This window comes from Xyrauchen texanus, chromosome 22, assembly GCF_025860055.1.
Source record: "Xyrauchen texanus isolate HMW12.3.18 chromosome 22, RBS_HiC_50CHRs, whole genome shotgun sequence".
Classification (NCBI taxonomy): Eukaryota; Metazoa; Chordata; class Actinopteri; order Cypriniformes; family Catostomidae; genus Xyrauchen; species Xyrauchen texanus.
In genome coordinates this window covers 1,598,116-1,654,166 of record NC_068297.1, presented here as the reverse complement: position 1 = coordinate 1,654,166, position 56,051 = coordinate 1,598,116, and the positions used below count along the sequence as shown (strand labels likewise).

At 41.9% G+C, this 56,051-nt stretch overlaps 4 protein-coding genes across 4 annotated transcripts; all 4 read left to right on the top strand.

Annotated features, from left to right (window-relative positions):
• Positions 1 to 7,984: 7,984 nt before the first annotated feature.
• LOC127662276 (zona pellucida sperm-binding protein 3-like) lies at positions 7,985 to 13,925 on the top strand. The gene is made up of 10 exons (XM_052153407.1): positions 7,985 to 8,521; positions 8,597 to 8,715; positions 9,670 to 9,773; positions 9,840 to 10,017; positions 10,248 to 10,365; positions 10,434 to 10,519; positions 10,587 to 10,678; positions 10,745 to 10,807; positions 13,133 to 13,248; positions 13,815 to 13,925. Exons 1-10 carry the CDS (start codon positions 7,985 to 7,987, stop codon positions 13,923 to 13,925), a joined length of 1,524 nt encoding a protein of 507 aa, XP_052009367.1.
• A 5,050-nt stretch (positions 13,926 to 18,975) lies between these two features.
• LOC127662275 (zona pellucida sperm-binding protein 3-like) lies at positions 18,976 to 21,808 on the top strand. Its single transcript, XM_052153406.1, has 8 exons — positions 18,976 to 19,512; positions 19,589 to 19,707; positions 20,662 to 20,765; positions 20,832 to 21,009; positions 21,235 to 21,352; positions 21,424 to 21,509; positions 21,577 to 21,668; positions 21,735 to 21,808. Exons 1-8 carry the CDS (start codon positions 18,976 to 18,978, stop codon positions 21,806 to 21,808), a joined length of 1,308 nt encoding a protein of 435 aa, XP_052009366.1.
• Positions 21,809 to 35,167: 13,359 nt separating this feature from the next.
• LOC127662274 (zona pellucida sperm-binding protein 3-like) lies at positions 35,168 to 37,978 on the top strand. The gene is made up of 8 exons (XM_052153404.1): positions 35,168 to 35,704; positions 35,779 to 35,897; positions 36,838 to 36,941; positions 37,008 to 37,185; positions 37,411 to 37,528; positions 37,594 to 37,679; positions 37,747 to 37,838; positions 37,905 to 37,978. The coding sequence occupies exons 1-8, from the start codon at positions 35,168 to 35,170 to the stop codon at positions 37,976 to 37,978; spliced, it is 1,308 nt and encodes a 435-aa protein (XP_052009364.1).
• A 9,332-nt stretch (positions 37,979 to 47,310) lies between these two features.
• On the top strand, positions 47,311 to 50,088 carry LOC127662273 (zona pellucida sperm-binding protein 3-like). Its single transcript, XM_052153403.1, has 8 exons — positions 47,311 to 47,856; positions 47,933 to 48,051; positions 48,944 to 49,047; positions 49,114 to 49,291; positions 49,520 to 49,637; positions 49,706 to 49,791; positions 49,857 to 49,948; positions 50,015 to 50,088. Exons 1-8 carry the CDS (start codon positions 47,311 to 47,313, stop codon positions 50,086 to 50,088), a joined length of 1,317 nt encoding a protein of 438 aa, XP_052009363.1.
• The last annotated feature ends 5,963 nt before the right edge of the window (positions 50,089 to 56,051 follow it).

Here is a 56,051-nt window from a genome sequence, read left to right as displayed (position 1 = left end):
TCATATTGTACTATTTATTGACTGTCTGTGCTTTTTCTGGTTTCTTCATCTAGTACTCTTTCCTGGTGTCTCCATTATATTTCACTCTTGCTGTTAGTCTCTGTCTTGTGTCTGGGTTGCCTCTTTTGGAGGGGGTATTATCAGACTGTATCTTCTTGATTTGAGTTTGGCAAATCTATCAATAACCACACCATGCTCTGTCAACTACAGCATATATTTCAATGGACAGAACTGCCAGGTGATTAAGTCTATCCTGGTCCATAGTGCTCCTTAGCCATGTATGTAGACCTCAGAGGGAACTGCTCACAGGAATGCTTCGTGCCACCTGAGGAACAGGTTTTAAATGGGGAACATGTCAGAGTTGAGCAGCCTGTATACACCTAGCATGTCAAGGGTTGCACCTTCCTCCTTTTTCCTAGCTAAGTATTGTTTGGCTACAAGTATTTCCTCTGATCTTAGCTGTAATGTGTAGTGTATGGCTACATTTGCTATAAACTCTTCAGAGAGGAATGTGGCTGAGCCTAGGTACCTTTCAACTGTTAATCAGAAGGTCATTGGTTTGAGCCCCACAGCCACCACCATTGTGTCCTTGAGCAAGGCACTTATCTCCAGGTTGCTCTGGGGGGATTGTCCCTGTAATAAGTGCACTGTAAGTCACTTTGGATAAAAGTGTCTGCCAAATGCATAAATGTAAGATTATCTCCCACATCAGAGAACTGCTGGTCAAGCTCTTCAAGCATTCTATCAAGACAAGGAAAAAACAATTCCCTTTTCAGATTTTCTGCACTACTGAGCTCAGTGCTTTGGCCACAAGATGATTCTAACACATAGTCATCCATCCTCTTCTGTTTGTGTCTTGGACCATCAGATGGCACCTGGATGTGATTGGACTCACATATTGTTTTTGCTTTGTGGTACAGGTCTCCAGCCATATTGTCAGTGCGCTTTGCTGCAAATGTATCATAGAAGCTTCTTTGAACTCAACTGCTTGTGCCAAGTCCACAATCTCACCTTGAAGATATTTGTGCAATTCAGATGTGTTTGAAAGCATGCTCTGGAACATTAGCAACATATAGACTGCAGGAAACCTGCACAGCTTTGCCCTGAGTCCTATTGCCATTGGTGGTGAAATATTCTCGAGGGTCTCTTAGACAGCTGAGAAATTATTCAGCATGACATCAACAGAACCCAGCTGACATGACCATCTGATCTTAGAAAGCTGAACGAGCTCACTTTTCTGCAAACCAAGTTGTTTCTGTACATGAATGAACTTATTATGGTTGGCAAGAGACATGCTGGATAAAGAGTACACCCACTCTAATGTGTCAAAGAATTCACTGGCTTCTGTGACTGCTTTGCAGATGTAACATAAAACCAGGTTAAGTACATGTGCAGTGGACATATATTGCTTCTGGGTGCTTCCAACTACACCGCTCATAACTGACGAGCCAGCATAAGCTTGAGCCATATACTGCAAGTTCTCACGGCCATTTGACACCAGCATTCAGTGATGGACTCTGCATCAAACCCTCTCAGCTTGTTGGTCTCATCTGCCATTACAGAAAACATTTGAGCTGCTATAACTTCTTAAACAATTGTTGCTGTGACCTCTTGGGAGCAGCTTTGGATCATCTTAGCCTTGTAATTTTGGAGGAATGGATTAAATTGTGCAAGGAGGTTCATGATCTTGCAAAAGTTACCCTGGTTGTTACTTGACTCTGTCTCATCTTGGCAACGAAAGGGTACACCCTGTTTCCTTAAAAGTGCAGTAACTGCCACTATGCAACGGAGGTACTCTTGCCTCTCCTGAATCCTGCAATGTCTCCATACTCTAGACTAGTCTTATAAATCTTCCAAGACATAATTGTGGCTTTGTGGATTGCAGTTTTCTCATGTACATGGAATGATTCCAGAGCTCTCTTCCAATTTCTGTACCCTAAGCTAATTAATGCATCCTGGTTGTTTCTGCTGTGTTGTTTTCATTAGATTCTACAGGAAAAACAGAAAACTGCACTTCTCTCAACAGAGTATTCAAGCTAATCAAAAATTTAAAACCACTTGTGATGAAAGGACCTTTTTTGCAATCCAAAACTTTCGAGGGGATATTGAGGTAGCTTTACATGTTTAGGGCCTGTGTCTGGGTCTCCTAAATCACTAATGGTTCAACCAGTTCCCCTGCCTGCTGCTGATCTAATCTGCCCTCACTCTTGTCTCATCTGCAAAGTAGCAAAGTAAAGATGCAATATGTCAGTAGGTACTATACTCCTATAGGGAATCATAGAGAAATATGAGGCGACCACCTCCATCAAATTTCGTGCTGCTTCCGACTGTCGATGAATCTCAGGCAAGCAGTCACATGCACAAGATAGACCCCAAGTGGTGCTCAAGCACTCACCCTCTTTCACTATATAAGTGCCCTTTTAGCAAGTAATTTCTTATTTTTTTTAGTTATATTTCAGTTTTTATTTAAATTTGGCCTTTGGCATCAATTCCCACTTAAAAGTGTGCCAGACATCTGCATTAAGTTGTAATTCTGCGGGACCACACAAGACCCTGCACCCCCCATTCTTTGTCATAGCCTCCACACAACATCGAAGTCTACCTGACCAGCCTTCATTTGTGACAGTCAGGTAAGGATAATGTTTGCCCTAAACTTCAACATTGTTTGCCACTGTTGTGAAATTAAACCACTGAAAAAAAAATCTCCATAGAGCAAGCTTATCTTCATTAAGCCTCCATTAAGTCTTATTAACTGTAAGCTGTTCTACTCACCTCTGGAGTTTTCTTCGTTTATTCTAGTGAGTGTTTACATTCCTCCAAACGCGTCTGGGAACATAGCGCTGCAACAGCTGGCTGATCAAATCTCAGACACAGAACAACAATACCCGAACTCAGTTATTATTATTCTTGGGGATTTTAACAAAACAAATCTCACACGTGAACTGCCGAAATACAGAAAGCACATTACATGCCCCACCAGAGACAGGAATATATTGGATCACTGCTATACTACATTAAAGGATGCATATTGCTCTGTCCCACGTGCAGCTTTGGGACTCTCTGATCACTGTCTGGTTCATCTTCTCCCGTCCTACAGGCAGAAATTAAAATCAACAAAGCCAGTTGTAAGGACTGTAAGGAGATTGACTATTGAAGCAGAGCTGGAACTACAAGCCTGCTTTGACTGCACTGATTGGACTGTTTTTGAAGCTGCAGCTACAGACCTGGATGAGCTCACAAATACTGTTACATCATACATCAGTTTCTGTGAGGATATGTGCATCCCTTCTAGGACATTTTTATCATTCAACTATGATAAACCATGGTTCACAGGAAAACTCAGACAGCTTCGCCATGCCAAAGAGGAGGCTTACAGGGGTGGGGATAGAGTCTTGTATAATCGGGCCAGGAACACACTGAATAGGGGAATCAGAGTGGCTAAAAGAAGCTACTCTGATAAGCTGAAAAACAAGTTTTCAGCTAACGACCCTGCATCAGTGTGGAGTGGCCTGAAACAACTTACTAATTACAGGACTCCTACCCCCAACCCTGTGGCGGACCAACGACTGGCTGACGACCTGAATGTGTTCTACTGCAGATTTGAAAGGCCCAATTTCACACCCCACACGCACTCGGACCTTCATTTCACACAACCATTAACACCTCCTGCAACCCCCCTCCTGCTACACTACCTGCACTCAAGATCTGTGAAGACGACGTATGCCCTGTCTTTCGGAAGCAAAGGTCAAGGAAGGCTCCAGGCCCAGATGGCATCTCGCCAGCGAGCCTTCGTTCCTGTGCTAACCAACTGGCCCCCATCTTCACTCAGATCTTCAATAGATCACTGGTGCAGTGTGAAGTCCCATGCTGCTTCAAACGCTCCGTTATTATCCCTGTCCCTAAGAAACCTAAAATCACAGGACTTAATGACTACAGACCTGTCGCCCTGACATCTGTGGTCATGAAGTCATTTGAGAGACTGGTGTTGGCCCACCTGAAGGACATCACTGGACCCTTTCTGGACCCCCTTCAATTTGCTTATCAAGCAAACAGGTCTGTGGATGATGCAGACAACATGGGATTGAATCACATCCTACAACATCTGGACAGACCGGGGACATACGTAAGGATCCTTTTGTGGACTTCAGCTCGGCTTTCAACACAATCATCCCAGATATACTCCGGACTAAGTTAAACCAACTCCCTGTTCCCACCTCTACCTGTCAGTGGATTACCAGCTTTCTAACGGAGAGGCAGCAGCTTGTGAGGCAGGGAAAATTCACTTCCACCACCTGTACCATCAGCACTGGTGCCCCCAGGGATGTGTGCTCTCCCACTACTCTTCTCCCTGTACACCAATGACTGCACCACCAAGGACCCCTCTGTCAAGCTCCTGAAGTTTTCTGATGACACCACTGTCATCTGCCTCATACGAGATGATGATGAGTCTGCATATAGAAAGGAGGTTGAACGGCTGGCTGTGTGGTGTAATCAAAACAACCTGGAGCTAAACACGGTCAAAACGGTGGAGATGATTGTGGACTTTAGGAGGAACACCCCAACATTGTCCCCCCTCACCATTCTAAACAGCACTGTGGCAGGTTCCTGGGCACTACCATCTCACAAGACCTGAAGTGGGAGATACACATCGACTTCATTGTGAAAAAGGCCCAGCAGAGGTTGTACTTCCTTCGCCAGCTGAGGAAGTTCAACCTGCCACAGGTGCTGCTGAAACAGTTCTACACAGCAGTCATTGAGTCTGTCCTCTGTACTTCAATAACTGTCTGGTTTGGTGCAGCTACGAAATCAGACATCAGAAGACGACAAAGGACAGTTCGGTCTGCTGAGAGGATTATTGGTTGCCCCCTGCCCCCCCTTCAAGAACTATACTCTTCCAGAGTGAATACTGGTAAAATCACTCTGGACACCACTCACCCTGCCCACTACCTTTTTGAACTGTTGCCTTCTGGCCGGCGCTTCAGAGCTCTGAACACCAGAACCGTCAGACACAGGAACAGTTTTTTCCCTCAGATCATCCATCTAATGAACAATTAAATTGCCCCATTGAGCAATAATTATGTGCAATACACAGTCTAATTCTATTTATATTATCCAACATATCCACTTCTTCCATTACTTACATTGCTCTGTACATAATATACAGTTTTTTGTTCTCTATATAACAGATTGTAATAGATTTGCACTACATGTGGGTATGTATGAAGGTGAGTGTATGTACGTATATGTATAATTATTTATTTTGTATTCTTTTTGTTTTTTGTTTTAATTACCTATGTCGTGCTGCTGTTTTTAGTATTGTTTGTATTGTTGTACACTGGAAGCTCCTGTCACCAAGACAAATTCCTTGTATGTGTAAGCATACTTGGCAATAAAGCTGATTCTGATTCTGAAAATTCAATATTTGAATTCCTCCTGTTTGAGCTGTTTTTTTTAATATATTTATAACAAGTCAATCCTCTGTGGTCACCGGAGGTGCGATCACCTGACTTTTCCACAGATAATATCAAATTAAAATACTCTGTAATTTTTGGTCATACAGATAAGAGTATGACATCGTTCAAAACTATAAAGGGTTTACTTTAATTTGTGTACACTCACAATAACAGCAAAACTTTGATTTTGTAAAATAAAGAAATCAAACAGGATGCACTTTCTGCTTAATCATGTTTGCTGTTTGTTAACTATAAATGAACACATTAGCTGTTATGCTGTATTTAATTTAATGTTGATCAGGCTAGCTTTTTTAATTCAATATCGTTGCACCTGCAATCTCTCCTGAACACCACAAGAGGTCACCATCTACTGAGTACTAACTCCTCACTAACTACATTTCCCACAATCCTCCTCTCTATTTGATTTCTCTCCCACCTGCTTCATATTAACTCTATGTAAATAACCAGTTCTCTCACATTCAATGCTGTAACCTTGTGTACCAAACTCTTGCCTGCCTTTAGTTTACCCTTTTTTTTTGCTACTTTGTTTTACTGTTTTTATTGTTAATAAAGCTGCTTACTGATCTTAACACTTCTGTGCCGGCGTCTTCACTACAAATATGCTATAAATGGCTAATTGTCATTTTCTTCAATCATCTAAAATATGTTGCTTGTAAGTGTTTGCTTCAGCCAGTGGAAGGCATGGTACTAATGTATGTGTGCACATGATCAGGATGGTACCACCTAATATGAGCCAGGAAAACCCTTATACTGAATCATTTATTCTGCTGCTGCTTTAAATTAAAGTTAAATGCAGAGCCTAGGAAGCAAAGTAAAATTTGTATGCTTTTGCATATTATGAAGATATTTTTTTAGTAATGACTTTGTTGACTAAAAATGCAATCCTGCAGGTACCTGACTTATTCTAAAAGTGTCTATTTTCAATAATAAAGTTTTTTTTTTATTTATGTACACAAAAGATGAAGAAAATTGTTCAATTAAACCTATAACTACTAGACACCGTCATATTGACCGCACAGGACTTCTAATGTTAATCATTCCCGCGGTTGATGGTTGCTTAGCAACGGTTATTCTTTGACCGAGACAAACGTTGCCAACGGTCTCGAGTGCTATCGCTAATTTGCTCACAAATATAAATTGTTAGATTAAATGGGCTGATCAGTACAATGGTTGAATGGACTAGAAGTGTCCGAACTTAATGAAATCTCTTATTTGGGTAATTTTTTTTCAATTGAGACTGAGATTATAGAGTTTAGAATCTAGTAGATACTGAATTCCGGTAGTTCCAGTTTTAATGATAAACAAAGAATACTTTACTTTTAAAAATAATATACATAGGTTTACATATTTTGTCACTAAAAGGAAACCGTTTTAGATTTAAACACCTTTCTTGTCGTGTGTGTGTTGTGTGTGTACATAATCTAACCAGCAATGTTCTAGCGAGGTGGGTTATATAATTTAAGTTAATTGAGTTGTTTCGTGTTCTCCCAAAGAATTGCTTACTTAACCGTTGTCTGCTGAGCCCTAAAGCTTCTTTCACACTGACAGCGACAAAACCACCTCATACCATTAATTTTCAACAAGAACTGGCGACTTCCGGCAACACGAGCGACGTTGGTGACCGGATGTGGGTGTGTCCAGTGACGCAAAGTTGATAAATGTTTAACTTTATGCAAATGAAGAGCGATTTTCGCTTGCATTTGTCAGGACTTTTCCTTATTATTGTCCGGGAGCATTGCGATAGATTGCGTAATTTTGTTTTAACGTGTTATTTTTAATAAAATTAATCGCACTGAATTAACGTGTTAAATCGACAGCCCTAATATATATTTAAACACACCTCCCTAACCTAACACTTGAGCCTAATGGTACTCCAAGACACTTAAAAGAATACAATGCTATATGTCAAAAAATATATGTAACAAAAAAAAACATTTGTAAAATGTTTTGTATTAATTGTAATTTAAATGTATGCCAAAGTGGGTTAAAACTGACACTATTCTGGGAATTATAATTTTTTGTTGTAGATCATTTAATATGTAAATAATTAATTTCAAATGTACAGTTCCACTGCATCATAATTTTATTACACATTTTATTTAAAAATACAAGAATTTTGAGATTTATGACTTAGTACCTGACCAAGTAGAGACTGTTTCTGTACTGCTACGCTCCACATGTTTTCATCACCTTTATTCATGTTAAACGTTATGGTTTCACCTGCTTATTCTCTAATTTAATAAAAATAAATCCTCTCATCTTAAATTATAAAGTTCTCAAACAGTTCACAGTCCAGCTGCATATATGTAACATCATCTCCAGCCTGATTGGGATATAGGCTACGGTCTTTCCATATTGTCGTTTGTTAATGCTTGAACTCTGCAGGTCCAGAGTATAATTTAGTTAATTAATTGAGCTGAAAGGGGAGGAGACACCTTAATTCAAAGCTGTATTTAATAGCCCAACCTATCAGTGGTGTGTACTGAGGCATTGTCTGCAGGTTTGACAAAATGGAGCTCAGTCAAGGTGCAATTTTGGTTCTTGTGTGTGCTGTTTTTGGTCTGTGTGGTGCATGGACCAATTTGGGACAATTTAAAAATCCCAAATCAGACCTGGCTTCTTCATTCAGAGGTCCTGTTTCTTCAACTGCTGGTCTTTGGAATCCTCAACAGATAGCTGCTCCATATCAGGGTGCTTTGAGTGGTGATTCCAGAGGACTTCTGAAAGAGCCTCTTGGTGTTCAGTCCAAGCAGCTAATGCAAGGTCCAGTGAAGCCATTGGACTGGAGATATCCTGTTGTTCCTGAAGTACTGAGTGATTTGGCAGTGGATTTTCAGTTGAGGCAGCCTATTACTCCTAGCAGTGTAGCTGTTCAATGTGGAGAGCGAGCAGTACTGATAGAAGCAAAGCGAGACTTGTTTGGTAACGGTCTCTTGATCCAGCCATCTGGCCTTACTTTGGGAGGATGTTCTGCAGTTGGTGAGGACTCTGAATCTAAGGTTCTTATCTTTGAATATGAGCTACAGGACTGCAACAGTGTGCTGATGGTGAGAACCTGTACATTACTCTTGTTTGCTGTAGTCGAGTATGAACGACTGTGTAACCCCACTCCTTTTTTACAGATGACTGAAGATGCTCTTGTCTACACCTTTGCCCTTGCGTACACCCCTGAGCCATATGTTGGAACTCCAATTCACAGGGCTAATAGTGCCAACATTGGCATTCAGTGCCATTATTCAAGGCAAGTGATTTTGTAGCTTGCATCTCCAGGTCATGGTGACTTCTAAGGGATGTGTTACTGTAGCTTGTAATCGGCTTCATTTGAGCATCAAACTTGTTCCTTGATACAAATTGCAATTTCAAGGTGAGTCTGTTCATTTGTTGGCAGAGTTGGTCAAGCTACTTGCAATTTAACATTGAAGCCTACATGCTAACTGTAACTAGCCTTACTATTTGAGTTGCCCTTAAAATATTTGGCTACTCCAAGCTGCTAATTGGTAGCTAGCTAACTTGACTGTAAGGAGATATTTAAGATCTGAGAAGTTCCATTGAGCCCCTGCATTTTTATAAAGTTTATGTTCACTTGGTCTCAAGTAAATTTGTTTATTTTAAGTGGGTCATTTTACATGTAGACATGGCTTTTAGCTGATGTCTCCACACCATTTGGCAGCCATATTAGTTAATATCCTTGGATTATTATTTTTTTCAAAGTACAGATTCTTCTTGAATGAGGAAATGTAACTCCGCAGGCATTGGCGCTGACTACCACACCTGGAGTTGCGAGTTTGAATCCAGGGTGTGCTGAGTGACTCAACCGGTCTCCTAGGTAACCAAGTTTGCCCGGTTGCTAGGGAGGGTAGAGTCACATCGGTTAACCTCCTTGTTTCTATAATGTGATTTCTCGCTCCTTGGATTGCTTTGAGTTCTGCATCGATACAGTGGAGAATAGCGTGGGCTTCCATATGCACTATGTTTCCAGTAACGTGCTAAAGCCACGTGATAAGGTGCATGGATTGACCAACTCTTTCAGAGGCAACTGGGATCTTGTGCTACCTGGATTGAGGAGTCACCATGAGGATTGGGCATTCCAAATAGGGGAGGGGGGGATGCTCTAGTTTAAGTTTGTACTTTTAGCGTACTGTATGTTGCACAAGCTTATCACCTTAACCACATGGCAATGCCTCTTAAACTTCAGGTTTCACAATGTGAGCAGCAATGTCTTGATGCCAGCATGGGTCCCTTTTGCTTCAATGGCGTCTGGGGAAGAAGTCTTGGTTTTCTCCTTGAAGCTCATGACTGGTTAGTATTTCATCCAAATTCAGCTTTGTGACATTGGCTGTATCCTAAATGTGGCTTCTCTTGCAGATGACTGGTCCTTCCAGAGGCCTTCCAACTTGTACTTCCTGGGTGACCTTCTTCATTTTGAAGCCTCTGTGATTTTGTTCAATCATGTTCCTCTACGTGTTCTTGTGGACAGTTGTGTGGCCTCTCCATTGCCTGATGTGCAAGCTCAGCCGAGATATTCCTTTATTGAGAATCATGGGTAAGATCAGTTCTTAAAGTTACATCTGTTAGTTTTAGAAGGTAATGCCTGGCTGCCAGGTCTCGGAAGGATGTTTACGTTGTTAGGCAAAGGTGTTGGTTTTCTGTCTGACTCCAAACAAGCCCAATTAATGCAGTTTAACCTCTACAACGTTTGTCAACCGGGTGGCTTGTCTTGTGGACTACATGCTATCCTTAATTGCTTTTGGTAATGCCATCATCTGTCTTTAGGTGCTTCGTGGATGGCAAGTCTACAGGTTCCAATTCCTACTTCCTGCCTCAATCTCGGAGTGACAAATTACAGTTCCAGCTCGAAGCCTTCCTGTTCCAGCAGGGAGACAATCCCTCTGTATGTAGGAATTGGATAATGTTTTATATATTTTTCTTCTAGTTTTATAACTTCTGTTGCTTTTGTAGATTTACATCACATGCATTCTGAAGGCCATTCTTGCCTCCACCCCCACTGATGCCAAGCACAAGTCTTGTTCCTTCTATTCCAATGGGTAAGCTTCTTGCCATGTGGAGTTTTGATTAAGCTGAAGGTGCAGTGTCTGATCCTCTTAATTGCAGGTGGTTTGCTGCTGATGGCAATGACCAAGTTTGTGGCTGTTGTGACTCAACGTGTGGATCAGACAGTTTAAGTGCCCCTGCTGGCTATGGAGGTTGGTAGAATGCATTTCTAAGGTGTCTCTAAAAGAGGGGCTGCTTAACTTGGTTTTCTCTTCTAGGTCCTCAGTGGGAAGGAAAGGCCACCTTTGGTCCCATCGTGGTTCAACGGCAGCAGAAGACTGGTTTTCAATAAAACTGGCAATATTGGCCATTTTGCTTTACTCTGTCTGGCTTCATGTATTTCATGTGACTAGTTATACTAACTCCTGGTGTACTTCAGTTTGTAGTATAACTGGTTCGAGTAGGAACCGTGATCCCATTTGTTCTCAATATCCTCCGTAACATCAGACTGATTATGCCAGGTTTAGTTACTTTAACCTTCTCCTGTTTTTGGCACTTTTCTCTGCGCATATTGCCCTCTACTGTGCAGGGAGATGTTTTATAGTAATTTCTTTTTTTTTTTAAACTCTCCAAAACGGTCCCATTGCAGGTACCTCCCCTGTAAGCTTTTTTTTTTTAAGAGCAAAAAAGAGTCAGGGGAAAAATAAGTGATTATGAAAAATGTGTTATTTTAAGCTACATTTATCTTTCTGACATTCCACTTAATGTTGGTTGTTATGTAGAAGGCACAAATGTTGAGTGACAATGAGTTTACAATCAGAGACAAAACAAGTTTTGGCTTGAGCATGAAAGTGTTTCAGGTGTTCGTGACGGAAGCTCTTAGTCAATATATTTTATTAATGTTTACACCATTATATTGTGAAGACCTACTTATGACAATCAGAATTTGTGAAATATACTTGCGATTTCCGCCCCCCCCTCATTTTAAATTCAATATTGCCTTGGATAAACTAATTGTGACTTTCGGTTAAATGGTGAACTAAAGCATGATTCTGTGAGGGACAATCTGTTTGTTTCACTATAAGGTGCATCTGAATTCTGCATATAATGAAACGTCAATTCCAAAAATTGACAAACCTATTTGCTGTAAGGGCTGTGTGCTTATTCAGTGTGACCGCTTGATTTGGCATATATAGTTAATTACAAGGAAAGTCAATTAAGTATTTTGAGAGGTTTGTAAAAGCACAATCCAAAAAAATCTCTTAATATATTACTAAAATGCATTACGTTCTTGGGGCAGAAGAGTTAATCATTGGTAAGACTATACGTTTACAACCGTATTCAACAAACCATTCATTGGCATACAGTTCACAGCAATCCATTTCACAAGTGAATTTGTCAATCAGTTTGAGATTTATTATGAGGGCTTGTTTAAGGACCTGTTAATGTACACCTGCGTCAGACATGCTTGTGTTGCAGCATAAACATGACACTTAGGTCACTGTGTCATTAAATATAGTTTAATACTTGGAACACATCTTGAGATGCCTTAGTTCGAATTTGCACTCTCAAATGTTTTGAATGTAATGTTTGTGTTGTGCTGCTACCTGCTGGAGGGTTTTGTTCACTGTATAAACTGCACATTGCCCATACAGCTGAAGTTTCACTTAATGCCAGGAGCAGTTTCTGTATCTTTGGTCTCCCCATCATATTGTACTATTTGTGTCTCCCTAATATTGTACAATTTATTGTCTTACCTGGTCTCCATTTTGTACACTTTCCTTGTGTCGCCATTATATTTCACTCTTGCTGTTAGTCTCTGTCTTGTGTCTGGGTTGCCTCTTTTGGAGGGGGGAGTATCAGACTGTATCTCCTTGATTTGAGTTTGGCAAATCTGTCAATAACCACACCATGCTAAAAGTCAACTACAGCATCTTTTTCAATGGACAGAACTGCCAGTTGAAGTCTATCCTGGGGCCCGTTCTTCGTACGTCGCTAACTCACTTAGCTGGATTTGATTGTTGGCGATTTGGCATGATCTTGGATTGTTTGGTTCTTCGACGCTCATCCTGGACTTGCTGTCATAGCAACAGGTGTGCAAGCTTGAACCTGCTCACGAGCAGGCTTATTTCATGTAAACAGGATTAGATTGCGGCTTTATAAGCGGAGGAGATAGGGAAGTCTGTCGTAGCCATGTCTTGTCCATTTTTACGACAGCAACCTGTTGCGGAAGGTGCAAGAATAATTCGCAGAGCTTTTCGAATTAATCGCGTATTGCAGGATAGACAGGATCCTTTAGCGCAGCGCGACAGTGTAATTGTTGAGAGATATCGTTTTTCTCGTGAGGGTGTTATTTACATCATTAATTTGTTGGAACCACAAATTAAGTGTTCAACACGGAGGAGTCAGGCTTTGACAACTGCACAGTCTGTGTGCATTGCCCTGAGGTTCTTTGCAAGTGGCACGTTCCTTTACACTATCGGAGACGCAGAGAACTTAGTGAAAAGTTTACCTGGCACTCAAGCAGTTTTTAGGGGGGGTTTGTGGTATTTCCAAGCCACTTAAGACCCCAGGTTGTAAAGCAGAATTTTTTTGCTATTGCAGGTACATTTATAATTGTTAATCACCTGTAATCATGACCATGCCAAACAGTATGTGTCCTTCAGGCTTCCCTAACGTGATTGGTGCCATAGACTGCACACACGTCACCATCAAGGCCCCACCAGGCCCCAATGAAGGGGATTTTGTGAACCGAAAGGGGGTTCACAGTGTAAATGTGCAGGTAAGTTACTATTACAATTTATAATATTCCAGATTAGTAATATATTACATTAAAAAAAAAAAAAAAAAGGAATGGAATCATACCAACAGTATGCAGTTGACTGACTAAAATCTCTTAGATGGTGTGTGACTGTTCCATATAACAAATGTGGAAGCAAAATGGCCAGGATCAGTGCATGACTCAGTTTTCAGAGAGTCACATTTATGCACATTATTTGAATGTGGTAAGGGAACATATACATGTCAAGCTCACAGTATTACACACACTTATGCTGAGCCTAACAAAACTGCATTTTTCCATTATACAGGGGATTTTGATGGGATCCTGCTTGGAGACAGGGGCTATGCCTGCAGGCAGTATTTCATGACACCATTCCCTGACCCAAACCCTGGACCACAAACCCGTTACAATGCAGCTCTAGCCAGGACAAGGGCATGCATTGAAATGACCTTTGGGCAACTAAAGGAAAGATTTCAGTGTCTGAAGGGTCTGAGGGTTGCACCTGACAGGGCCTGTGACATAATTGTTGCATGTGCCATTGCATAACATTTGCCACTATCAAAAAGGAGAGGACCCCTGTGGTGGAGGTGCAGCCTGATGATGACCTCCAGCCAGTGCACTTGGACCAACCTAGTGGCAGAGCTGCACGGGACAGAATTGTGGAACACCGTTTTTGAATGTGTAATAAAAGACAAGACAAATATGCTTAGTTCCTGGAGCTTTATTTAAACAATTCTTTATAAAGCAAATCCAGCAAGTCATCTTTTGCCTGCAATAAGAGATAGTTATGTACAGTCAGCAATACTACTGTGTGTCAAATGGTGTATTAGTACTCTGAAGGTCCTTTTGAAGCAACTATCTCTAGTGCAATTTTTCTCTTTTTCAAGTTGTCGAGTTCAATTTATCCTTAATTTGTGTTTTTTCAGGTCAAAATATTTGATTTTGTTGAAGATGGCGTTTATATAGGGAGCAGATGTCACCCTGTGTCATTTTGTGAAAGAAAAAGAAAGGGTCAAAACATGCCTCATGCAACAAAAGTAAAAAGTAAAAGTACAACACTGTCCACCTCTGTATCAGTTCTTTGTGCAGACTCTTCTGCAAGCCTTTCTCTAGGTGTGGACTCCTGCAACTCATATTGCAGACAGAAAGAATAGGTACACAAGTATATAAAAATGAGTGTAAAGTTATTTATGCACTTACAGGTTCCTCCAAAGGACAGTCATCTGAGAGGGTTTCTTCACTGTCCTGTGCAATGGAAATAAATGGGTATTACAAAGTGTTGCATTTTCTTAGAAAAAGTACACAACTTACTGCATATGCTTCAGCCAGCACTTGCTTGGGAACAGGTAAAAGTGTTGGTGTATTATGTAAAACTGCAAAAAAAATTGTCATTACAATTAACTACACTGTAAAAAATATAATGTGATCAATAATTCATGCCAACATATTTAATAACTAAAATTTTAGAAGTTTTCACTTTCACAAACGGTTGAAATGACTGTCCCAGCCATTTGGATTATACTTCATTTAATGCAGCAACAAATAATTTTACAGTGTACTAAGAGAATTGAAAGCTCATTTAGCCTACCAGTAATGAAGGTGTTGCTGCTACTGGTCCCTGGCTTTGGGTCTGAGGATGAGCTGCCCCCAGGGATGCCCTCCACAATGGGTTGGTTTTTATTCACCCAAGGGCCAGCTCCTCTGCTGGGGTATATGGTGGTGGTGAAGGACCACCACCTGTTTTTTTTTTCAGCCTTTTTCTTGGTGGCTGTTATAAACAGACAAAGACCTTATTTAACAGTGGCTTTTAAAGAGGAAAAAGTGGCTTTTTAAAATAAAGACAGTATAAGAATTAAAGGCTACCATTTTGTAGAATATTCTTGTACTTCACTTTTACTTGTCCCCATGTTCTAGTGGGTCCCGTGGAGGCTCTGACATAATAGAACAAAGTAAATATGAAATTATTAAAATGCAAAAATACATACTGTAGAAAGTGATAGAAACATCTACCATGGACAGCACTTACGCATTTAATTTGTCTGCTGCTTTTTGCCAGCCCTCTCTCCTGGCTTTTGCAGACTTTGTGGTGTTCCCTGTCATTTTAATTAAAGACTCAAATTCGGCATAACCTTCCATTAAAAGCTCTTGTTCTGCTTGGGAGAAAAACTGGGCGCGTTCTTTGGCCATTCTGAACAGCCAATAACAGCGTTGCTGATAATGGGAATTATTACTGCTTCTTTCCATCTCTTAGGTAAAATCCCTTCTTCCCATACGCTGTTATAAAACTCTAGAATAATTTTAAGAGATTCATCACTTAACTTTTTTAACATTACATAACTAATTCCATCCTGTCCAGGACAATGTTTCTACTATCAATACATATCCCCTTTTAAACCAACGCATGAACGCGCAATTATCTCAGATAACTCAATCCAGCGATACTAATCATAAACAACAGGTGTGTTCGAAGAACCCAATTAGCCGGATCATGATTAGCACGATGATATCATCTTGGATGTCTCATTTGATCTCGGATGTTTTAAGCAACGTATGAAGAACGAGCCCCTGGTCCATAGTGCACCTTAACCATGTATGTAAACATCGGAGGGAAGGATCGCTCACAGCTGCAACTACTCACAGGAATGCTTTGTGCCACATGAAGCCAGACAGAGTAAAGCAAAATGGCCAACATTGAAAAACAGGTTTTAAGGTGGGGAACATTTCAGATTCCAGCAGCCTGTATACACTGAGCATGTCAAGGGTTGCACCTTTCTGCTTTTACCTAGCTAAGTACTGTTTGGCTACAAGTATTTCCTCTGATCTTAGCTGTAATATGTAGTGTGTGGCTACATTTGCTATAAACTCTTCAGAGAGGAATTTGGCTGAGCCTGGGTGGCAGGCCTAGATACCTTTCATGAGATTATCTCCCACACCAGAGAACCGCTGGACAAGCTCTTTAAGCATTCTATCAAGGCAAGGAAAAAATTATTTCCTTTTCAGATTTTCTGCACTACTGAGCTCAGTGCTTTGGCTGCAAGATGATTCTAATACATAGTCATCCATCCTCTTCTGTTTGTGTCTTGGACAATCAGATGGCTCCTGGATGTGATTGGCCTCACATATTGTTTTTCCTTTGTGGTACAGGTCTCCAGCCATATTGTCAATATGCTTTGGTGCAAGTGTATCATAGACAGCTTCTTTGAACTCAACTGCTTGTGCCAACTCCACAATCTCACCTTGAAGATATTTGTGCAATTCAGATGTGGTGGAAAGCATGCTCTGGAACATTAGCAACATATAGACTGCAGGAAACTTGCACAGCTTTGCCCTGAGTCCTATTGCCATTGGTGTTGAAATATTCTCGAGGCACTCTTTGATAGCTGAGAAATTATTCAGCATGGCATCTACAGAACAGCTGACATGACCATCTGGTCTTAGAAAGCCAAACGTGCTCACTTTTCTGCAAACCAAGTTGTTTCTGAGTTAACTTATTATGGTTGGCAAGAGACACGCTGAATAAAGACTACAGACACTCTAATGTGTCAAAGAATTCACTGGCTTCTGTGACTGCTTTGAAGATGTAACATAAAACCAGGTTAAGTTCATGTGCAGTGGAAATATATTGCTCCTGGGTGCTCCGCTTTTAATTCGGGGAATGCGGAGGAGCATAAACAAGCCAGTTATGCCCTCCGTAACTCTATCAGTGCAGCCAAACGCCAGTACAGGCACAAAATTGAAGGACAGTTCAACACCACCGACTCAAGAAGTATGTGGGAGGGAATTAACATCATCACAGACTACAAAGGGAATAAAAACTCCGTCGTGAACACCGCTGCCTCTCTCCTGGATGAGCATAATACATTTTATGCTCGTTTCGAGGACAATAACATCGCCCTCGCGGACAGAGCACTAACGGCTGACGCTACAGATGATGGTTCGCTCTCCGTCTCTGTTGGTGATGTAACACGATCCTTCCGATGGGAAGGAACCAACTGGCTGGTGTTTTTACGGACATTTTCAACCTGTCCCTCTCCCTGTCTGTAGTACCCACATGCTTCAAAATGTCAACCATTGTGCCTGTACCGAAGCAGGCCAAAATTCCTTGTTTAAATGACTGGCGCACTGTTGCTCTGACCCCCATCATCAGCAAATGCTTTGAGAGGCTAATCAGAGATCACATCTGCTCTGTGCTGCTCGCTGTGCAGCTGGATTCTGGACTTCCTGTCAGGCAGACGTCAGGTGGTTAGAATGGGCAGCAACATCTCCTCAACACTGGAGCCCCGCAGGGCTGTGTTCTCAGCCCACTCCTATATTCCCTGTACACACATGACTGTGTGGCAACACATAGTTCCATTGCCATCATTAAGATTACTGATGATACGACGGTGGTAGGTCTGATCACTGACAATGATGAAACGGCCTACAGAGAGGAGGTGCACACTCTGACAGGCTGGTGTCAGAGTCTCCGGTGGAGAGAGTCAGCAGTTTCAAGTTCCTTGGTGTCCACATCACTGAGGAACTCACATAGTGCGTCCATACTGAGGCCGTTGTGAAGAAGGCTCACCAGCGCCTCTTCTTCCTGAGACGGCTGAGGAAGTTTGGAATGAACCACCACATCCTCACACGGTTCTACACCAGTACTATAGAGAGGATTCTGACTGGCGGCATCACCGCCCGGTATGGCAATAGCACAGCCCAAAACCGCAAAGCCCTGCAAAGTGTGGTGCGAACTGCCAGACATATCATCGGAGGTGAGCTTCCCTCCCTACAGGACATCTATAACAGGCGGTGTGTGAAAAAAGCTCTGAGGATCATCAGAGACTCCAGCCACCCAAGTCATGGGCTACTCTCACTGCTACCATCAGGCAGGCGGTATCGCAGCATCAGGACCCGCACCAGCCGACTACATGACAGCTTCTTCCCCAAGCAATCCGACTTTTGAAAACTTGATCTCTCACGATCAATAATCAGCACTGCATTTTATTAATCTTATATCTCACACTGGACAGTCAAATATATTCTCTTCAATACAACTACTGTATATATAATTTTTATAAACTCTTTATTTATTTTATTGCATGTGTATTCTATATTGTGTGTATTGTTTACTGTATATTGCATACAATTATTGTGTTGTGTAAGTATGTGTACATTTGATATGTAAATTGTGTTATGTATACGCAAAGAGCCAAAGTGGGTTAAAACTGACACTATTCTGGGAATTATAATTTTTTGTTGTGGATCATTTAATATGTAAATAATTAATTTCAAATGTACCGTTCCACTGCATCATAATTTTATTACACATTTAATTAAAAATACAAGAATTTTGAGATTTATGACTTAGTACCTGACCAAGTAGAGACTGTTTCTGTACTGCTAAGCTCCACACATTTTCAGCACCCTGATTCATGTTAAACGTTATGGTTTCACCTGCTTATTCTCTATCTATTTTAATGCAATTAAATCCTCTCATCTTAAATTATAAAGTTCTCAAACAGTTCACAGGCCAGCTGCATATATGTAACATCATCTCCAGCCTGATTGGGATATAGGCTACGGCCGTTCCATATTGTCATTTGTTAATGCTTGAACTCTGCAGGTCCAGAGTAGAATTTAGTTAATTAATTAAGCTGAAAGGGGAGGAGACACCTTAATTCAAAGCTGTATTTAATGGCCCAACCTATCAGTGGTGTGTACTGAGGCATTGTGTGTAGGTTTGACAAAATGGTGCTCAGTCAAGGTGCAATTGTGGTTCTTGTGTGTGCTGTTTTTGGTCTGTGCAGTGCATGGAGCAATTTGGGACGATTTAAAGATCCCAAATCAGACCTGGCATCTTCATTCAGAGGTCCTGTCTCTTCACCTGCTGGTCTTTGGAATCCTCAACAGATAGCTGCTCCATATCAGGGTGCTTTGAGTGGTGATTCCAGAGTACTTGTGCAAGAGCCTCTTGGTGTTCAGTCCAAGCAGCTAATGCAAGGTCCAGTGAAGCCATTGGACTGGAGATATCCCATTGTTCCTGAAGTACAGAGTGAGTTGGCAGTGGATTTTCAGATGAGGCAGCCTGTTACTCCTAGCAGTGTAGCTGTTCAATGTGGAGAGCGAGCGGTCCTCATAGAAGCAAAGCGAGACTTGTTTGGTAACGGTCTCTTGATCCAGCCATCTGGCCTTACTTTGGGAGGATGTTCTGCAGTTGGTGAGGACTCTGAATCTAAGGTTCTCATCTTTGAATATGAGCTACAGGACTGCAACAGTGTGCTGATGGTGAGAACCCCGTACATTACTCTTGTTTGCTGTAGTCGAGTATGAACGACTGTGTAACCCCACTCCTTTTTTACAGATGACTGAAGATGCACTTGTCTACACCTTTGCCCTTACGTACACCCCTGAGCCATATGTTGGAACTCCAATTCACAGGGCTAATAGTGCCAACATTGGCATTCAGTGCCATTATTCAAGGCAAGTGACTTTGTATCTTTCATCTCCAGGTCATGGTGACTTCTAAGGGATGTGTTACTATAGCTTGTAATCGGCTTCATTTGAGCAAACTTGTTCCTTGATTACAATTGCAACTTCAAGGTGAGTCTGTTCATTTGTTGGCAGAGTTGGTCAAGCTACTTGCAATGTAACATTGGAGCCTACATGCTAACTGTAATTAGCCTTACTGTTTGAGTTGCCCTTAAAATATTTGGCTACTCCACAAGCTGCTAATCGGTAGCTAGCTAACTTGACTGTAAGGAGATATTTTAAGATCTGAGAAGTTCCATTGAGACAAAGTGAACATTAACTTTATAAAAATGCAGGGGCTCAAGTAAATTTGCTTATTTTAAGTGGTACATTTTCCATGTAGACATGGCTTTTAGCTGACATCTCCACACCATTTGGCAGCCATATTAGTTAATATCCTTGGATTATTTATTTTTTTGAAGTACAGATTCTTCTTGAATGAGGAAATGTAACTCTGCAGGCATTGGCGCTGACTACCACACCTGGAGTTGCGAGTTCGAATCCAGGGTGTGCTGAGTGACTCGACCAGTCTCCTAGGTAACCAAGTTTGCCCGGTTGCTAGGGAGGGTAGAGGCACATTGGTTAACCTCCTTGTTTCTATAGTGTGATTTCTCGCTCCTTGGATTGCTTTGAGTTCTGCATCGATACAGCAGAGAATAGCGTGGGCTTCCATATGCGCTATGTCTCCGGTAACATGCTAAAGCCACGAGATGAGGTGCATGGATTGACCAACCATTTCAGAGGCAACTGGGATCTTGTGCTACCTGGATTGAGGAGTCACCATGAGGATTGGGCATTCCAAATAGGGGAGGGGGGGGGGGATGCTCTAGCTTGAGTTTGTACTTTTAGCGTACTGTTTTGCACAAGCTTCTCACCTTAACCACATGGCAATGCCTCTAACTTCAGGTTTCACAATGTGAGCAGCAATGTCTTGATGCCAGCATGGGTCCCTTTTGCTTCAATGGCATCTGGGGAAGAAGTCTTGGTTTTCTCCTTGAAGCTCATGACTGGTTAGTATTTCATCCAAATTCAGCTTTGTGACATTGGCTGTATCCTAAATGTGGCTTCTCTTGCAGATGACTGGTCCTTCCAGAGGCCTTCCAACTTGTACTTTCTGGGTGACCACCTTCATTTTGAAGCCTCTGTGATTTTGTTCAATCATGTTCCTCTACGTGTTCTTGTGGACCGTTGTGTAGCCACTCCATTGCCTGATGTGCAAGCTCAGCCGAGATATTCCTTTATTGAGAATCATGGGTAAGATCAGTTCTTATTAAAGTTGCATCAGTTAGTTCTAGAAGGTAATGCCTGGCTGCCAGGTCTTGGAAGGGTGTTTAGGTGAAGGTGTTGGATAACTGTCTGACTCCAAACAAGCCCAATTAATGCAGTTTAACCTCTACAAATGTTGGCAACCAGGTGGCTTGTCTTGGTGACCACATGCTATCCTTAATTGCTTTTGGTAATGCCACCATCTGTGTCTAGGTGCTTCGTGGATGGCAAGTCTACAGGTTCCAATTCCTACTTCCTGCCTCAATCTCAGACCGACAAGTTACAGTTCCAGCTCGAAGCCTTCCTGTTCCAGCAGGGAGACAATCCCTCTGTATGTAGGAATTGGATAATTATATTTTTTCTTTTTTTCTCCCAGTTTTATAACTTCTGTTGCTTTTGCAGATCTACATCACATGCGTTCTGAAGGCCACTCTTGCCTCCACCCCCACTGATGCCCAGCGCAAGTCTTGTTCCTTCTATTCCAATGGGTAAGCTTCTTGCCATGTGGAGTTTTGATTAAGCTGAAGGTGCAGTGTCTGATCCTCTTAATTGCAGGTGGTTTGCTGCTGATGGCAATGACCAAGTTTGTGGCTGTTGTGACTCAACGTGTGGATCAGGCAGTTTAAGTGCCCCTGCTGGCTATGGAGGTTGGTAGAATGCATTTCTAAGGTGTCTCTAAAAGAGGGGCTGCTTAACTTGTTTTTCTCTTCTAGGTCCTCAGTGGGAAGGAAAGGCCACCTTTGGTCCCATCGTGGTTCAACGGCAGCAGAAGACTGGTTTTCAATAAAACTGGCAATATTGGCCATTTTGCTTTACTCTGTCTGGCTTCATGTATTTCATGTGACTAGTTATACTAACTCCTGGTGTACTTCAGTTTGTAGTATAACTGGTTCGAGTAGGAAATGTGATCCTACTTGTTCTCGATATCCCACTTACCATCAGGCTGATTATGCCATGTTTAGTTACTTTCACTTTCTCCTGTTTGGTGCTTCTCTCTGTGCATATTGCCCTCTACAGGGCAGGGAGGAGAATTTGGTAACGGACTTTCATTGATCCGTTTCTCTCCACCTATCCTACCACTTCAGAAGATATCTGTTTGACCAGGAGTCATCTGGATTACTTCCATGTTCCCTTTAGTGGCTGTTGGCACCCCTTGCATTATATGGACCTACAGAACTGAGAAATTCTTAATCATGTGTTCTGCTAAAATTCCTACACCTCTAGGATGCCAGGAGGATGAGTTGATGAATTAAAATTTTTGGGTGAACTTTGTTACTGTTTTTATAAAGTTATTAGCTTTTTGAAACTCCAGAAATTGCTTCGTTACAGGTACCTCACTGTAAACTTCGATTTTTGCTATTCTTGAGTCCGGGAAAAATAAATGGTCATTAAAGAAATGCTGTCGCTTGAGCTACACTTCTCTTCCTGACAAATTCCACTATGTTGGCTGTATAATAAAATAGAAAGCACAAATGTGGAGCGACAATGAGTTTTCAAAGTCCAGCCAAAATGCACATCACAGTTTGATTTGGCATAAATATATATATATATATATATACTTCAGTACTGAGACAAGTCAATTTGTTTTGGAAAAGTTTGTAAAGGCACAATCATAAAAGTGTTTCTTAAAATATCACTAATGCATTACATTCTGGGGCAGAAGAGTTAATTATTGATAAGCCAATACTATAGTTTACAACCATATTATTGAACAAACGCCATCCATTGGCATACAGTTCACAGCAATCCATTTCGCAAGTGAATTTGTCAATCAGTTTGAAATTTACGAGGGCTTGTTTAAGGACCCGTTAATGTACTCCTGCGTCAGACATGCTTGTGTTGCATCAAAAATAACATTTTGTCAATGTTTAATACTTAGAAAATATCCTGAGATCTCTTAGTTTGAGTTTACACTCCCAAATGTTTTGAACGTAACGTATGTTTTTTGTGCTACCTGAAGGGTTGTTTTGTTCACTGTATAAACCACACATTGCCCATACAGCTGAAGTTTCACTTACTGCCAGGGGCATTTTTAGTGTTTGAAGAGTCTGTATCTTTGGTGGCTCCATATTGTAATATTTGTCTGTCGTTCCTGGTATCTCCCTCATATTGTACTATTTATTGTCTGTGTGCTTTTTCTGGTTTCTTCTAGTACTCTTTCTTGGTGTCTCCATTATATTTCACTCTTGCTGTTAGTCTCTGTCTTGTGTCTGGGTTGCCTCTTTTGGAGGGGGGAGTATCAGACTGTATCTTCTTGATTTGAGTTTGGCAAATCTATAATAACCACACCATGCTCTGTCAACTACAGCATGTTTTTCAATGGACAGAACTGCCAGGTGATTAAGTCTATACTGGTCCATAGTGCACCTTAACCATGTATGTAGACATCGGAGGGAACTGCTCACAGGAATGCTTCGTGCCACCTAAGGAACAGGTTTTAAATGAGGAACATGTCAGAGTCGAGCAGCCTGTATACACCTAGCATGTCAAGGGTTGCACCTTCCTCCTTTTTCCTAGCTAAGTATTGTTTGGCTAAAAGTATTTCCTCTGATCTTAGCTGTAATGGGTATTGTATGGCTACATTTGCTATAAACTCTTCAGAGAGGAATTTGGCAGGCCTGGATACTTTTCATGAGATTACAACTGTTAATCAGAAGGTCATTGGTTTGATCCCCACAGCCACCACCATTGTGTCCTTGAGCAAGGCACTTATCTCCAGGTTGCTCTGGGGGGATTGTCCCTGTAATAAGTGCACTGTAAATCACTTTGGATAAAAGCATCTGCCAAATGCATAAATGTAAATGTAAGATTATCTCCCACACCAGAGAACTACTGGTCAAGCTCTTAAAGCATTCTATCAAGGCAAGGAAAAAACAATTACCTTTTCAGATTTTCTGCACTACTGAGCTCAGTGCTTTGGCTGCAAGATGATTCTAATACATAGTCATCCATCCTCTTCTGTTTGTGTCTTGGACCATCAGATGGCACCTGGATGTGATTGGACTCACATATTGTTTTTGCTTTGTGGTACAGGTCTCCAGCCATACTGTCAGTGTGCTTTGCTGCAAGTGTATCATAGAAGGCTTCTTTGAACTCAACTGCTTGTGCCAAGTCCACAATCTCACCTTGAAGATATTTGTGCAGTTCAGATGTGTTTGAAAGCATGCTCTGGAACATTAGCAACATATAGACTGCAGGAAACCTGCACAGCTTTGCCCTGAGTCCTATTGCCATTGGTGGTGAAATATTCTCGAGGGTCTCTTAGACAGCTGAGAAATTATTCAGCATGACATCAACAGAACCCAGCTGACATGACCATCTGGTCTTAGAAAGCTGAACGAGCTCACTTTTCTGCAAACCAAGTTGTTTCTGTACATGAACGAACTTATTATGGTTGGCAAGAGACATGCTGGATAAAGAGTACACACACTCTAATGTGTCAAAGAATTCACTGGCTTCTGTGACTGCTTTGCAGATGTAACATAAAACCAGGTTAAGTTCATGTGCAGTGGACATATATTGCTTCTGGGTGCTTCCAACTACACCACTCATAACTGACGCGCCAGCATAAGCTTGAGCCACACACTGCAGGTTCTCAAGGCCATTTGACACCAGCATTTGCTCTATTGCTTCAGTGATGGACTCTGCATCAAACCCTCTCAACTTGTTGAGTCCTAGAATGTTCCTTTAATGTGCCATCAGGTGAAACATATCACACATGCCGCAAGCTGTTCATTATGCCTATCTGTGGCCTCATCTGCCATTACAGAAAACATTTGAGCTGCTATAACTTCTTAAACAATTACTGCTGTGACCTCTTGGGAGCAGCTTTGGATCATCTTAGCCTTGTAATTTTGGAGGAATGGATCAAATTGTGCAAGGAGGTTCATGAGCTTGCAAAAGTTACCCTGGTTGTTACTTGACTCTGTCTCATCATGGCAATGAAAGGGTACACCCTGTTTCCTTAAAAGTTCAGTAACTGCCACTATGCAACGGAGGTACTCTTGTCTCTCCTGAATCTCGCTCACATTTGCAGCTTGCATTTTGTCTCCATGCTCTAGACTAGTCTTATAACACTTCCAAGACATAATTGTGGCTTTGTGGATTGCAGTTTTCTCATGTACATGGAATGATTCCAGAGCTCTCTTCCAATGTGTGCACTTCTCTCAACAGAGTATTCAAGCTAATCAAAGATTTCAAACCACTTGTGTTGAAAGGCCCTTTTCTGCAATCCAAAACGTTTGAGGGGATATTGAGGTAGCTTTACATGTTTAGGGCCTGTGTCCGGGTCTCCTAAAGCACTAATGGTTCGACCTGTACCCCCTGCCTGCTGGTGCTCTAATCTGTCCTCACTTTTGTCTCATCTGCAAAGTAGCAAAGTAAAGATGCAATATGTCAGTAGGTACTTGTGGAATAATTAAGGCTTCTCAACAACTTATCTGGGTGATGTAGCTTGCTGTGTCATCACAAAGCAAAGCTGCTCCTTGTTTAAAGGATGTGTTCTTTAGGAATGTGTTTTTTCTCTCTACTCTCACGTTTCACACATAGCTCAAACATGTATGTCACCCCCTTATAAGGTAAAGAACTATTTCATTGGTGGGGGTCCAGTGGAATGTGGTTTTTCTGGACCATATAACAGAATGTTGAACAAATAAACTTGAAAGAAGGATTTGATACCATTGGGTGTCTGTGTCATTTATTTCTTCCCTCAGCTGAGCCGTATCGAGACGGGGATTGCAGATCAACAAAATACATTGGATGACAAAATTATCTAACAGTTTGGGGGCTCGTCGGGATTTCTCCAGACAGGTCAGACTGATTTAAGTATCAAGTATTCCTGTCTGATGAGAAATTGAATAAAACTTAGTTTTGGCTCGATATTAACTCCGTTAATAACTCTGCTCGGGGGCCTCTTCAAAGAGATGATTTTGCCCTATTATGAAATAGGAAGGAGAGTTTTGCTCTATTATAAAATAGGGAAAACCCCACGACCGCAGCAGTAGTTTAAAGGATGTCCTTATTCTGGTATGAATAGGATGAGGACGGAAATTGTCCTAAGGAAAAGACGGACAGAATTTGATCTGCATTATTGTTCTGCATGAACCGTGTCGATCGGGATTTTTATTGTAGTATTATTAAAAGGGTGACATTATGGGACAGGAAATAAGCCGTCCTCTATCGAAGAAAATCCAAAACAATAGATGTTTTGCAATAAACAAGATTATAATACTGAGCCATATTTCAGCAATTTGGCTGGGTGGTCAGAGAAAGGAGAAAGAAAAAAGGAAGAAGAAAAAAAAAAGGAAAAAACGTAATTAGATCAATTCATGAGTAAATCCAAATCTATGGTTAAAAAGGGTGAAAGGACCCCCAGTGGGATTATATATACATAAAAGAGTCATACGAGGTGTGGAAGAAAATAAAACCATGCTGGGACAAAGGCCCTGAACAAAAAGAGACTAATCAAATGCATGCAGCAGTCTCTGTTTCAAAACAAGCCGCCTAAATATGATATTGTAGTGTACAAAGCTTTAACCCCTATCTCCCCAAAGACACCATGCGCAATGTTGTATCCCGATTTAACACAATTTAAAGGGTAACTCATTCGCTGCAGCCTCGGACGTATTCGATTCAGATTCAAAGAAAGATACAAGCAAAAATAAAACATCTGCATTTCCTTTTATCAAGTGCCCAAATGGATATAAAATCGTTTCAATAACATTGTCAGAGCTATATGCGGAGAATTACCATTTATAAACTGCATACCTTTATCATCGAAACTGGCGCATTTAAAAGTTCATTAACAGCGCATTGCTATGAGGGCTCTATTACGGGACACACTCTGAACTTTGTGGGAATTAATGGCATTCCTGTGAAGTGTAATATGACACCAAAATTACTCGTAACATCTCCAGATATCACAAACATGTTTAAAATGCATGATTCTGCCTGACTCTCCGTTCTGCCTACTGGTCTGTGATCCGATGCATAAAATTGGGAAAAATAACTTTTGATTCTAACTCATTACAATTGCTGTTTCCCTCAGTATATTTTCAGTCCGTATATACAGGACATTACGGAGAAGTTTGTAGCTCAACGTCTGACAACACGCAAAACAGGAAATGCTCAACGTAGACCCAGCACTATGGGCCGCCCACAAAGATGAGGCGGGCCTTATTGATGTAAGACCTATGTTGCCAAACTCTGCTCTAACCTACCAGTATACTGCAAACAGTATCCACTTTCCAAAGAAAAAGAACCAGGCATTGGCCCAATAATACAGCATTGCCTGTAACAAGGTATTTTGAAACACATTCACTCATCAAATAAATCACCAATTAATCCTATGAAGAAAGCTAATAATACATGGCGATTAACGCAAGAGTTGAAAAAAATGAATGCCATTGTCACCAGTGGTGCTGGATGTGCACTACTATTAACTAAATTCCAGCAGACCACACTCATTTTACTATTATTAATTTGTGTTCTGTATTCTTCAGTGTCTGTTATGCCAATTACACAGCCACATTCACATATGGTATAGTAACAGAATTTAGAGACTCGCCTGCTGTGTTCTCTGCTGTATTGCACGCTACTTTGAAGGACACCAAGCTGCCACCTGTCTATTGCAGTATGCTGACGACATCCTGCTTTCTGGCCCGGACATCAAGTCATGCACAGCCACTTCAACTACAGTGTGCAATATATTAGTGAAGGCTGGCTTCAAGACATCAAAAGAAAAAATGCAATGGGTGAAACTGAACTATCAATCTGGGTCATAAACTACAAAAAGGAACAGTACGTCTCTCCACAGACAGAGTGAAGATGATTAATACCTTCCAACACCCTAAAACAAAGGCTCAAATGCAAAATTTCTTGGGCTTAGTGAACTATTGTCGAGCATGGGTGCCAAACTGCTCGTTATATGACAATATCCTGAGAGAAGCAACACTCTGAAGGGCTGAGGAACCTATCAAGTGGACTGCTGAAATGGACATTACTACCAAATCATGATGAGCCCTTTCATCTGTACGTGCACGAGGCGACAGGCACAGCAGCAGCGATCCTCGCTCAGTCCCATTGAGGAACATATAGACCAGTGGCGTACTTGTCAAAATTTTAGAGGCAGTTGCCAAAGGCCTCCCTGCATGTTTGTGAGCAGTGACTGCTGAGGCATTGATGGTACAACATGCAGAACGTATTGTTCTCTCACATCCATTAGTTGTGCACACCTCTCACCAGGCAAGAACAATCATGCACATGACAGCACAACATTGATCGGGGTATGAAGGTATTTTATTGGCTACTGCTAATCTGACCATTAAACCAACTTCCACTGTACACGGCCCGACATTATCATTACACAAATTGCTGCCTCAAGGTGAATTTTCCAACGACACACATGAATGCTTCGATCACCTGAAAACATATACTTTATGCAGGCCGGATGTTTCATCATCCGCCCTGGAGGAGGGGAACCATTGGTACGTTGATGGGTGCTGTTCCAAGCCAAATGATTCCGTATACTGGTTTGGTTATGCTGTAACGGAACTCCCGAATCGAATTATTGAAGATTATTCACACCCATATTGTGGAATAATTAATGCTTCTCAACAACTTCTCTGGAGATGTAATGTGGAATAATGAAGGCCTCTTTTAAACTTCTTTTGTTGGGGTAGCTGCAGCTGCTCCCTGTTCTGAAGATGTTCTAAGGAATGTGTTTTTTTTCTCTCTACTCTCACGTTTCACATGTAGCTCAAACATGCATGTCATCCCCATATAAGGTAAAGAACTGTTTCATTGGTGGGGGTCCAGTGGAATGTGGTTTTTCTGGACCATATAACCGAATGCTGAACAATAAACGTTGAAGAGGGATTTGATACCATTGAGTGTCTGTGTCATTTCTTTCTTCCCTCAGCTGAGCCGTATCGAGATGGGATTGCAGATCAACAAAATAAATTAAATAAATTGCAGCAAGAAGGTCGTGGGTTCAAACCCTGGTTGCCCCGGCCTTTCTGTGTGGAGTTTGCATGTTCTCCCCGTGTCTGCGTGGGTTCTCTCCGGGTACTCCGGCTTCCTCCCACCATCCAAAAGACATGCAGGCTAGGTTAATTGGTGTCTCCAAAAAAAATTGCCGTGGATGTGGATGTGGAGGTGAGTGTGAGTGTATGTCTGTCTATATGTGGCCCTGCGATGGACTGGCGACCTGTCCAGGGTGTCCCCCGCCTTTCGCCCAATGTTAGCTGGGATAGGCTCCAGCCCCCCACGACCCTGTACACAGGATAAGCGGTTGACGATGGATGGATGGATGGATGGATGACTAAATTATCTAACACATATAAATCTGCACAAGCTTCTGAGTTGTTTGTGTTGATCAGAGCATGCTATTTGGCTAAAGTTAAATCAATCGATATATACACAGACTCGAAGTATGCTGATGAGGTAGCAAAGTGGGCTGCAAGGGAAGTTATGCTAAGCCCAGTGCTGAATCAAGCTGAAGAGACTTTTTCCATGATACAATCAACATTGGTAAAAGACAATGACACTAAATTGTTACAGGTAAATCCATCTGAATCTGACAACATTGGGCCTCAAATTAAGTGAAATTTATTGCATAAATGGGTACAAAATGCAATAAAATGTATCCTGGACTCATGTCTAATATGCGCACAGAACAACAGACACAAGCCTACGAAGCACGACTCATTACCACACTCGGAACTGCCATTCTAAACGGACAGAAGCTTTCCTGTGTGTGAGGTAAAATGATAAAATGGTGAAAATTTGGCAAAATAAATAATACAGAGATTTGGCTGACTGAGCTCAGAATGTCACCATCCTCTGTTGTTAATCTTTCCATTTGAAATACTAATGGGTTAGCCTTTCCCGACCCCTTGGGTCAAAGGCCGCGCTGGCTTTCTCTCCACAGGTGACACGGAGGTTGTGATTGCAGAATATGTGGATTCCCTCATTAAATATTAAATGGCATAAATTATGATATCTCTCTCGCTCTCCCTCTGCCTGCAGAAAGCCCTACTCATTTGTTCCAAATCAGCAGGTTCTAGTGAAGTGTCTGAAACCAGCAAAGTTAGGTGAACCAAAGTTGGCCCAACTACTGTACTGCTGGTGACCAGAACGGGCGTGCTAACTCACCTTTAACCACAGTGGATCCACGCAAGCCGCATGAAGCTTGCTTCAGAGGAGGACCTTACTGATTCAAGGTGAATGGTGAAAGCACTGGAGGAGCTGAACACGCAGCGCCAGTGCCCAACCGGGAATCTGCGAATTAGGAGGGCCTGAGGAGGGACCCGGAACAGTCAACATGAAAACATTCCTACTGACACTCTGCATATTGCAGGCAGTCGTGCTTGCCTATGACCGTTCAGTATCAACACAACAGCAAGGAGTCACAAGTGTAATTCCAATTCCCAGAAATAATGTATGATGGTTTATGTTTTATGGTCATTTTTTTTATGGGGGTCCCTTCTTAGGGCGATCCAATCCCTGTACGTCCAAAGCGAGAGCTGTGTCTGGGTCCTCGGCACGAAGTCGAGTTCATTCCATGTGGGGGTTGGTCTCCGCCAAGGCTGCGCTTTGTCACCAATCCTGTTTGTGATATTCATGGACAGGATATTGAGGCATAGTCGGGGTGGGGAAGGTGTGCGGTTCGGTGGGCTGGGGCTCTCATCGCTGCTTTTTGCAGATGATGTTGTCTTCATGTCATCATCGGTCCGTGACCTTCAGCTCTCACTAGATCGCTTGGCAGTCGAGGGGAAAGCGGCTGGGATGAGGATTAGCAACTCTAAATCTGAGGCCATGGTTCTCAGCAGGAAACAGATGGAGTGCGTACTCCAGGTAGGGAAGGAGGTATTGCCCCAAGTGAAGGAGTTCAAGTACCTCAGGGTCTTGTTCACGAGTGAGGGAACAATGGAGCGGGAGGTTGGCCGGAGAATCGGGTAGCGGGGGCGGTATTGCACTCGCTCTATCGCACCGTTGTCACGAAAAGAGAGCTGAGCCGGAAGGCAAAGCTCTCGATCTTCCGGTAAATTTTTGTTCCTAACCTCACCTATGGTCATGAAGGCTGGGTCATGACCGAAAGAACTAGGTCGTGAGTACAAGTGGCCGAAATGGGCTTCCTCAGAAGGGTGGCGGGCTTCTCCCTTAGAGATAAGGTGAGGAGCTCAGTCATCCGTGAGGAGTTCGGAGTAGAGCCACTGCTCCTTTGCGTCGAAAGGAGTCAGTTGAGGTGGTTCGGGCATCTGATAAGGATGCCCCCTGGTCGCCTCCCTAGGGAGGTGTTTCAGGCACGTCCAGCTGGGAGGAGGCCTCGGGGAAGACCCAGGATTAGGTGGAGAGATTACATCTCCACACTGGCGTGGTTACACCTTGGGGTCCCCCAGTCAGAGCTGGTTAATGTGGCTTGGGATAGGGAAGTTTGGGGCCCCCTGCTGGAGCAGCTGCCCCCGCGACCCGACTTTGGATAAGCGGTTGAAGATGGATTGATGGATGGATGGATGGATAATTTTACAGGAAGATGTTTCTGTTATGAAGGTACGAGTAAACACCTGGAAACTAAGGTACATAGAAGGTGATGCCTCAAGTGACCCTGAAGTATATCTAGACAGTGTTGAACAGCCAAGAGGTATTAAATGTTTGGATTAATTCTTGGCTAAAGATGGAGGAGGAATATGTAAAATATTTGGTGACAAATGCTATACATACATCCTGGGTCACATTGATGATGATGGTGAATTCATGAAGGTATGAAAGGTAATGGATAAGTTGAATAAAGAATTAGCTGATAACATCAGGGAATATGGGGACATTTTTCAGTGTGTTTGGGTGGTTCGCACCCTGGATGTCTTCCATTATATCGATTGCCATATGCATTCTACTTATGTTATTATTTGGCCCATCCATCCATCCATCCATCCATCGTCAACCGCTTATCCTGTGTACAGGGTCCCGGGTTATTTGGCCCAATTTGCAACAATTACTAATGCAAAAGTTGAATGTGATGATAAACAGGCATAATATCGCCATGCCCATTATGTGTGTATACCTATGTGTATACACTTTTCCAACACTGACCCTCGACGTATGTGGCAGGGCATTCAGGCCATCAGTGACTACAAACCAACTCACTCCACCCCCGCAGCCACTGATGCCAACTTCCTGAACGAGCTAAATGACTTTTATGCTCGCTTTGAAAGAGGCATCAGAGATTCTGCCACCAAGCTCAAATCCTCAGCAGACCACCCGCCAATCACACTCTCGTCTACAGATGTCTGCAATGCACTGAGCAGGATCAGCGTGCACAAGGCTGCAGGACCAGACAACATCCCTGGTCGCGTACTCAGAGCATGTGCGGAGCAGCTCGCTGGGGTTTTTACAGACATTTTCAACCTGTCTCTTGCCCAAGCAGCTGTACCAACATGCTTTAAATGCACTTCCATTGTGCCAGTGCCAAAACACTCCAGCCCGAAGTGCCTTAACGACTACCGCCCTGTAGCACTCACACCCATCGTAATGAAGTGCTTTGAGCGGCTGGTCCTGGCACACCTAAAAGACTCTCTACCATCCACATTGGACTCACATCAGTTTGCCTACCGTAGCAATAGGAGCACAGAGGATGCAGTTTCCATGGCACTGCACTCTGTGCTCACACATCTGGACAAAAGAACACCTATGCACGCATGCTGTTTGTTGACTTCAGCTCAGCATTCAATACTGTCATCCCAACTAAGCTAATAGCCAAACTTGGAGACCTGGGCATCAACACCTCCATGTGCAACTGGATTTTAGACTTTTTGACCAACAGACCCCAGAATGTTCGATCTGGCTTCACCTGCTCCACGTCCATCACACTCAACACTGGTGTACCACAGGGCTGTGTGCTAAGCCCGTTCTCTACTCCCTCTTCACCTCCGACTGCAAACCTGTGTACGAATCTAATTCCATCATCAAGTTTGCGGACGACACTACGGTGATTGGTCTCATCAGCAACAACGATGAGACTGCCTATAGGGAGGAGATCAAGCACCTGGCCACATGGTGCACTGAAAATAACCAGCTCCTCAACACCACCAAAACGAAGGAGCTCATCGTGGACTTCAGAAAAGAGCCAAGAGGCATACACGACACCATCCACATCAATGGAATGGCTGTTGAGCGTGTCTCTAGTTTCAAGTTCTTGGGAACCCACATCTCGGCGGACATGTCCTGGACAACCAACACCTCCTGCCTGGTCAAGAAGGCTCACCAGCGCCTCTTCTTCCTGAGGACACTGAGGAAGAATCAGCTTCCTCGACTATCCTGGTGAACTTCTATCGCTGTGCAATAGAAAGCATCCTGACCAACTGTGCTACAGTGTGGTATGGGAGCTGTTCTGTTGCAGAACGCAAGGCACTGCAGCGGTGGTGAAAACTGCCCAGCGCATCACTGGGACTCAACTACCTGCCATCGAGCACATCCAGAGGAAACGCTGTCTGCACCGAGCTCGCAGCATCCTTAAGGACTCCTCTCACCCAGCCCACAGACTGTTTTCTCTCCTGCCCTCTGGCAGGCGTTTCAGGTGCCTCCAGACCAGGACCAGCAGACTAAAGAACAGCTTTTTCCCCAGAGCTGTCTCTTTACTGAACTCTAACCCTCACTGATCCCACTCCCCTCATATACTGATAAACTCTCCTCTCCCTCCTCATACCTCATACACTTTGTTATTTGCACTGCTATAATGTTCATTTGCACTGCTGACTATATTATAGTAACAACTGTTTACATATGCATCTTGCACTACTTATCTGACCGGTAATATCATTTGCACTGCTGACTGTTTATTTACAGTACCAATTGTTTACATATACATTTGCAAAACCGTACTTTAACTGTAATATGCAATTACTTTCCACTGCACTTTTACTCGGATAGTTTTTGTCCAACTTAATTTGTACTAATAGTATTTATTGCACTTCTGGTTAGACCCAAACTGCATTTCGTTGCCTTGTACCCGTACTTGTGTAATGACAATAAAGTTGAATCTAATCTAATCTAATACCTAATACTGAAGTTGGTTGAGAAGGCTACGTGATCCTTTCATGATCAAAGTGTGCATTGTGGAATAATTAAGGCTTCTCAACCACTTCTCTTGGTGATATAGCTTGCTGTGTCATCACAAAGCAAAGCTGCTCCTTGTTCAAAGGATGTGTTCTTTAGGAATGTGTTTTTTCTCTCTACTCTCACGTTTCACACGTAGCTCAAACATGTATGTCACACCCATATAAGGTAAAGAACTATTTCATTGGTGGGGGTCCAGTGGAATGTGTTTTTTCTGGACCATATAACAGAATGTTGAACAAATAAACTTGAAAGAAGGATTTGATACCATTGGGTGTCTGTGTCATTTATTTCTTCCCTCAGCTGAGCCGTATCGAGACGGGGATTGCAGATCAACAAAATAAACAAAATACATTGGATGGCAAAATTATCTAACAGTACTATACTCATATAGGAAATCATAGAGAAATATGAGGCGGCCACCTCCATGAAATTTCGTTCTGCTTCCGACTGTCGATGAATCTCAGGCAAGCAGTCACATGCACAAGATAGACCCCAAGTGGTGCTCAAGCTCCCGCCCTCTTTCACTAGATAAGTGCCCTTTTTGCAAGTAATTTCTTATTTTTTTTTATTTATATTTTAGTTTTTATTTAAATTTGGCCTTTGAGTATTTTTTATTAAAAATACAAGAATTTTGAGATTTATGACTTAGTACCTGACCAAGTAGAGACTGTTTCTGTACTGTTTCTGCTCCACACATATTCATCACCTTTATTCATGTTAATCGTTATGGTTTCACCTGCTTATTCTCTATCTATTTTAATAAAAATAAATCCTCTCATCTTAAATTATAAAGTTCTCAAACAGTTCACAGGCCAGCTGCATATATGTAACATCATCTCCAGCCTGATTGGGATATAGGATACGGCCGTTCCATATTGTCATTTGTTAACGCTTGAACTCTGCAGGTCCAGAGTAGAATTAATTTAATTAATTAAGCTGAAAGGGGAGCAGACACCTTAATTCAAAGCTGTATTTAATGGCACAACCTATCAGTAGTGTGTACTTAGGCATTGTCTGCAGGTTTGACAAAATGGAGCTCAGTCAAGGTGCAATTGTGGTTCTTGTCTGTGCTGTTTTTGGTCTGTGCAGTGCATGGAACAATTTGGGACGATTTAAAGATCCCAAATCAGACCTGGCTTCTTCATTCAGAGGTCCTGTCTCTTCACCTAATGGTCTTTGGAAACATCAACAGACAGCTGCTCCATATCAGGGTGCTTTGAGTGGTGATTCCAGAGGACTTGTGCAAGAGCCTCTTGGTGTTCAGTCCAAGCAGCTAATGCAAGGTCCAGTGAAGCCATTGGACTGGAGATATCCCATTGTTCCTGAAGTACTGAGCGAGTTGGCAGTGGATTTTCAGTTGAGGCAGCCTATTACTCCTAGCGGTGTAGCTGTTCAATGTGGAGAGCGAGCGGTACTGATAGAAGCAAAGCGGGACTTGTTTGGTAATGGTCTCTTGATTCAGCCTTCTGGCCTTACTTTGGGAGGATGCTCTGCAGTTGGTGAGGACTCTGAATCTAAGGTTCTCATCTTTGAATATGAGCTACAGGACTGCAACAGTGTGCTGATGGTGAGAACCTGTACATTACTCTTGTTTGCTGTTGTCGAGTTTGAACGTCGTTGTAACCCCACTCCTTTTTACAGATGACTGAAGATGCGCTTGTCTACACCTTTGCCCTTATGTACACCCCTGAGCCATATGTTGGAACTCCAATTCACAGGGCTAATAGTGCCAACATTGGCATTCAGTGCCATTATTCAAGGCAAGTGATTTTGTAGCTTTCATCTCCAGGTCATGGTGACTTCTAAGGGATGTGTTACTATAGCTTGTAATCGGGCTTCATTTGAGCATCAAACTTTGCAAAACGTGTTCCTTGATACAAATTGCAATTTCAAGGCGAGTCTGATTTGTTGGCAGAGTTGGTCAAGCTACTTGCAATTTAACATTGAAGCCTACATGCTAACTGTAATTAGCCTTACTATTTGAGTTGCCCTTAAAATATTTGGCTACTCCACAAGCTGCTAATTGGTAGCTAGCTAACTTGACTGTAAGGAGATATTTTAAGATCTGAGAAGTTCCATTGAGACCAAGTGAACATTAACTTTATAAAAATGCAGGGGCTCAAGTAAATTTATTTTAAGTGGGTCATTTTCCATGTAGACATGGCTTTTAGCTGATGTCTCCACACAATTTGGCAGCCATATTAGTTAATATCCTTGGCTTTTTTTCTTTTTTCGAAGTACAGATTCTTCTTGAATGAGGAAATGTAACTCCGCAGGCATTGGCGCTGACTACCACACCTGGAGTTGCGAGTTTGAATCCAGGGTGTGCTGAGTGACTCGACTGGTCTCCTAGGTAACCAAGTTTGCCCGGTTACTAGGGAGGGTAGAGTCACATTGGTTAACCTCCTCGTTGTTTCTATAATTTTTTTTCTCACTCCTTGGATTGCTTTGAGTTCTGCATCGATACAGCAGAGAATAGCGTGGGCTTCCATATGCGCTATGTCTCCGGTAAGGTGCATGGATTGACCAACTATTTCAGAGGCAACTGGGATCTTGTGCTACCTGGATTGGGTCACCATGAGGATTGGGCATTCCAAATAGGGGAGAGGGGATGCTCTAGCTTAAGTTTGTACTTTTAGCGTACTGTATTTTGTACAAGCTTATCACCTTAACCACATGGCAATGCCTCTTAAACTTCAGGTTTCACAATGTGAGCAGCAATGTCTTGATGCCAGCATGGGTCCCTTTTGCTTCAATGGCATCTGGGGAAGAAGTCTTGGTTTTCTCCTTGAAGCTCATGACTGGTTAGTATTTCATCCAAATTCAGCTTTGTGACATTGGCTGTATCCTAAATGTGGCTTCTCTTGCAGATGACTGGTCCTTCCAGAGGCCTTCCAACTTGTACTTCCTGGGTGACCTTCTTCATTTTGAAGCCTCTGTGATTTTGTTCAATCATGTTCCTCTACGTGTTCTTGTGGACCGTTGTGTGGCCACTCCATTGCCTGATGTGCAAGCTCAGCTGAGATATTCCTTTATTGAGAATCATGGGTAAGATCAGTTCTTATTAAAGTTGCATCAGTTAGTTCTAGAAGGTAATGCCTGGCTGCCAGGTCTTGGAAGGGTGTTTAGGCAAAGGTGTTGGATAACTGTCTGACTCCAAACAAGCCCAATTAATGCAGTTTAACCTCTACAAATGTTGGCAACCAGGTGGCTTGTCTTGGTGACCACATGCTATCCTTAATTGCTTTTGGTAATGCCACCATCTGTCTTTAGGTGCTTCGTGGATGGCAAGTCCACAGGTTCCAGTTCCTACTTCCTGCCTCAATCTCGGACTGACAAATTACAGTTCCAGCTCGAAGCCTTCCTGTTCCAGCAGGGAGACAATCCCTCTGTATGTAGGAATTGGATAATGTTTTATATATTTTTCTTCCAGTTTTATAACTGTTGCTTTTGCAGATCTACATCACATGTGTTCTGAAGGCCACTCTTGCCTCCACCCCCACTGATGCCCAGCGCAAGTCTTGTTCCTTCTATTCCAATGGGTAAGCTTCTTGCCATGTGGAGTTTTGATTAAGCTGAAGGTGCAGTGTCTGATCCTCTTAATTGCAGGTGGTTTGCTGCTGATGGCAATGACCAAGTTTGTGGCTGTTGTGACTCAACGTGTGGATCAGACAGTTTAAGTGCCCCTGCTGGCTATGGAGGTTGGTAGAATGCATTTCTAAGGTGTCTCTAAAAGAGGGGCTGCTTAACTTGTTTTTCTCTTCTAGGTCCTCAGTGGGAAGGAAAGGCCACCTTTGGTCCCATCGTGGTTCAACGGCAGCAGAAGACTGGTTTTCAATAAAACTGGCAATATTGGCCATTTTGCTTTACTCTGTCTGGCTTCATGTATTTCATGTGACTAGTTATACTAACTCCTGGTGTACTTCAGTTTGTAGTATAACTGGTTCGAGTAGGAAATGTGATCCCACTTGTTCTCGATATCCCACGTACCATCAGGCTGATTATGCAATGTTTGGTTACTTTCACTTTCTCCTGTTTGGTGCTTCTCTCTGTGCCTATTGCCCTCTACAGGGCAGGGAGGAGAATTTGATAACAGACTTTTATTGATCTGTTTCTCCACCTATCCTACCACTTCAGAAGATATCTGTTTGACCAGGGGTCATCTGGATTACTTCCATGTTCCCTTTAGTGGCTGTTGGCACCCCTTGCATTATATGGACCTACAGAACTGAGAAATTCTTAATCATGTGTTCTGCTAAAATTCCTACACATCTAGGATGCCAGGAGGATGAGTTGACGAATGAATTTTTTTGGGTGAACTTGTTACTGTTTTTATAAAATTAATAGCTTTTTTAAAACTCCAGAAATTGCTCCGTTACAGGTACCTCACTGTAAACTTCGTTTTTTTTTTTTGCTTTGCTTTAGTCCGGGAAAAATAAATGGTCATAATAAATTCTGTCGCTTGAGCTACACTACTCTTCCTGTCAAATTCCACTGTTAGCTGTATTATAAAATAGAAAGCACAAATGTGGCGTGACAATGAGTTTTCAAAGTCCAGCCAAAATGCACAAATCCGTTTGATTTGGCATAAATATATATATACTTCAGTACTGAGACAAGCCAATTTGTTTTGGAAAAGTTTGTAAAGGCACAATCCTAAAAGTGTTTCTTAAAATATCACTAATGCATTACATTCTTGGGGCAGAAGAGTTCATTATTGATAAGCCAATACAATATATATAGTTTACAACCATATTATTGAACAAAAGCCATCCATTGGCATACAGTTCACAGCAATCCATTTTGCAAGTGAATTTGTCAATCAGTTTGAGATTTATTACGAGGGCTTGTTTAAGAACTCGTTAATGTACTCCTGCGTCAGACATGTTTGTGTAGCGTCTCTGGTGTGTTGCATCAAACATAAAATTGTCAATGTTTAATACTTGGAACACATCTTGAGATCCCTTAGTTCGAATTTGCACTCCCAAGTGTTTTGAACGTAACGTATATTTGTTGTGCTACCTGAAGGGTTTTGTTCACTGTATAAACCACACATTGCCCATACAGCTGAAGTTTCACTTACTGCCAGGGGCATTTTTAGTGTTTGAAGAGTCTGTATCTTTGGTGGCTCCATATTGTAATATTTGTCTGTCGTTCCTGGTATCTCCCTCATATTGTACTATTTATTGTCTGTCTGTGCTTTTTCTGGTTTATTCATCTAGTACTCTTTCCTGGTGTTTCCATTATATTTCACTCTTGCTGTTAGTCTCTGTCTTGTGTCTGGGTTGCCTCTTTTGGAGGGGGTATTATCAGACTGTATCTTCTTGATTTGAGTTTGGCAAATCTATCAATAACCACACCATGCTCTGTCAACTACAGCATATATTTCAATAGACAGAACTGCCAGGTGATTAAGTCTATCCTGGTCCATAGTGCTCCTTAGCCATGTATGTAGACCTCAGAGGGAACTGCTCACAGGAATGCTTTGTGCCACCTGAGGAACAGGTTTTAAATGGGGAACATGTCAGAGTTGAGCAGCCTGTATACACCTAGCATGTCAAGGGTTGCACCTTCCTCCTTTTTCCTAGCTAAGTATTGTTTGGCTACAAGTATTTCCTATGATCTTAGCTGTAATGTGTAGTGTATGGCTACATTTGCTATAAACTCTTCCAAGAGGAATGTGGCCGAGCCTGGGTACCTTTCAACTGTTAATCAGAAGGTCATTGGTTTGATCCCCACAGCCACCACCATTGTGTCCTTGAGCAAGGCACTTATCTCCAGGTTGCTCTGGGGGGATTGTCCCTGTAATAATTGCACTGTAAGTCGCTTTGGATAAAAGTGTCTGCCAAATGCATAAATGTAAGATTATCTCCCACATCAGAGAACTGCTGGTCAAGCTCTTCAAGCATTCTATCAAGACAAGGAAAAAACAATTCCCTTTTCAGATTTTCTGCACTACTGAGCTCAGTGCTTTGGCCACAAGATGATTCTAACACATAGTCATCCATCCTCTTCTGTTTGTGTCTTGGACCATCAGATGGCACCTGGATGTGATTGGACTCACATATTGTTTTTGCTTTGTGGTACAGGTCTCCAGCCATATTGTCAGTGCGCTTTGCTGCAAATGTATCATAGAAGGCTTCTTTGAACTCAACTGCTTGTGCCAAGTCCACAATCTCACCTTGAAGATATTTGTGCAATTCAGATGTGTTTGAAAGCATGCTCTGGAACATTAGCAACATATAGACTGCAGGAAACCTGCACAGCTTTGCCCTGAGTCCTATTGCCATTGGTGGTGAAATATTCTTGAGGGTCTCTTAGACAGCTGAGAAATTATTCAGCATGACATCAACAGAACCCAGCTGACATGACCATCTGATCTTAGAAAGCTGAACGAGCTCACTTTTCTGCAAACCAAGTTGTTTCTGTACATGAATAAACTTATTATGGTTGGCAAGAGACATGCTGGATAAAGAGTACACCCACTCTAATGTGTCAAAGAATTCACTGGCTTCTGTGACTGCTTTGCAGATGTAACATAAAACCAGGTTAAGTACATGTGCAGTGGACATATATTGCTTCTGGGTGCTTCCAACTACACCGCTCATAACTGACGAGCCAGCATAAGCTTGAGCCATATACTGCAAGTTCTCACGGCCATTTGACACCAGCATTCAGTGATGGACTCTGCATCAAACCCTCTCAGCTTGTTGGTCTCATCTGCCATTACAGAAAACATTTGAGCTGCTATAACTTCTTAAACAATTGTTGCTGTGACCTCTTGGGAGCAGCTTTGGATCATCTTAGCCTTGTAATTTTGGAGGAATGGATTAAATTGTGCAAGGAGGTTCATGATCTTGCAAAAGTTACCCTGGTTGTTACTTGACTCTGTCTCATCTTGGCAACGAAAGGGTACACCCTGTTTCCTTAAAAGTGCAGTAACTGCCACTATGCAACGGAGGTACTCTTGCCTCTCCTGAATCTTTTTCTGCAATGTCTCCATACTCTAGACTAGTCTTATAAATCTTCCAAGACATAATTGTGGCTTTGTGGATTGCAGTTTTCTCATGTACATGGAATGATTCCAGAGCTCTCTTCCAATTTCTGTACCCTAAGCTAATTAATGCATCCTGGTTGTTTCTGCTGTGTTGTTTTCATTAGATTCTACAGGAAAAACAGAAAACTGCACTTCTCTCAACAGAGTGTTCAAGCTAATCAAAAATTTAAAACCACTTGTGATGAAAGGACCTTTTTTGCAATCCAAAACTTTCGAGGGGATATTGAGGTAGCTTTACATGTTTAGGGCCTGTGTCTGGGTCTCCTAAATCACTAATGGTTCAACCAGTTCCCCTGCCTGCTGCTGATCTAATCTGCCCTCACTCTTGTCTCATCTGCAAAGTAGCAAAGTAAAGATGCAATATGTCAGTAGGTACTATACTCCTATAGAGAATCATAGAGAAATATGAGGCGACCACCTCCATCAAATTTCGTGCTGCTTCCGACTGTCGATGAATCTCAGGCAAGCAGTCACATGCACAAGATAGACCCCAAGTTGTGCTCAAGCACTCACCCTCTTTCACTATATAAGTGCCCTTTTAGCAAGTAATTTCTTATTTTTTTTGTTATATTTCAGTTTTTATTTAAATTTGGCCTTTGGCATCAATTCTCACTTAAAAGTGTGCCAGACATCTGCATTAAGTTGTAATTCTGCGGGACCACACAAGACCCTACCCCCGACATTCTTTGTCATAGCCTCCACACAACATCGAAGTCTACCTGACCAGCCTTCATTTGTGACAGTCAGGTAAGGATAATGTTTGCCCTAAACTTCAACATTGTTTGCCACTGCTGTGAAATTAACCACTGAAAAAAAATCTCCATAGAGCAAGCTTATCTTCATTAAGCCTCCATTAAGTCTTATTAACTGTAAGCTGTTCTACTCGCCTCGGGAGTTTTCTTCGTTTATTCTAGTGAGTGTTTACATTCCTCCAAACGCGTCTGGGAACATAGCGCTGCAACAGCTGGCTGATCAAATCTCAGACACAGAACAACAATACCCGAACTCAGTTATTATTATTCTTGGGGACTTTAAAAAAACAAATCTCACACGTGAACTGCCGAAATACAGAAAGCACATTACATGCCCCACCAGAGACAGGAATATATTGGATCACTGCTATACTACATTAAAGGATGCATATCGCTCTGTCCCACGTGCAGCTTTGGGACTCTCTGATCACTGTCTGGTTCATCTTCTCCCGTCCTACAGGCAGAAATTAAAATCAACAAAGCCAGTTGTAAGGACTGTAAGGAGATTGACTATTGAAGCAGAGCTGGAACTACAAGCCTGCTCTGACTGCACTGATTGGACTGTTTTTGAAGCTGCAGCTACAGACCTGGACGAGCTCACAAATACTGTTACATCATACATCAGTTTCTGTGAGGATATGTGCATCCCTACTAGGACATTTTTATCATTCAACTATGATAAACCATGGTTCACAGGAAAACTCAGACAGCTTCGCCATGCCAAAGAGGAGGCTTACAGGGGTGGGGATAGAGTCTTGTATAATCGGGCCAGGAACACACTGAATAGGGGAATCAGAGTGGCTAAAAGAAGCTACTCTGATAAGCTGAAAAACAAGTTTTCAGCTAACGACCCTGCATCAGTGTGGAGTGGCCTGAAACAACTTACTAATTACAGGACTCCTACCCCCAACCCTGTGGCGGACCAACGACTGGCTGACGACCTGAATGTGTTCTACTGCAGATTTGAAAGGCCCAATTTCACACCCCACACGCACTTGGACCTTCATTTCACACAACCATTAACACCTCCTGCAACCCCCCTCCTGCTACACTACCTGCACTCAAGATCTGTGAAGACGATGTATGCCCTGTCTTTCGGAAGCAAAGGTCAAGGAAGGCTCCAGGCCCAGATGGCATCTCGCCAGCGAGCCTTCGTTCCTGTGCTAACCAACTGGCCCCCATCTTCACTCAGATCTTCAATAGATCACTGGTGCAGTGTGAAGTCCCATGCTGCTTCAAACACTCCGTTATTATCCCTGTCCCTAAGAAACCTAAAATCACAGGACTTAATGACTACAGACCTGTCGCCCTGACATCTGTGGTCATGAAGTCATTTGAGAGACTGGTGTTGGCCCACCTGAAGGACATCACTGGACCCTTTCTGGACCCCCTTCAATTTGCTTATCGAGCAAACAGGTCTGTGGATGATGCAGACAACATGGGATTGAATCACATCCTACAACATCTGGACAGACCGGGGACATACGTAAGGATCCTTTTTGTGGACTTCAGCTCGGCTTTCAACACAATCATCCCAGATATACTCCGGACTAAGTTAAACCAACTCCCTGTTCCCACCTCTACCTGTCAGTGGATTACCAGCTTTCTAACGGAGAGGCAGCAGCTTGTGAGGCAGGGAAAATTCACTTCCACCACCTGTACCATCAGCACTGGTGCCCCCCAGGGATGTGTGCTCTCCCCACTACTCTTCTCCCTGTACACCAATGACTGCACCACCAAGGACCCCTCTGTCAAGCTCCTGAAGTTTTCTGATGACACCACTGTCATCTGCCTCATACGAGATGATGATGAGTCTGCATATAGAAAGGAGGTTGAACGGCTGGCTGTGTGGTGTAGTCAAAACAACCTGGAGCTAAACACGGTCAAAATGGTGGAGATGATTGTGGACTTTAGGAGGAACACCCCAACATTGTCCCCCCTCACCATTCTAAACAGCACTGTGGCAGGTTCCTGGGCACTACCATCTCACAAGACCTGAAGTGGGAGATACACATCGACTCCATTGTGAAAAAGGCCCAGCAGAGGTTGTACTTCCTTCGCCAGCTGAGGAAGTTCAACCTGCCACAGGTGCTGCTGAAACAGTTCTACACAGCAGTCATTGAGTCTGTCCTCTGTACTTCAATAACTGTCTGGTTTGGTGCAGCTACGAAATCAGACATCAGAAGACGACAAAGGACAGTTCGGTCTGCTGAGAGGATTATTGGTTGCCCCCTGCCCCCCCTTCAAGAACTATACACTTCCAGAGTGAAGAAAAAGGCTGGTAAAATCACTCTGGACCCCACTGACCCTGCCCACTACCTTTCTGAACTGTTGCCTTCTGGCCGGCACTTCAGAGCTCTGAACACCAGAACCGTCAGACACAGGAACAGTTTTTTCCCTCAGATCATCCATCTAATGAACAATTAAATTGCCCCATTGAGCAATAATTATGTGCAATACACAGTCTAATTCTATTTATATTATCCAACATATCCACTTCTTCCATTACTTACATTGCTCTGTACATAATATACAGTTTTTTGTTCTCTATATAACAGATTGTAATAGATTTGCACTACATGTGGGTATGTATGAAGGTGAGTGTATGTACGTATATGTATAATTATTTATTTTGTATTCTTTTTGTTTTTTGTTTTAATTACCTATGTCGTGCTGCTGTTTTTAGTATTGTTGTACACTGGAAGCTCCTGTCACCAAGACAAATTCCTTGTATGTGTAAGCATACTTGGCAATAAAGCTGATTCTGATTCTGAAAATTCAATATTTGAATTCCTCCTGTTTGAGCTGTTTTTTTTAATATATTTATAACAAGTCAATCCTCTGTGGTCACCGGAGGTGCGATCACCTGACTTTTCCACAGATAATATCAAATTAAAATACTCTGTAATTTTTGGTCATACAGATAAGAGTATGACATCGTTCAAAACTATAAAGGGTTTACTTTAATTTGTGTACACTCACAATAACAGCAAAACTTTGATTTTGTAAAATAAAGAAATCAAACAGGATGCACTTTCTGCTTAATCATGTTTGCTGTTTGTTAACTATAAATGAACACATTAGCTGTTATGCTGTATTTAATTTAATGTTGATCAGGCTAGCTTTTTTAATTCAATATCGTTGCACCTGCAATCTCTCCTGAACACCACAAGAGGTCACCATCTACTGAGTACTAACTCCTCACGAACTACATTTCCCACAATCCTCCTCTCTATTTGATTTCTCTCCCACCTGCTTCATATTAACTCTATGTACATAACCAGTTCTCTCACATTCAATGCTGTAACCTTGTGTACCAAACTCTTGCCTGCCTTTAGTTTACCCTTTTTTTTGCTACTTTGTTTTACTGTTTTTATTGTTAATAAAGCTGCTTACTGATCTTAACACTTCTGTGCCGGCGTCTTCACTACAAATATGCTATAAATGGCTAATTGTCATTTTCTTCAATCATCTAAAATATGTTGCTTGTAAGTGTTTGCTTCAGCCAGTGGAAGGCATGGTACTAATGTATGTGTGCACATGATCAGGATTTTACCACCTAATATGAGCCAGGAAAACCCTTATACTGAATCATTTATTCTGCTGCTGCTTTAAATTAAAGTTAAATGCAGAGCCTAGGAAGCAAAGTAAAATTTGTATGCTTTTGCATATTATGAAGATATTTTTTTAGTAATGACTTCGTTGACTAAAAATGCAATCCTGCAGGTACCTGACTTATTCTAAAAGTGTCTATTTTCAATAATAAAGTTTTTTTTTTTATTTATGTAAATTACACAAAAGATGAAGAAAATTGTTCAATTAAACCTATAACTACTAGACACCGTCATATTGACCGCACAGGACTGCTAACGTTAATCATTCCCGCGGTTGATGGTTGCTTAGCAACGGTTATTCTTTGACCGAGACAAACGTTGCCAACGGTCTCGAGCGCTATCGCTAATTTGCTCACAAATATAAATTGTTAGATTAAATGGGCTGATCAGTACAATGGTTGAATGGACTAGAAGTGTCCGAACTGAATGAAATCTCTTATTTGGGTAATTTTTTTTCAATTGAGACTGAGATTATAGAGTTTAGAATCTAGTAGATACTGAATTCCGGTAGTTCCAGTTTTAATGATAAACAAAGAATACTACACTTTTAAAAATAATATACATAGGTTTACATATTTTGTCACTAAAAGGAAACCGTTTTAGATTTAAACACCTTTCTTGTCGTGTGTGTGTGTGTTTGTGTGTGTACATAATCTAACCAGCAATGTTCTAGCGAGGTGGGTTATATAATTTAAGTTAATTGAGTTGTTTCGTGTTCTCCCAAAGAATTGCTTACTTAACCGTTGTCTGCTGAGCCCTAAAGCTTCTTTCACACTGACAGCGACAAAACTACCTCATACCATTAATTTTCAACAAGAACTGGCGACTTCCGGCAACACGAGCGACGTTGGTGACCGGATGTGGGTGTGTCCAGTGACGCAAAGTTGATAAATGTTTAACTTTATGCAAATGAAGAGCGATTTTCGCTTGCATTTGTCAGGACTTTTCCTTATTATTGTCCGGGAGCATTGCGATAGATTGCGTAATTTTGTTTTAACGTGTTATGTTTAATAAAATTAATCGCACTGAATTAACGTGTTAAATCGACAGCCCTAATATATATTTAAACACACCTCCCTAACCTAACACTTGAGCCTAATGGTACTCCAAGACACTTAAAAGAATACAATGCTATATGTCAAAAAATATATGTAACAAAAAAAAAACAAAATTGTAAAATGTTTTGTATTAATTGTAATTTAAATGTATGCCAAAGTGGGTTAAAACTGACACTATTCTGGGAATTATATTTTTTTGTTGCAGATCATTTAATATGTAAATAATTAATTTCAAATGTACAGTTCCACTGCATCATAATTTTATTACACATTTTATTTAAAAATACAAGAATTTTGAGATTTATGACTTAGTACCTTACCAAGTAGAGACTGTTTCTGTACTGCTACGCTCCACATGTTTTCATCACCTTTATTCATGTTAAACGTTATGGTTTCACCTGCTTATTCTCTATCTAGTTTAATAAAAATAAATCCTCTCATCTTAAATTATAAAGTTCTCAAACAGTTCACAGTCCAGATGCATATATGTAACATCATCTCCAGCCTGATTGGGATATAGGCTACGGTCTTTCCATATTGTCGTTTGTTAATGCTTGAACTCTGCAGGTCCAGAGTATAATTTAGTTAATTAATTGAGCTGAAAGGGGAGGAGACACCTTAATTCAAAGCTGTATTTAATAGCCCAACCTATCAGTGGTGTGTACTGAGGCATGGTCTGCAGGTTTGACAAAATGGAGCTCAGTCAAGGTGCAATTGTGGTTCTTGTGTGTGCTGTTTTTGGTCTGTGCAGTGCATGGAACAATTTGGAACGATTTGGACGATTTAAAGATCCCAAATCAGACCTGGCTTCTTCATTCAGAGGTCCTGTCTCTTCAACTGCTGGTCTTTGGAATCCTCAACAGATAGCTGCTCCATATCAGGGTGCTTTGGGTGGTGATTCCAGAGGACTTGTGCAAGAGCCTCTTGGTGTTCAGTCCAAGCAGCTAATGCAAGGTCCAGTGAAGCCATTGGACTGGAGATATCCCATTGTTCCTGAAGTACTGAGTGATTTGGCAGTGGATTTTCAGTTGAGGCAGCCTATTACTCCTAGCAGTGTAGCTGTTCAATGTGGAGAGCGAGCGGTCCTCATAGAAGCAAAGCGAGACTTGTTTGGTAATGGTCTCTTGATCCAGCCATCTGGCCTTACTTTGGGAGGATGTTCTGCAGTTGGTGAGGACTCTGAATCTAAGGTTCTCATCTTTGAGTATGAGCTACAGGACTGCAACAGTGTGCTGATGGTGAGAACTCCGTACATTACTCTTGTTTGCTGTAGTCGAGTATGAACTTCTGTGTAACCCCACTCCTTTTTTACAGATGACTGAAGATGCGCTTGTCTACACATTTTCCCTTACGTACACCCCTGAGCCATATGTTGGAACTCCAATTCACAGGGCTAATAGTGCCAACATTGGCATTCAGTGCCATTATTCAAGGCAAGTGATTTTGTAGCTCTCATCTCCAGGTCATGGTGACTTCTAAGGGGTGTTACTGTAGCTTGTAATCGGCTTCATTTGAGCATCAAACTTGTTCCTTGATACAAATTGCAATTTCAAGGCAAGTCTGTTCATTTGTTGGCAGAGTTGGTCAAGCTACTTGCAACTTAACATTGAAGCCAACATGCTAACTGTAATTAGCCTTACTATTTGAGTTGCCCTTAAAATATTTGGCTACTCCACTAGCTGCTAATTGGTAGATAACTTTACATTTAAGTTTCATTGAGACAAAGTGAACATTTAACTTCCTTTATAAAAATGCAGGGGCTCAGGTAAATTTCTTTAAATTTTACATGTAGGCATGGCTACTTTTAGCTGACAACTCCACCATTTTGCAGCCATCTTAGTTAATATCCTTTTTTTTCTAAAGTACAGATTCCACTTGAATGAGATCTCTGCAGGCATTGACTCTGACTACCACACCTGTAGTTGCGTTCGAATCCAGGGTGTGCTGAGTGACTCGACCGGTCTCCTAGGCAATCAATTTTCCTGGTTGCTAGGGAGGGTAGAGTCACATGGGTTAACCTCCTCGTTATTTCTATAATGTGTGCTTATCAAAGCAACCCACGGAGCAAGTTCTGCATCTAAACTGCGGAGAATAGCGTGGGCCTCCCATATGCGCATGTCTCCAGTAATGTGCTAAAGCCACGCGATAAGGTGCATGTATTGACCAACAGTTTGAGGCGACTGGGATCTTCTGCTACAAGGGTTGAGGAGTCCCCATGAGGATTGGGCATTCCAAATAGGGGGGGGTGCTCTTAAGTTTGTACTTTTAGCGTATGTTGCACAAGCTTATCACCTTAACCACATGGCAATGCCTCTTAAACCTCAGGTTTCACAATGTGAGCAGCAATGTCTTGATGCCAGCATGGGTCCCTTTTGCTTCAATGGCATCTGGGCAAGAAGTCTTGGTTTTCTCCTTGAAGCTCATGACTGGTTAGTATTTCATCCAAATTCAGCTTTGTGACATTGGCTGTATCCTAAATGTGGCTTCTCTTGCAGATGACTGGTCCTTCCAGAGGCCTTCCAACTTGTACTTCCTGGGTGACCTTCTTCATTTTGAAGCCTCTGTGATTTTGTTCAATCATGTTCCTCTACGTGTTCTTGTGGACAGTTGTGTGGCCACTCAATTGCCTGATGTGCAAGCTCAGCCGAGATATTCCTTTATTGAGAATCATGGGTAAGATCAGTTCTTAAAGTTACATCCGTTAGTTCTAGAAGGTAATGCCTGGCTGCCAGGTCTCGGAAGGATGTTTACGTTGTTAGGCAAAGGTGTTGGTTTTCTGTCTGACTCCAAACAAGCCCAATTAATGCAGTTTAACCTCTACAACGTTTGTCAACCGGGTGGCTTGTCTTGTGGACTACATGCTATCCTTAATTGCTTTTGGTAATGCCATCGTCTCTTTAGGTGCTTCGTGGATGGCAAGTCTACAGGTTCCAATTCCTACTTCCTGCCTCAATCTCGGACTGACAAATTACAGTTCCAGCTCGAAGCATTCCTGTTCCAGCAGGGAGACAATCCCTCTGTATGTAGGAATTGGATAATGTTTTATATATTTTTCTTCCAGTTTTATAACTTCTGTTGCTTTTGCAGATCTACATCACATGCATTCTGAAGGCCATTCTTGCCTCCACACCCACTGATGCCCAGCACAAGTCTTGTTCCTTCTATTCCAATGGGTGAGCTTCTTGCCATGTGGAGTTGATTAAGCTGAAGGTGCAGTGTCTGATCCTCTTAATTGCAGGTGGTTTGCTGCTGATGGCAATGACCAAGTTTGTGGCTGTTGTGACTCAACGTGTGGATCAGACAGTTTAAGTGCCCCTGCTGGCTATGGAGGTTGGTAGAATGCATTTCTAAGGTGTCTCTAAAAGAGGGGCTGCTTAACTTGGTTTTCTCTTCTAGGTCCTCAGTGGGAAGGAAAGGCCACCTTTGGTCCCATCGTGGTTCAACGGCAGCAGAAGACTGGTTTTCAATAAAACTGGCAATATTGGCTATTTTGCTTTACTCTGTCTGGCTTCATGTATTTCATGTGACTAGTTATACTAACTCCTGGTGTACTTCAGTTTGTAGTATAACTGGTTCGTGTAGGAAGTGTGATCCCACTTGTTGTTGATATCCCATGTAACATCAGATTGATTATGCCATGTTTAGTTACTTTCACTTTCTCCTGTTTTTGGCGCTTTTCTCTGTGCATATTGCCCTCTACTGGGCAGGGAGGAAAATTTGATAACTGTCTTAATTCTCCCTCATTTGCTATATAAATAACACCCTCATTTGCTTAAGTGAGTCAGGAAAAATAAATTATGAAATGCGGTTTAAGCTACACTTTATCTTTCTGCCTAATTCCACTTAATGTTGGCTGTGTTCTGAAATAGAATGCACAAATGTTTAGCGACAATGAGTTGTCAAAACGCACAAACCTCGAACCGGTTTCTCTGATTGTAATGAGTTTCAGGTGTTCATGAAGTTCTTCATAATCTTAAATATATTGACTCTGTCTACACACCATTTATATTGTGAAGACCTACTTTTGACAATCAGAATTTGTGAATATACTCTTGAGATTTCTGCCCCCCAACTTAATTTTAAAATCAATATTGCCTATGATAAAATAATTGTGACTTGGTTAAATGGTGAAATAAAAAGCATGATTCTGTGAGGGACAATCAGTTTCAAACTTTTATTCCAAAAATGGACCTAAACATATTTGCTGTAAGATCTGTGTGCTTAATCAGTGCGACAGCTTGATTTGGCATATATATTTACTTAAGAGAAAAAAGTAAACTATTTTGAGAGGTTTGTAAGAGCACAATCCAACCTTTCTTGATATATAACTAAAATGCATTACTTTCTTGGGGCAGAAGAGTTAATCATTAAGACAACTCAATATTGTTTACAACCATATTCAACAAGCCATTCATTGGCATACAGTTCACAGCAATCCATTTTGCAATTGAATGTCAAGTTTAAGGACCCGTTAATGTACACCTGTGTCAGACGTGCTTGAGTAGTGTCTTGCGTGTATTGCATCAAAGGTCACGGTGTCATTAAATGATATTTAATACTTGGAACACCTTGAGATCCCTTTGTTCGAATTTGCACTCCCAAGTGTTTTGAATACAAGAACGTAACGTATGTTTGTGTTGTGCTACCTGCTGGAGGGTTTTGTTCATCGTATAAACTGCACATTGCCCATACAACTGCAGTTTCTGTATCTTTGGTGTCTCCATCTTGTACTATTTATTGTCTGTCTTTCCTGGTGTCTTATATTTCACTCTTGCTGTTAGTCTCTGTCTTGTGTCTGGGTTGCCTCTTGGAGGGAGGAGTATCAGACTGTATCTCCTTGATTTGAGTTTGGCAAATCTGTCAATGACCACACCATGCTCCAAGTCAACTACAGAATCTTTTTCAATGGACAGAACTGCCAGTTGAATTCTATCCTGGTCCATAGTGCACCTTAACCATGTATGTAGACATTGGAGGGATTTGAAGGATTGCTTACAGCTGCAACTGCTCGCAGGAATGCTTCATGCCAACTGAAAAACAGGTTTTGAGGTGGGGAAAATGTCAGAGTCGGGCAGCCTGTATACACTGAGCATGTCAAGGGTCGCACTTTCCTCTTTCCTAGCTAAGTACTGTTTGGCTGCAAGTATTTCCTCTGATCTTAGCTGTAATGTGAAGTGTATGCTACATTTGCTATAAACTCTTCAGAGAGGAATTTGGCTGAGCCTGGGTGGCAGGTCTGTATACCTTTCATGAGATTAGCTCCCACACCAGAGAACCGCTGGACAAGCTCTTTAAGCATTCTATCAAGGCAAGGAAAAAATTATTTCCTTTTCAGATTTTCTGCACTACTGAGCTCAGTGCTTTGGCTGCAAGATGATTCTAATACATAGTCATCCATCCTCTTCTGTTTGTGTCTTGGACCATCAGATGGCTCCTGGATGTGATTGGCCTCACATATTGTTTTTCCTTTGTGGTACAGGTCTCCAGCCATATTGTCAATATGCTTTGGTGCAAGTGTATCATAGACAGCTTCTCAGAACTCAACGGCTTGTGCCAACTCCACAGTATCACCTTGAAGATATTTGTGCAATTCAGATGTGGTGGAAAGCATGCTCTGGAACATTAGCAACATATAGACTGCAGGAAGCTTGCACAGCTTTGCCCTGAGTCCTATTGCCATTGGTGTTGAAATATTCTCGAGGCACTCTGACAGCTGAGAAATTATTCAGCATGGCATCTACAGAACAGCTGACATGACCATCTGGTCTTAGAAAGCAAACCAAGTGGTTTCTGTACATGAATTAACTTATTATGGTTGGCAAGAGATACGCTGGATAAAGAGTACACACTCTAATGTGTCAAAGAATTCACTGGCTTCTGTGACTGCTTTGCAGATGTAACATAAAACCAGATTAAGTTCATGTGCAGTGGACATATATTGTTCCTGGGTGCTTGGCACGGAAGCGAGCCTGTACGCCACCAACTAGACCACTCGTAACTGATGGGCCAGCATAAGCTTGAGCCACACACTGCAGGTTCTCAAGGCCATTTGACACCAACATTTGCTCTATTGCTTCACTGATGAGCTCTGCATCAAACCCTCTCAACTTGTTGAGTCCAAGGAAACGTTCCTTTAATGTGCCATCAGGTGAAACGTATTGCACACATACTGCAAGCTGTTCACTATCCATATCTCTGGCTTCATCTGCCATTACAGAAAACATTTGAGCTGCTTTAAGTTTTTTAACAATTGTCGCTGTGACCTCTTGGGAGCAGCTTTGGATCATCTCATTTTGAGAGACTGGAGACAAAAGAATTTGCTGTTAGGAGCCTTGCACAATTTGATCCATTCCTCCAAAATTACAAGGAGGTTCATGATCTTGCAAAAGTTACCCTGGTTGTTACTTGACTCTGTCTCATCATGGCAACGATAGTGTACACCCTGTTTCCCTAAACGCGCAGTGACTGCCACTGCGACAGGTAATCTTGCCTCTCCTGAATCTCGCTCACATTTGCAGCTTGCATCTTTTCTACAATGTCTCCATGCTCTAAACTAGTCTTCTAACACTTCCACTTCCATATTATAAACAGCAACTTAAACACTGCACTCTTTTTGCGACTGTAGAGAGACTGACAAATCCCCCAAGCCAGATTCCCAGTGAAATGCTCTCAGACAGCAAGTGCAGTGAGTTTGCTTCTTTCTTCTCTGAAAAAAATCAATAATATCAGAAAGGTGATCAGCACATCCTTGAGTTGTGCTGGGGTCAGACAAATCAAACCACAACCTGAGAAATAGTTACTATGTCTGATTTCAAAGAAATTGATGGCAACATTTTGGAAGAAACCGTACAGCACCTTAAAACATCAACCTGCGCCCTTGATGCACTTCCCGCATCTTTTTTCAAAAGTGTGTTCAACTGTTTAGAAGCAGATCTCCTAGAAGTGATAAACTCCTCAATTCTCTCTGGGAGTTTTCCAAACTCCTTGAAATCTGCAGTTGTCAAGCCCTTCTTGAAAAAGAGCAATCTGGATAAGACCATATTAAGCAACTATAGACCGATCTCAAATCTTCCTTTCATAGGCAAGATCATTGAAAATGTTGTCTTCAATCAGCTGAACAAATTCTTGAACTCGAATGGATACTTTGACAATTTTCAATCTGGTTTCCGATCGCATCACAGCACAGAGACAGCGCTCATAAAGATAATAAACGATATTCGCTTAAATACTGATACAGGCAAATTATCAGTACTGGTACTACTCGACCTCAGTGCTGCATTTGACACTGTTGATCACAACATACTTCTTGACAGGCTGGAAAACTGGGTGGGGCTTTCTGAGATGTTCCTAAAATGGTTCAGGTCATACTTAGAAGGGAGAGGTTATTATGTGAGTATAGGAGACCATAAGTCTGAGTGGACGTCCATGACATGCGGAGTCCCTCAAGGCTCAATTCTTGCGCCACTCCTGTTCAACCTGTACATGCTCCCAATGAGCCAAATAATGAGAAAGAACCAAATTGCTTACCACAGCTATGCATATGACACACAGATCTACTTAGCCCTATCACCTAACGATTACAGCCCCGTTGACTCCCTGTGCCAATGCATTGATGAAGTAAACAGTTGGATGTGCCAACATTTTCTTCAGTTAAACAAAGGAAAAACTGAAGTCATTGCGTTTGGAAACAAAGATGAAGTTCTCAAGGTGAATGCATACATTGACGCTAGGGGTCAAACAACTAAAAATCAAGTCCGGAATCTTGGTGTGTCTCTAGAGTCAGACCTTAGTTTCAGTAGTCATGTCAAAGCAATAACTAAATCAGCATACTATCATCTGAAAAATATTGCAAGAATTAGATGCTTTGTTTCCAGTCAAGACCTAGAGAAACTTGTGCATGCTTTCATCACCAGCAGGGTGGATTATTGTAATGGACTCCTCACTGGCCTTCCCAAAAAGTCCATAAGACAGTTGCAGCTCATACAGAACGTTGCTGCCAGGATTCTGAGCAGAACCAGAAAATATGAACATATCACACCTGTCCTCAGGTCTTTACACTGGCTCCCAGTTACATTTAGGATTGATTTTAAAGTATTATTACTGGTATATAAATCACTCAATGGGCTAGGACCTCAATATATTGCAGATACGCTCACTGAATATAAACCCAACAGATCACTCAGGTCATTAGGATCACATCAGCTAGAAATACCAAGGGTTCACTCTAAGCAAGGAGAGTCTGCTTTTAGCTATTATGCCAGCCGAAGCTGGAACCAGCTTCCAGAAGAGATCAGATGTGCTCCTACAGTAGTCACATTCAAATCCAGACTCAAAACACATCTGTTTAGCTGTGCATTTACTGACTGAGCACTGTGCCACTGTGTGTCCGACTGTTTGTACTGTATTTTATTTTATATTCTAAACTGTTTCAATTATTCTTATTCTTAATTTAATCTCTTCTATGTAAAGCACTTTGAATTACCATTGTGTATGAAATGTGCTATATAAATAAACTTGCCTTGCCTTACTTTTAAAAATAATATACATAAGTTTACATGAACACATTTTGTCACTAAAAGGAAACTTTCTTGTGTGTGTACATAAACTATCCAGCAATGTTCTAGCTAGGTGGTTTATATAATGTAAGTAGGTTAGAGCTGTTTCGAGTTCTCCCAAAGAATTGCTTACTTAACCGTTGTCCTGCTGAGCCCTAAAGCTGTGTTCAAACTGGCAGCGACAAAATGACCTCATACCATTCATTTTCAATGAGAGCTGGCGACTTCCGGCAACACGAGCAATGGCGACCGGATGTGGGCGTGTCCAGCGACGTGACAAAGTTGAGAAATGTTTAACTTTATGCAAATGAAGAGCGATTTCAATTGCATTTGTCAGGACTCGTCTCAACTTTATAAGACAATTGGACAGGAGAGGGGGGGCTCAAAGAACACCCTGGGGCCAGTGCCAGTCATAATCCACCCCTGGATGCCACTCTGCTAAAAGTTTGAGAAAATCTAAGGGGGTTAATGCCATCCCCAACACCATGAATCACACTTAATGATAAAAATATACATGTGCCATGGTGTTAACTTGGTACTCCAGAGTACAATGCTATATGTCAAAAATATATGGTAACAAGATGTTGTGTGTTTGACTTTTAAACAATTTTGTATTACTTGTCATTTAAATGTATACGCAAAGAGCCACAGAGGGTTAAAACAAACACTATTGTGGTAATTATAATTTTTTTTGTAGATCATTTAATATGTAAATAATTCATTTCAAATGTACAATTCCACTGCATCATATCATTATTACACATTTTATTAAAATACAAGAATTTTTGTGAGAGATTTGAGATTTTGACTTAGTACCTTAGTGTACTGCTACGCTCCCGACAGTTGTATCACCCTGATTCATGTTAATTGTTATGGTT

What these genes read in the sequence shown, in the direction of transcription:
- LOC127662273 (XM_052153403.1), top strand. Translation starts at nt 47,311, where the DNA reads ATGGAGCTCAGTCAAGGTGCAATTGTGGTTCTTGTGTGTGCTGTTTTT. An exon ending in ACTGCAACAGTGTGCTGATG is followed by an intron (nt 47,857 to 47,932) that starts GTGAGAACTCCG and finishes CCTTTTTTACAG; the next exon opens with ATGACTGAAGATGCGCTTGT. An exon ending in TGCCCCTGCTGGCTATGGAG is followed by an intron (nt 49,949 to 50,014) that starts GTTGGTAGAATG and finishes TTTCTCTTCTAG; the next exon opens with GTCCTCAGTGGGAAGGAAAG.
- LOC127662274 (XM_052153404.1), top strand. Translation starts at nt 35,168, where the DNA reads ATGGAGCTCAGTCAAGGTGCAATTGTGGTTCTTGTCTGTGCTGTTTTT. An exon ending in TGTTCCTTCTATTCCAATGG is followed by an intron (nt 37,680 to 37,746) that starts GTAAGCTTCTTG and finishes TCTTAATTGCAG; the next exon opens with GTGGTTTGCTGCTGATGGCA. An exon ending in TGCCCCTGCTGGCTATGGAG is followed by an intron (nt 37,839 to 37,904) that starts GTTGGTAGAATG and finishes TTTCTCTTCTAG; the next exon opens with GTCCTCAGTGGGAAGGAAAG.
- LOC127662275 (XM_052153406.1), top strand. Translation starts at nt 18,976, where the DNA reads ATGGTGCTCAGTCAAGGTGCAATTGTGGTTCTTGTGTGTGCTGTTTTT. An exon ending in ACTGCAACAGTGTGCTGATG is followed by an intron (nt 19,513 to 19,588) that starts GTGAGAACCCCG and finishes CCTTTTTTACAG; the next exon opens with ATGACTGAAGATGCACTTGT. An exon ending in CTCCTTGAAGCTCATGACTG is followed by an intron (nt 20,766 to 20,831) that starts GTTAGTATTTCA and finishes CTTCTCTTGCAG; the next exon opens with ATGACTGGTCCTTCCAGAGG.
- LOC127662276 (XM_052153407.1), top strand. Translation starts at nt 7,985, where the DNA reads ATGGAGCTCAGTCAAGGTGCAATTTTGGTTCTTGTGTGTGCTGTTTTT. An exon ending in ATTCAGTGCCATTATTCAAG is followed by an intron (nt 8,716 to 9,669) that starts GCAAGTGATTTT and finishes CTTAAACTTCAG; the next exon opens with GTTTCACAATGTGAGCAGCA. An exon ending in AGCAGGGAGACAATCCCTCT is followed by an intron (nt 10,366 to 10,433) that starts GTATGTAGGAAT and finishes TTGCTTTTGTAG; the next exon opens with ATTTACATCACATGCATTCT.